The following is a 72,089-nucleotide window of genomic DNA, read 5'->3' as shown; positions in this document are numbered from 1 at the left end:
TAGAAAATGACAATAGAAAGTGAGAGTGGTAGAAGAAAGTGGAGTGGAGTAGTAGCGGTAGTGGTTAAGGCATTGGACTTTGGATCCGAAGGTCATGAGTTTAAATCCAAGCCATACCAAGCTGCCACTTCTGGGCCTTTGACCAAGGCCCATAACTACTTCTTAGTTGTAAGAATGAGATAAATGTGGTAAGGGCATCTGCCAAATGCCAAAAATGTTAATGTAAATGAGAGAAATTAGATAATAAAATGGGGAAATAAAAAGAAAAAAGTGAAAAAAAACCCTGAGAAATTAAATAAGATTTGGAGAAATCAAGCCATTCCGATCACTGCGCTAATGCTAGACGTGGTGCAGCGTGGAGTTTGTTTATGACGTGCCGTGGTTCATTGTTTGCTGGTGAAAGCTGCCGGGGAAGCAGATGAAAGGAATCTGTGATGGTGTTAAACACGGCTACAGCGGCGTGGAGCTCAATCACTGCAGAGCCAATACACATGTCCTCTTTTTAACAGCAGGAGGGTAGCAAGTGTGTAGAGAAGTGTGTGAGCTCCGAACTCAAGGTTAGAATCTAACATCCCTGGATGTGAGTTGAAAAACGACGGAAAGATCGACGCATTTGTTGGAGAGACACAGCTTTGATTTGGGTCCCTGCACCCAGAGAATCACGCTATCAATGTTTCCTGTGCTAACGCTCCTATTTAGCTTATAACACACACTAAACTCGCATAGCTGGAGTGTATCCAGACTTTGAAAGGTCGTTCGAACGCAGCGTAAATCATTACATCTGGATTTCTGAACAGCTGCTCTCTTACAGACCTATTATAAAAAAGCACTTTACAAATAGAACTGAATTGAACTGAATTCCACTAAAACACCGCCGTTTGAAATCCAACATGGCCGAAGTGATTTAATGATCATCGTCCTTATTGGATCCATCGTCTGGTTTGCCATCTCACTTCAATCTTGATCAGATAAACATCGAAAATTCTGCACCTAATGATCTAATTATTTTATTCAGCTTTTATTTTATTACTCAGGTATTCATACTGAAGCGATTTATTCTGTATATACACCAAATCTAACGTACAAATAATCTACAATTTACCTGAATAAAAAAAAAAAAACGATGAAATTATGAAGGTAAACACACGTGTCATGAGTCTCTAGGATTTGAAAATGAGCAGACGATCTGCATTTATACTTTCCAATTTATAATTTCCAATTTTTTCATCTGACATTGTTGCATCATGCCTCTTATTTTATTTCATTGGTTTTATTGGTATAATGTTTATTAACATTTGTATGTTATTTAATTTAATTTTAGTTTCATTTTAAATTATTTAAATTATTTATTTATTTAAATCTTTTTATTTTATTCGTTGTTTATGAAACAATTCTGTACTTTTATGATTTGTTTTTTTTTAAACAGGTTTAGGACTAAAATAGTAAAAAAAAATACCCTGTACAGTTCAAAACAAGGCCTTTAGTCTCGCAGACTGCAAACGCAAAGACTCATGACATAATGATCTTAAGTTTCCGTCTTTCCGCTCGATGATACGTCTCACTTTGAAACGTAAGTGACCATGAGATCTGTGAAATCTGCCTAAACGCCAGGATCGGATTGCCATTCCCGAATTTCTTTTTTTTTACGACATCTTTGGAAATATCCGTGGAGATCTCGGGTGCGTGATGTAACCGGAGACTTTTGAAGGCCACAATCCGACACTTACGTGGCTGAGGTTTAAATCTCTCCAGCTGCTGCTGAGTGAAGGCTGAACCAGGGGGGGAAACACCATAACACACATGTGGGCTACAAAATCCGAGGAGGACCTCGGAGGAAGGTCGGGAGTTTTCTGTTTGCCTTTCAGAGCCATAATTTTATTTTCTGGCCTGATGTGCGTGCTTTAGGGTCGGTTCTTTATGTCACCTGGAGCCCTGAATACACACAGATTCTGTAAATGAGGCCTTCATGGCGTGCACAGTGTGTTTCCTGTGCACATTATTCAGTCCTGCGCTGACAGGAAAACAAATAAACAAGTCTGAGACAACACTAAGGTGACTCCTGGGCCACACACACAGACACACACGGCCTTATAGGAGGCATATGTGACTAAACACACACACATTTGTCTGGTCTGAATGGGCTTTTCTCATATCTTGGAGGTCCATATTGTTATTTATTAACATTTCTTAACCTTTTGGCAATTTTGAAGGAAAAAGTGTCAAGAGATAATCTTAATAAAACCGAAATTTGACAGTATTCATGATATTTTCAGCATTTTAATGCAGTACAGCTCATCTAGTCGTGAAGAAAATCTCTCTACAACCCACATAAATAGACGCCATCATCTTCTAGATCCATCTTGTACCATATGTCGCTGTACACCCAGTAGTGTGTTCACTGTGAGCATATTTGGAACAAGTCATATTTTATTAACATTCTGTCCCGAAGCCTAGTTTTGACCATAAATTTGACTTATCTAACATTTTAACTTATACCCCACCAAACACACACCCACCCACACACACACACACACACACACACACACACACACACACACACACAAACGTCCATCTGTGCTGCACAATTTTAATCTCCGGATTACACACATTTATTAACTGTCATTTTTCACAATCATACACACCATGTTTGGCATTTTCTGCTGATGCCAGTGTACAGTCAATCAGAGATGGAAAGTAAAGAAGTAACAATACTTCCTTACTGTACTTAAGTAGATTTTTCTGGTATCAGTACTTCGCTATTTATTTTTCAAACAACTTTTTTTACTCAAATATCTGTACTTTAAAGGAACTACAGGAATTTCTGGGAGATACTGGTCAGTCCTTGCACTTGGCTACCATCTCTTGTATTCTTTACAAATTTGGGTTGTGGTGCAGGTTGGCAAGAAGAATATGCAAGCTTGCCTGAATTATGCCAAAACATTCATTCAGCACCCCAAACCCTGTGGGAAAACGTGTTCTGGTCTGACAAGAGAAGATTTTTGTCCACAGTTCTAAAAGGTATGTTTGTGGCTCAAAGCCTATACAGAGCATCATCCAAGAAACACTATATCGACAGTGAAGCATGGTGGTGGTAGCATTTTGCTTTGGGGATGCTTCTCTTTAGCTGGGCCAGGGCACTTTTCAAGATAGATGGAAATTAATAGCTACAAATATTATATATTTGGGCAAAAAACTTTCTGTCTTCTCTGAAAAAGCTAAAAATGAATAGGAATTTCACATTTCAACATGACAATGACTCAAGGTACATAAAATTAACAAAAACATCGCTTCGAAAAAGTGTAATCAAATTTTAGGAATGGTCTAGCCAAAACCTTCTCTTTTACAAAAGCACAGAGCGAGAAAATTCCAAAGTCTTGATGTGTAAAGTTAATAGAGACTTATTCACAAATATTTGCCATAATAAAGGCAAAAGGTGCTTCCACAAGCAAGTTAGGAGGGGTGTTCAGACTTATGCAATCAAGCTGTGGTAGTTTTTGTTTATTTAAAATGTTCCCAATTATGAAATTTTTCCTTTTATTTCTGGATCTTTGTTTGGTTTCTTCTGAAGATCACATTAAAGATGTATCGAGTCTTTTACATTGTTGTTAATTTTGTCTTTATATATTGTTTTAAACTAATCAACATACAGCTGTTAAATCTATGTCATTAAGTATTTTGCTCATGGTTTTTACAATGGGAAAACACACCACTCATCACAGTTACCTCGCTAGCTTGTTTAGAACAAAAGACAATCACGGAGACGCCCTCGATTTTTGTTGACTTGAATAGCTTGGACGCACGGATCTCAAAACCTGGAGGAACTCCAGACTTCAGAGGACGTTACAATGCACCGTAAATCATTACATATGGATTTCTGTCCTTATTGTTAAAAGCACTTTGCAAGTAGAACAATGGGCAACGTCAGCACGTATGCATAGAATAAATCATCAGAAGTGAGTGCTGTTATGGAAAAATAATTAACAAAGGAGAAGGACTTTTCAATATTATCCTCTAACAGATCATCAGTGTTTTACTCCTCTTAATCCACAGCAAGCTGCCGGTAATTACAACCTCAGTCAATTAAACAATGACACGTGCAACTTTTTTTGATTTGTATTGCTTTTTTTAGATAATTACTCTTTATGTTTTCACTTACACTATAGCTGCTTTTTTAGACTATCCTCTATTTGTTAAACGTTTCTTTAATATAATACAATTTAAAAACATAGCTTGTCATGTTACACCGGAAACTCTTTTACTGACACTGGAGACTCCTTCTCTGAATGTTATTATGAAAACTCCATTGATCGGTTCAGATAGAAAACAACACTTTAAAATGATTTTTTTGTGCAGTGTGTACAGATAAACTGCTTACTCTTTATATAACTGTTGGTTTCTGAACATAGAACCATACAGGTAGTTTCTCAACTCAACACATGTATCAGCTTCACCCATATACACATACAATATATCAGTTTCACACACTCTCAGGACTGTAATAATAATAATATCCGCTCCTGTGTTGCTTCCTTTTTACTGATGTGCAAGTTAGTCAGGGGCCAATACATTCTGCAAAGGCTACACTTATATATGCACTGTATATGCAACAACCACCTATATGGTAGGTATAGCTGAAAAATGGGTACATTTAAACACCTATAAATGTGTGTGTGTGTGTATACCGAAGGTGTCCAAACCTTTTTAAAACACTATACAATTTCTTCTTGTCTCTGAGACAAGCCCTTGATGTCTCCATAAGAAAGCATTCTGTACCTTTTACTTTATCTTTTGATTAGGCTGGAATTCTGGGAAACTTGGCTTGATTTTGATTTTGGGTGATTGTTTATATTTGCTTGTACCTTTTTATCTTTTTATCTTTTTATCTATTTATTGTGTTTTATTTTGGTTTAGGAATGATTGTGTTTTTATGTGTGGGCGGCTGGCCACTTGGAATTTCCTTCGGGATCATTAAAGTCTATCTATCTATCTATCTATCTATCTATCTATCTATCTATCTATCTCTCTATCTCTCTATCTATCTATCTATCTATCTATCTATCTATCTATCTATCTATCTATCTATCTACCTGCTACCTTGAAGTATGCATATACACTAAAAAAAGTCACATATATTTTTATTTAATTTTCATTAAAAATTTTCCTGCAGCAGCAAATGAAATACAAATATTTTAATTAGATCTGTATCCATGGCTTAATATCTATATTTTCCTTGTCTCATGTAAAGAGGGCCAAAATAAAATTCATCTTGTTTGGGCATCTTTGGAAAACACTATATGGAAAAAAGTACCAAGACACCTGACTTTTCCAGCCATATGTGGTTTTTTCCTCAAAGTTGGAGATGCACAATTGTATAGGATGTCTTGCAGTAGTCAAGTCAAGTCAAGTCAAGTTTATTTGTATAGCGCTTTTCACAACAGACATTGTCTCAAAGCAGCTTTACACAAATCAACAGTGATGGTGAATGGTGTGCATTTGTCCCTGATGAGCAAGCCGTGGCGACTGTGGCAAGGAAAAACTCCCTTAGATGTTATGAGGAAGAAACCTTGAGAGGAACCAGACTCAAAAGGGGAACCCATCCTCATCTGGGTGACATCAAGAGTTTGATCATAAATCTTTCAACAATACAGAACACTGGAGAGTGAGAACTAACATGATTACTGGAGTATAAGATTATAAGTAATGTTCTTTCTGCAGTCTTAAACAGTCTATATGGTTAGTAGCTCCGAGTTTTATAAGCTCAGCATTTGTGATCACCACAGATCCAGCATCAGCTTCTCCATGCCAGAGCCTTTAAACACTCCAGGAGGTCCAATGTCAAAACTCCACACATGTAGCGGGATCCAAATGGCACTGGTACGTCTCTAGATGGTTCAGGATGTTTGTGAGTTCGGCATCTACTTCTTTAAAGGTCCGTAATCATCACGAGGTGGGAGGTGACTGGAGCTGGAGCAACCTCAGGATGCCTCGGGATGGGGAGAAAGAGAAGCAGTGGAGAGGAATTAGCGTAGCTGCTGTTCATGATATTAACAGCACAAGTTGATAATGTGCATGTGATCAGATGTTCTGGAGCACAAGGTTATGATGTGATGTGTGTTATGTGTAGGCTTTGCTAAAAGATACGTTTTAATCTACACTTAAATTGGGTGAGTGTGTCTGAGCCCCGAACACCGTCAGGAAGACTATTCCAGAGTTTAGGAGCTAAATGTGAAAATGCTCTACCACCTTTAGTGGACTTTGCTATTCTAGGAACTACTAGAAGCCCAGAGTTTTGAGATCTCAGGGAGCGTGGCGGATTGTAGCGTGTTAAAAGACTGGATAGATACACGGGAGCCAAACCATTTAGTGCTTTATAAGTGAGAAGTAATAGTTTGTAGTCTATTCGAAACTTAACAGGAAGCCAATGTAGGGACGATAAGATCGGGGTTATGTGATCATATTTTTTTGACCTTGTAAGAACTCTGGCTGCTGCATTCTGGACTAACTGAAGCTTGTTTATTAATGAAGCAGGACATCCACCTAGTAACGCATTACAGTAGTCTATTCTGGAGGTCATAAACGCATGGACGAGCTTCTCTGCATCGGATATAGACAACATATTTCTTAGCTTAGAAATATTTCTAAGGTGAAAGAAGGCTGTTTTGTAACCTGATTGATGTGATTTTTGAAAGACAAGTCGCTGTCTAAAATAACACCCAGGTCTTTTACCGTTGAACTAGTGGTTACAGAACATCCGTCTAAATGCAGGTTGAGATGCTGGAGCATCTGTATACCAGTTTTGGGCCGATGAGCAAAATCTCAGTCTTATCAGAATTTAAAAGTAGAAAGTTATGGGTCATCCAATCTCTTAGTTCCTTAACACACTCAGTCATCCGGGTTAATTGAGCTGTATCGCCTGGTTTAGATGAAATATATAGCTGAGTATCATCAGCATAACAATGGAAGCTAATTCCATGCCTTCTAATAATATTTCCTAACGGAAGCATGTATATTGTGAAGAGCAGGGGTCCTAGAACTGAACCTTGCACGCCATAATTTACTTGCATTAGCCTGGATAGCTCTCCATTCAAATCTACGAAATGGTAACGATCGGACAGGTAGGATTTAAACCAGCTTAATGCCTGTCCCTGAATGCCGATGTAATTTTGTAAGCGATCTAGGAGGAGATCATGGTCTATAGTGTCGAATGCAGCACTAAGATCTAGTAAAACCAACAGCGAGATGAAGCCTTGGTCTGAAGCTAAAAACAGGTCATTAGTTATTTTAACTAGAGCAGTTTCTGTGCTATGATGGGGCCTAAAACCTGACTGAAATTCTTCAAAGATATTGTTCTCTTGCAGGTAGGAACATAACTGTGCAGCGACAATCTTTTCTAAAATCTTAGACATAAATGGGAGATTTGAAATTGGTCTGTAATTTGATAACGTGTTTGGATCCAGATTAGGTTTTTTAATGAGGGGCTTAATAACTGCTAACTTGAGGGATTTAGGGACGTGACCTAAAGATAGTGAGGAGTTAATAGCAGTAGCAAGTTCAAGATCATCCACGTTTACAATCCCATGTAAAGCATTTCTTCATGGAGCTGGTTTTGTGCACAGGGGAATTGTAACTCAGTGGTTAAGATTTTGGACTTCTGACTAGAAGGTTGTAATCTCAGCACCACCATTCTGCCGCTGCTGGACCCTTGAACAAGGCCCTCAACTGCTCGGTTGTATAAATGAAATAATTGCAAGTCCATCTAGATAAGAGTGTCGGCCGAAAAGCTGTAAATTTTATGCTGGAACAGGTTTAGGACTCCTAGTACAAGTGAAAGGGTAATTTGATGTCCTAATACTTTATCCAGTTTACATTTAACCATTATTCATCATTTCATTCGTGTTGTTATTGATTAGGGTTTGGAGTGTAAAGCAGCACAGGAGGGGGGATTAAAGAGTAAATATTAGCTAGGAGTGGGTGATCAGTTGGATGAGATTACATCCAGCCCAAAGCTCATTAACACTTAACTAGACTGGAGAAAGATAAGCACTCAGCACTTGTTTAGAGATGCCTGATTTGGATGATTGCAAGCTGTAGGTGAAGGAGCTACAGGAGTCCTGCTGTTTTATACATTTTATTTAATTTATTCATTATACTTACTTGATTTATAAAGTTACTCAAATATTCAACTTTGCATTGTCCTTACCATTGGACTAATTGCAAATAGATTTTGAATAAGAAGGAGTTCAAATGCCAGCACCAATAATCTGGCACTCTTTAAGCCCCAACTGTTTGAGTGTATAAATAAGATAATTGTAAGTCGCTCTGGATTAAATGTCATGAATGTAAATGATCAATTATAAGTTAGCAAACTGAAGTCTTATAAACTCCTTTAGATTCTAAATTTCAGAGCTTGTTTTTTTATTACAAACATTTCAATCTGTGGTTTAATAAAGTTCTGTTTTTATTTTATTATGGATCTTATTATAAAGAACTTGTATTAAAGTTAAGAAAGATGCAAAAATGATCAAAAAGCAAAAAGTGGCGACCAATTTTGTATAAATGTGTATCTGAAGCTGGTTTTGGTGATATGATATTCTGTATTTTGTATTTTCCTGATCAATACATAAAAAAGAAATGGCAAAAGTTTGAGAGTCCACACATGCACACACAAACACACACACTTACAGACTGTTTTGGGAGCTGAAGGGAAATCGGTGTGTAACATGCATTTCCTGTAAAGTCTCTTGTTTTGATTTTGGACAATGGCCGAGCTCAATGCTGGGGTTAAAACCGGAAAACTATGGACATTACACGATGCTAAAGACATTCCAGCATTCACACACACAGACATATACACACAAACAAAGAAGTTTTCAGTGGAATAAAGATTTTATTTACAGATTAATTCATAGCAGTGTCATAGCAGGTTGATCAGTTCATGAAAAACATGAGAAATTCATGAAAATTAGCTACCCATTACATTCCATTAATGTCCACACACACACACACACACACACACACACACACACACACACACACACACACATTTACAGCAGTCTGTCATTTGTAAAAGCTGCCACTTATTAACTCGCCCTCGTCAAACAGCATTTGTCAGCTGCCATCTGGCATTCGGAGTCCCCCAAAACACACACACACACACACACACACACACACACACACACACACACACACACACACACACACCACTCTTTAATCAGGTTGCAACACTTCTGCTCAGCTGACACCCCCGCCCCCCCGAACCCAATAGTCTGATCGCCAGTAATGAAGACAACAGGTAAATTGCTCAGTAGGAGACACTGGGACAACCCTTTCTATGTATGTCCAAGTGCTTAAAAAATGAAGCGATACAATTATGGAGGATATTGTTTGCCAAAGTTGAGAGCAAATGTCTCTTGTTGTGCAGACCACCCACTAGGCTTCCTCCATCAGCCCTGAGTCGCCCTAAAGAGTCCACATGAGGTCTACGAGACGCCCGACGCGAACGTCTGGAACGCAGCTGTCCGTGAGCTCTGATCTCCGGAAGCAATGCCAAAGAGCCTGGCACTGCAAACCCGAAAACCTCAGGGGAACTCAGACCGCACCAAAAAAAAAAAAGAGCAGTCAATAAAAAAAGAGCTTTTGGTGCGATACACATCAAGTCGAGAGTTTGGGGTTTTGCTTTTCCAAGATCAGTAGATTTACCGGCGAGTTGCGAAGGCTTCAATGAGACGACTTCCTCTCGTAAAAAATCTCTGTTGTTCACACCTTAGTGGCTAGAGATGGCGCCTCAGTCTTCTGTGAGGAAAGAGAACTTGCCGGGCTGGAGTGGAGCGCCTTCTTCAGGTTCAGGAGGCACAGAAACTGAGATCTGAAGCGCAGGTCGAAGAACGCGTAGAGAAATGGGTTGAGGCAGCTGTTGAGGTAAGCGAGGCAGGTGGCGTAGGGATGAGCATAGAGCAGGAAATTGAGCAGCGAGCAGGATTCGGGCACAACTCCAAGGTAGGAGAGGGCATCCATGGACTTTAGAAGGTGAAAGGGCATCCAGCAGGCCGCGAACACGACCACGAGGGTCGTGATTATTTTCAGGAGGCGCCGCTTGCGTTGGTCCCCTTTGCCAAGGTTCTTGTTGAAGTGTCGTGTCACGGTACAGCCAATGAAGCCGTAGCACACCATCATGGCCAGCAACGGGATCAGGAACCCAAACGCAGTGGAGGAGATGCCCAGTCCAGCAATCCAAAATTTTTCGTTCTCCTTGGTCGACACAAGGCTGAAATCCATGGCGCAGGAGGTCTGGTTGGTGGTATTGTCCAAAAATGTGGTGCGGAAGAGCAGTGTGGGGGACGCCAGTGCTCCTGAGAGAACCCAAATTGCAAAAAGGGAAACCTTCATTCGCCCATGGGTCCGGAGCTGCGAGCTGCTCAGAGAGCGCACGATGGCCAGGTACCTGTCCATGCTGAGGCAGGTGAGGCAAAAGACACTGGCGAACATGTTGAGCATCACTACGTAGCTGCTGAGCTTGCACAGGACCACACCAAATGGCCACTGATACCCCAGAGCCGTGTACACTGCCCACAGAGGCAGGGTCACAACAAACGTCAGGTCCGCCATAGCCAGATTGCCGATATAGACGTCCGCCGCTCTGCGCTTGCGCTCCGCCTTCCACACGATGAAGATAACCACGCCGTTCCCCGAGAGGCCCAGGATGAAGATGAGCATGTAGAGGATGGGGATGAGAGTGTACGACACTTGCAGCTCATCATACTCGCAGGAGTTGTTCGAGAGGTCTCCATCGTAGTTGTAGTTGTACTCGTAGTCGTCCGTACCGTTATCCATGACGCCTAAAAGGTTGAAAGTTCCAAAAGTTCAGATGATCAGAGTGTGAAGATCAACTCTGTCCTAAATCAGCATTGAGGGTCAAAGTAATAGAGAGCTCCTTTTTCAAGCTCCTTTTTCAAGCATGAATGCTCTCTGTGAGAGAATCGGTGCCTTTTTAAAGCTCTACCAAACCCAGGCACCCCTCCTCTCTCCTCCCTCCTTTCTTCCCTAGTCTATTGTCCCCGCCCTCTGTCCCACCTCCTTTGCTTTTCTTTAGTTGTAAACCATTTCTATGCACATAGGGGGCAACTATTTAATGCTTATTACCTAAAGCTCTAAAAAAGAAAGCAATTTTGTTATAGCTGATCATAAAAAACAGAAAAAAAGTCTAATCAAATAAAAAAAAAAAAACATGCTTTTAGAAACATTTACAAACAAAACCCTCACAAGACTTTTCTTTACCTCCCATGTACCAATAATTAAAAAAACTAATTTCTTTAATGGACTTTTGGGTTGCTGCCAAAGCAAAGTGTATGCATTTAAAAAAGCACGAGAGCGGATTTGTTAGGACAAGTCGGGACGCACGTTTTTTCTCCCTATAGAGATCGGCTCAGATCATAATAGTCGATGGTTGACGTGTGAACGACGGCCTATTCAGGTGAAAAAAAAAATAAAAATCTTCCCATTTCCATGCCAATGCCACTGGCAAAACACACCATTACACTTGTGTAAATGTCAGTTTCATCGGCTGCCTGTCTGAACAAGACCCCGAGAATTTCTCTTCAGCCAAATAATCCAGGGAAATTATGTCTTTTCATGGAAAACGGAAGCGGAACGTGAGAAATGCAGTTGCCTGCTTTAGTGGGATTATTAGAAAAGTTATGACATTATAAACTAAATTTAATTAAGAAATGTAAAGATAAAATCTGCATTCATATTTATTACATTTTATATTGAAGAATATTTAATAACTACATACATGTTATTATCCTGGGTTTACATTCATCATCCTAAAGAAGTCATACAGGTTACTCAACTGTGTTTGTGTGAGGTGTGTGTGGTGTGTATGGTTTGTGTGTGTGTGCATATGTTTCTCTCTTTTACTACAGTCTACACAACATGTTTAACTTGGCCGCATGTTAAAATATATAAATCGCATCTGGTCGTCATAAAAAGATTAAAATACAGAGAAATTAAGGAACAAAAAAGTGCCTCATGCTTCATCTGACTCAGAGATGAAACCGGATGAAGCTGAAATCTGACATCAGCGATTTTAAAGATTAATGTCACTTTATTAAGGAGGATATTTAATGTCTGAAGGAACTTTTTCTTTCTTTATTCCGTTTCATGTTGTTTATGAGTCGTTGGAATACAGGGGAAGGGAAGACAGACATAATGTAAAGTCTGGATGTTGGAATAAAAGCCTTTAAACTCCCACACAATGTGTACATACTTTTTCTTTTTGCTCTATTATAGTCACTGCATCGTGCGGTTTGAGAATATTGCCATCGAAAGTGTCGAGAAATCTATTATTAGCCAAACAAAACCACTGAATGCAGGAAGAGCGACTCAAGTTTCGAAGATATGAAAACTCTTGAAATTAAGAATTTGATTATACTAATTTAATTTATTAAGCAAATAAAAAGTGCATTTTGAAGTTCTTTTTTTAATTTGTATTCAGGCTTTTTTCTTTAACATACAATATTTTCATGGTTGCACTGAAAAATCGAAGATTTTAATTATTTTATATTCAATTATTCAGTTAGAAATTGTAAGAAATTAATTAATTAATTAATTTATTTATTTATTTTTACTTTTTTTTTTTATTTAAATGTAAACCGTTAAATTTTCTACTCTGATTTTACTTATATTAAATTGAATTTTTATTTATTTATTTTTTTATTAAGACTATTATATTTCTGAATCATCTAACAAGAAATAAAATTATTATACTAATTATACTAACTAATTGTAGAACACTAATTATTTTTAACGTATTAAATTATATTTAACCTAAAACCTATATTTAACTTAAACTTTAACTTTAAAATATTTTGAAGAAATTTTAAGAAATTAGTTCTTAATTGTTTTTTTTTAATGATTTTACAATTAAATTTCATAGCAAATCTATCAACATTATACACAAACTAACATTTCAGCTATTTATTAGCTAAACCCTTCTCCTGGAGTCTTTGCCTAGCCATGACCTGACCTGCAATGGTTTTTCTGCAATTGTTGAACTAGGAGACCCAAACCTATTTATTTAGAAAATATAGAAGCCAAAAGAAGAAGAAGAAAAAGAAGAAGAAGAAGAAGAAAAAGAAGAATAGGAAGAAGAAGAAGATATGTATTATGTACATACACACACATGACAGTATGAGCGCTATATGATGAAGACTTTAAAGTTCTGGTCTGGACGCGTGTGTGTGTGTTTGTGTGTGTGTGTGTGTGTGTGTGTGTGTGTGTGTGTGTGTGTGTGTGTGTGTGTGTGTGTGAGCAGGCGGGAGACTTCACTCGGCACTCTGACCTGTCTATCAGCACTGCACCGTCCATGGCGCCGAGGCCCTGACCGACCCAGACACAACTATCTGCTCTTTCTCCTTCTCTTTCACACACACATACACACACACACACACACACACACACAAACACACACAAACACACACACACTCACCACACACACACACACACACAAACACACACAAACACACACACTCACACACAGCTTCAGGAAGGAGTTTCCTCTGTAATAACATCATTCTTCTCATGCTTTATGCTGATCACAATCTCATTCATTCTCTTTTCTCTCTCGTTCTCTATCTTTTTTATTCCTTTATCTTAGCAGGAAGTGCCCAGTGGAAGGGCACATCCCATGATTGGAGCATTGCTCCATTTTTTATGCTTTTCTTCGTTTCATTTCAGATTTACGTATTTCAGATTATAATCTTTTGCTTGCGAAAAAGGACGTAAAACAATAGGAATAATAAAAAAAAAACACAAAAAACCCCAGTACAATCAAACTGTCGAAGTCTGTTATCATTCATTATACTGGTGTAAATGGCTTTTTTCTGTTGGCCTGAATACGATTTTTATGCAACAGTAAATGTTTTTAAACATTATTCAAAGGATTTCTCATCATTAAACCATGTAATATTACCAGGTAATATTTTGTATGGGTCCAGAAGTGGGGTTTGCAGTCATCATTCCTCTAACCACACACACACACACCCACACCCACACACACACACACACACTGAATAACATGGTTCCAGAAATATGACTGAATTCTGAATACGTCAATACTAAATAGTCACTAACAGGGGGTTTCAATATTTATTCCCCCTCCCCACACACACACACCCAAGGAATCCTCTTATCTTTCACCATCAGTCTTAACGGTGCAGATAAGAACATTTGATGAGGCAAATGGTATCGCTATACATATTCACAGTGACATAAACACAGCAGGAGCAGCAGGTGCTAATTAGTTTATCTTTCAGCAGCTTCGAGTGTGTGAGGGCATGTGTGTGTGTGTGTGTGTGTGTGTGTGTGTGTGTGTGTGTGTGTGTGTGTGTGTGCATGTACATGGCCTCAGGAAAAAAAAATCACCTCTTGTACCTCCTCAACCCAGATTTTTACGTGTTTGCTGGATAGAGTTATGTTGGTTTTCAAGTGCTGCTGCTTTGAAGCAAGTTAGGAAGTACCAGTTTAATGCTGGGGGAACTACTGTGAGAAAGAATGACACAAGCAGCAACAAAGAACCGAGAACAAGAAAGGTTGAGAAGACTAACGAATAAAAGGAAAAGTTGATTCATTAGAGAGAAAGAGGAAGTGAGAGTCAAAAAGACTGAGTGAACATTCAGAACATCCAAGTGTGTCTTGTTTGTGTGTGTGTGTGCGTGTGTGTGTGCGTGTGTGTGTGTGTGTGTTTGTTTTAAAGAACAAAAACTTCAGAGAAACTATGTGAATTAGAAAACTTTATAAACCTCCGTTCAGTGGAACAAGCTAGCATAAACCATTGTGATGTAAACATCTAAACTTCTGAAGAACTAGCTAGCATACACCATTATGGTATAAATATCAACACTTTGATGGGAACTAGATAGCATATACCATTATGGTATAAATATCTGAAATTCAGGAAAACTAGTTAGCATAATATTCAGAATTATTAATCATTAGCTAGACTAGAGCCAGAATAGCTCATTATCATGGGAATTATCTAGCTCTACAGGTAGCTTAGTCACTGTGTGCATCATATATAATTTTTAATGGCCATGTAGTGTACAGCATAAGACATAGAAACCACCACGTTACAACTCATAGAGAACCTCTTGTATGCAGTGAAATGGAAGTCTGAGTTTTCTATCTGGTCTGAAGAGCACAGTACCATAGAAACAGAAAGGTTAAAGGCTGCTGATTTGAAGCAAGGTGAGAAAGCTTGTGGTTATCAGTTTTGCGCTGATAGACTGCTGTAAAAAAGAGTAACACAAGCAAAGAGACAAGAAAAGAGAACCAGAAAGGTTAAGAAAACAAACAAATTAAAGTACATTTATAGGAAGTTTACAGTATGACTATTAAAACATCAGGAGAACAAGCTAGCATAATCTATTATGGTATAAATTTCTGAATTTACGGAAAACTAGCTCGCATAAACCATTATGAAATACATTTCTAAACTTCAGGAGAACTAGCTAGCATAAACAATTATGGTATAAATTTCTGAACTTCCAGAAAACTAGCTAGCATAAACCATTATGAAATACATTTCTAAACATCAGGAGAACTAGCTAGCATGAACAACTATATTATAAATATCTGAACTTTGATTTGAACTAGCTAGGATAAATCCTTACCGTATAAATGTCTAAACTTAATAGGAACTTGCTAACATAAATGGAAGAATAGCTTATTATCAGTGGAAATAGCTAGCTCTATGGGTAGTGAAGAGTGTTAGATTAATAAATTCAGGTTTCTCCATTTTCTAGAAAAATAAAATAAAAATTACTTTATAACTGGAAAGTCCCACATTGCAATAAACATATATATTTTAAAGTCAGCGATTTGAAATATCAGAAAGTCAAATATTTGAAGTAAACTGAAAATCTATATATCTGTATTGATATATTTAAATATGTTCACGTACACGCATGCGCGCACAAACACCTAGTTTCACAAATATTTCTAGACTTTTATTAAAAATGAATTTTTTCCATGATATCTATAAATATCATGCAGTAGCTACTAAATATATCCTAAAAGATGAACATGTGAATAATAATTTTTAACACAAGATTTCAACACAATTGTGTAAAAAAGACAGAATCAATCCTGCATGTTACGTAGCATAAACACCTGAGTTACTGCCATGACACCGAATTTATAGTTGAAACTCCTCAGATCTGACATCTCCACCGTCTCGCTTTGTGTGTCGAGGGGTCAGAGGTGATTGACACCAGGCTGCTAATCACCCCGACCAGAACGATGGACGAGTTCACGCCTTATAACTCACAAACACACACACACACACACACACACACACACACACTGGCTGGAATAGCTAAACATCAGCAAAACTAGCCAGCAGTAAAGCCATATAGCCAATAAACTAGATATCTTCACTCTCAAGCACAACTCATAAAAGACAGCTTAGCTAATCTTTAGTTAAAAGAGCTGGCATTGAAATTTTAAACTGTTACAGCTTTGAGAAAACTAGCTTGCATGTAACATAAGTATAATTAGTCCTCAGGTGAAACATAAGAACAGGAATCTAATCTTCAGAAGAAATAGCTAGCATAAACTTTAAAAGACAATGGAATTGATATAGCTAGGGAAACAAGCTAGCATTAAACATAAAAGCTGCAACAGCTATTTTTATTTTTTTACCGAAACTGGCTGTTAAAAACAATAAACACTGCACTAGGTAAACTTTAGGAACATTAGCTAACCCCAAAACCAGCATAATCCAGAAATCTTTGGAAAACCAGCTAGTACGTACAACCTTAAAAGCAAGTACAGCGAATCCTCAGAAGAACTAGCTAGCACATCAAAAGGCAGTGAAGCTAATATAGAGCAAAACAAGTTCATAAAACCTATAAAAAAGGAATCTGTTAGGAATATAGTCAATATATTTATGGAAAATAAGCAAGCATGAACCATAAAAGCAGCAAAAGCAACAGATTTTCCTCAGGAAAACTAGATAGTAAAGAAAAACTTCAGGGAAACTATCGAGCCTGAAAGCCGTGGAATTCAGATATCATCAGGAGAACTGATGGGAAAACCTCAATAATTACATATCAATTTTGGGTGTTAGTAATGTGTTTATGGCTTATATTTAAGGAAAACTATTGTATCATCAGAAGGACAAAGGGACAAACTTTAATAAACATTTAGGGTGGACCGTCAGGGTGGACAACATCAACAGCAATATATCTGCGTGTCATACACAACATCCGGAAACAACAACCGGCCGGGTTTCCTGAAGATGTGGCACTTAAATTAGAAAAGACAAACATCCTCAAACATACGCTTTCTGCCTGGTGCCTCTGTAGCGCTGTCCTGGTCTAACCCATAACACTTTTTCCAATGCTCAAAGCACATTTTCTGTACTAGTTTCTCAGTTTGTGGCGTCTGTGGAAAGTGTCACGTGAAATCATCTACACTGATATTGATTCTGTTTTAGGCAGGTCTCTAAAGGTCACTTAGTTAATAAACACTATATGGAACAAGTTTGTGGACACCTGACTATAAGATTTCTGAACATCCTATTTCACATTTAGTCTTTATTTGCTGTTATAATAACCTCCACTCTTCTGGGAAGATGTTCCACAGAGAACTGTGAAGATTCATTCACCAGTTGAGTAAGGAAACCTGAGGTGCAATCAGAGTATATGGTTTATAGCTCCAGTCAAGAACCAACCTACTGTATGTAAAGCATATCTACAGGCTTGGGTCTTCTAGTTCAAGCGACGGGAACATTTTATGCTTCTACATCATTGACATCCAATACAATTGTGTGCCTTCAACATTGTGGTAAATACAATGTCCCAATACCTTTGTCCATATAGTGTAACTTGATATCACAGACACACATCAGAGAGTAGCAGTAAACGTAGTGAGACTTTCCTCACCCTGAACATCCTCCTTACTCACACACACTCATCCTAAACTTCCCAGACAAACATTCACCTCAGCCGTGTGGGTTTCTATTTAATGAGCTGCTGAAACTGTCGGATGCTAATCAGGCTAGCATGTGACAGACACATTTCAGCCGCAATGGCTCCATAACCCCCCCCTCACTCTTTTTTCCTCCCTCTCTCACTCTGTCTGATTCCCCAGCTGTGCTGATTAGCTCAGGTCTCCAGCCGACAATAAGGCTAGCTGAAAGATGAGCCTCCGCTGCTGCTGTAGCTAACTACCACTTAGAGGCTCTTCTGTTTATTCAACTCACGTGTTATTTTGACGTTTTAAACCCAGTCATAAAGATACAGACTGACCGATTCATTAAAATAAGAGCTGTACATAGGCCTGTAGGTTTTCTCCACTGATGAGAGACAAAAGATATCCCATTTTACCAGTAATCATATTTGACTGATACTTTGATAAGCAAAACTCTAAGAAGCATCAATATTACCTCATTAAATGAAAAAACACTCCACTCCTTTTGACACTAGTAACACATGATGGCTGAAATCTGGTTGTATAGAAAGTCTAACATTAACATAAACTACTGGAAAGAGCACAACCAAAAAAGAAGCTAGGAAATGAAGAGAATAGACTATTGTAAATAATTTGATACATATCCATATAGAAAATACGAGGTGGTATCAGAAGGTTTGGAGACTAATGGTGCCAACTGGTGCTATTCTGACCACGTGCCTTGCCACATCTGCGATTTCATTATGGAAAGCAAGTTAGAACAAAGAGCAAACATGAAATTCTCTGTGCAACTGGCCATATCTGCCACAGAGACATTTTAATTGGAAGAACATCACTGGAAGATGACGAGAGATCAGGAAGACCTTCATGGAGCTCAACCTCTGAAAATGTTGAAACCGTTTGCCAACATGTGGATGATGATCGTCGGAGAACAATCCACATGATCTCACTCCCGCACCCACCCTACTCACCAGATTTGGCTTCTCGAAGATGAAGATCCAGATTAAAGGTCGCTACTTTGACACCGCAGATTTGGCCCGAATCGCAGAAGCTTCAAAAAACCTCCAGGACTGGACGTGCTGTATTGCTGTGCAAGGGAATTATTTTGAAGGTATAGTTTATAAACATAGACAAATGAAGTTATGAACAAATGAGCTAGTCTCGAAATTTTTTGATACCACCTCTGATATTAAAATATGTCAGTGATTCTGATAGTGTTGAAGCCAGCAGAGGAGGCCATGCTGGCCCTGATGAGCCACCACTGCTAAAAGGAGCTGGAAGTTCCCTCACTACTGTGAATCAGAGCAGTAAAGTGACTTATTGTAAGGGCAATTTGTCTCAGATTTTCTGTGCATTTGGTTTCCCCCTTCTGTGTTTTGTATTTTTTGACAGTATTGTACTATTAATTGCGCATGATAAAAATATGACGAGGAAGTCAGCACTCAGCACTTGTTCCCTTGGATCTTAATCATGGCATTTTTTCTTTTAAGCCGATTGAAGTATGGCCAAGAGCGTGGCGTCTCAGCGCAATGCAACATGCGCTTTGTTGTCTGGCCTGCTAATGGTACTTAGCAGATCCGCAGATCCAGATTCAGGACTTGAGCCAAAAGTGTTCTTTTTTTTAACAAGCCAAGGGTCAGTGCCCAATCCTCCGTATCGCACCACAGGAGGAAGCGCCATCTCTGGATTAAACGTGTCCGGCTTCTGTTTGTGGGTCACTCAAGGTAGAGATGTTTCACCTGGTGCAATCTGTCTCTGTCACTCCATTGTTGTGGTGGATTGTAAATATTTACGGCAAACAGGGATGTCCTGAAGTGTGTGTGTGTTGTACCCAGGATGACGTGCTGTTTAGATCAGAGCCTGGTTTGTTATTTATAGCGCACAGAAGTACCAGAAAAGTCTGTAACTAGGGTGTGAAGTCTGATCTAAATGTGATAAATAGAAAGGTGAACGGGTTTGTAGCTGTGAATTCTGTACACTGTTGCAGAAACGCTTGATTCTGATTGGTCGGATGATGGCTTCAAGGTTTATAGATCAATCCAGTTGTTCTTTTTTGTTTTATTGAAAATGACTAACGCTTGTAAGCCAGGCGTTAAGTAATAGTGTATAGCTGTTTAAATATTTTCTGCAAGAAGACTTCTCATTAACAATCATTGAAGGAGTCTCTGCTTTGGAGCAGTTTGAGATAACAGAGGCAAAGAGCTCTCTGAAATGCTGAAGACTTTCCAATGTAACAAAACTAACAAATTTATGAGCAATATTTTTAATAACTGAGGAAGAAAAATGTCCTTAAATCTGCCTTGCCCTTGTGTTTCTTATAATAGATCTCATTGTTCTTCCTTATTAATTTAATATTATTTATGTGCAGCTTCTTCATATATTTACATATTTATCTGCACTTGTCAGTTTGCACAATGCCTCTACTTACTCTTCTGGTAGATGCTTAACTGCATTTGGTTGCTGTTTAGTTGCTAAATCTATATTTTTCTTTTCTTTTATTATTAATATTATTGATAAGTTCTTTTAAATATTTATTTTGTGATTATACACATTTTCTTAATTTTTTTGTTTTTCTTGTTTTTCTTATATTATATTATATTATATTATTATAATGTGTTTAATTAATGTGGATTATTTATTCTATTACACCATATTTCTTTTATAAATTTTTTTTACTTTTTTCTACAATTACGCTTCCTGTGTGCTTGTGCAATGCATATGTACAATTAATTGTCATGCCAATGAAGCACCTGAAAATGTAAACCCTGAGCGACACAGGCTGTTTATAAAGTGTTTATAACTGCTTAATGTGGAAAAAAAAAACATTCAACGATAAAATTTTAACAATAAATGAAGTATCTAAGTGCCATTGTTTAATTAATTCACATTCAAGACTACTGATTTTATATATAAAAAATTTTTTTTGTGTGTGATACTGTGACACATCGAAATGTGTGTACATCATTTATCTAACAATGACTCTAAATATGGTTTAGACAATCAGATTTCAGAAAAAAAAATTCTAACTCTTGTTTTAGACCTTGAATCTCACATTGGCTATTTCTATTTGACTCCAAGATTTTTTCCCAAACTCACATTTATCATCATGCTTTATGCTATTTTCATAACGAAGTAAACGTCAAACACATCATATATGCGCTGTATGCTGGGAAAACGCCTTCTTTCCCCCACACCTGTCTCCTTTTCCTCAATACTGCTTGTAGTTGTCGCCATGGCGTCTACCCAGAATCCCTTGAGGCTGACGCACTCATCACTGCCCCGCTGCAGCACCGGTGCCTTCTGGGCTGCTACAGGAAGACGGGCCTGCCTGACAGGAACTAGTGACCTCTGTTCATGCCTACTGGAATCAGGCTGTGTCTTCAAGCCGATGGTTGTCTTATTGATTAGGCCATTGTCTCTCTTCCTGCTGAAAACAGAGAGTGAAAAATAAAGTATGACAGGATGGAAGGAGGGACAGCACACATCATTGTTCCTGAGTTTCATCAAACCCTATAATAGGATTTATATTTAGTGCTTCATTAATAGCTCTCTGGGTTACTGTAATCGCATGTGTTCAGAATGTCTCAGAGTTCGGGAGGGTCATGCTTGTAAAGACTGCAATGTCTTCAGCTGGAAAATAGCAGAAAATCAACAAATAAGAAGAACTTCATTACAGAAAGTATTATAGACTTCTTTGCATCAAGGCTGCAGACGGAAGCCAAAGTCTGCAGCAGGACCCTATGAAGTTCTCTATGATGCTTGCAACAACCTATTGTACATGCAAAATGCAAGAGTAAGAGTTTGGATCCTCTGAACTTCGACTGACACCGTGCTGTACACTGCAAGGCTTCTAGCCCCTTATTTCATATCCCGAGGGGGATAATTAGACGATGCAGGCCAGCTGGAGAAGCTCTTTTTCGGACGTGAGTGTCACAAGAAGATTAGACTCGTCTGCTCACAATCTCAGACGTGTATATCTTCTTATTCTTCATGCAACTCAACTTATTTTCCAATCGCACTCTCTTCCTCCTCCTCCGCCACTTCCTCCTCTTCCTTCTCCACTGTCTTGCATGCAGGGAGCAGCAGGATCTGCTTTAACGCCCGACTGGGAGATAAGAGGTTGAGCAGGAGGCCTGAGATAAGAGCACACACACTCACACTCCTGCGGTCAGCACAAACACCAGCAGCAGTAAAAAAAATCTAAATAAGTCCCTAAGGGTCTTCCTCTTCCTCTGGGCCGACGTGGGGGCTTCGGAGCAGATACAATCCAGGGAACACACACACATACACACACGTGACCTCTTGATCTCTGTCAATCTCCAGCTTTAATGAACAGCATGAAATCCATTCATACACTTCAGCATTTTTATTTAGAATTTAATAACTATGTTTTTAAGTGTGACGGCAGCCTTCTCATTTTAAAGTATTATCTCCTACCCTGTATACACTATATAGACAAAAGTATTCAGACACCTGACTTTTCCAGCCATATGTGATTCTTCCACTAAACCTTTACCACACAAGTTGAAGGCACACAATTGTATAGGATGTCTTTGGATATAGTAGCATTAAATTGTCCCGTCACTTGAACTAGGAGACCCAAACCTAACCCAAAGCATGACAATGCCCCCGTGCACAAAGCCATCTCCATGGAGATATGCTTTACATAGGTAGGAAGAGAAGATATGGAGTGGCCTGCTATAGAGCTGCATTTGGGATGGTTTTGAACGCTGACTGCACCACAGACTTCCTCACCCTACATCACTTTGTACATGACTTTACTAACACCCTTGTGGCTGAATGTGCACAAATCTCCACTCCAAAATCTTGTGGAACATCTTCCCAGAGGAGTTATTATAACAGCGAATGGGGACTAAATGTGGGGAAAAAACATACGAATTTAATGTTCATGTGTCCACAAACTTTTGTTCATATAGTGTAGAATACACAATGATAGAAATCCCTAAACTTCTAATTCTGCCTTTAAAGAGAACTTTGTGCTTTGTAGAAGATCTGGCATATGCATTTCTGTATATATGCTCGCTAAAGACCAAAGCTAACGATTTAGGACATACCTAGCACATACAAAAAATGCAGTGGTTGCACACAACTGTGGAGAATAACAACAGTTTGCTATTAGGCAGATAGAAAACAAGAAACTAGCTGAGGACTGAGGGTAACATGACGACTGGCTAAAACAAAAGGGCTCTAAATAGTTGACTGTAATGTAAAGGTATAGCGACAGTGAAAGTGCGACCAAAGTATTGCAAATGTCAAAATTTACATCAGATGTGTTGGTAAATGATATGGAAAATATCTTTATCCAGCTTAAATAATAAGCTTTTCATGGCTTTTCATGGCTAAGGAGCCTCCCATATATATATATATATATATATATATATATATATATATATATATATATATATTTCAATGAAGCAACACAGCTTCCGATAATGTTATATTCCTTCTAGACATTCTTCCAAAATTCACAACATTGAATTTATTAATGTCTGGACCATTTCCCTTTTTAACCATTTACAGTTACAGGACATGTGGAGCCCAAACAGTGAAGAGATTTCTGGAAGTTCTTATCTTATAAAGTAGTATGCAGTAATATGATAAGGCGATGAATTGACAGCTGTGGTGGTTTGAAATGCAAATCTGTCATGCTGTTTTATTGTAAACACACACACACACACACACACACACACACACACACACACACACACACACACACAATTTGTAGTTTGACAGGGTGGGGTTGTAACATAATATGCTATTGTGTAGGATCAGAGTGGTTGCAGCCATATGGCTTTGCAATTAGTCCAAATTATAATGGAGCTCTTAAGTGATTAGCTGTCCGTCCGTCCATCCATCCGTCCATCCACACACACCACTACATACACAGACCATTCACAGATGTGTGTCATTCCTGGAAAATATATACGAAAGCTTCAGTAAAGCATACAAAATGCATAAATGTATAGATAGATGATGGAATGAATGAATATTAGTCTGGGTTTTTTTTCTGTTCTTTTTTTCCAGACACAGATGGCAATTCTAATTCAAATCCTAATCCTGGATTTTTTTGGATCGTGGATAGTCTCTGCAATTTAAACGTAATTAATTAAACGGTACTTGCGGATTAGACAGAGCAGCATGAATGAATAAATACTGGTCTGTATTTTTTTTACAGATATTTTATATATCATGCCCTGTGTGTAAAATCCCGATTGAGGTCTGATGTAGGTTAATTTACACTATATTGCTGATTTCTGAGCATCGCAGCATTCCTTAATTTGTCCCGAATTGCTTTTTCCCTTCACTCTTTTAGAAAGATTGAGTTCCACTAGATTTTAGAGTGTGCTTGTGGACATTTGTGGTTATCAGCTACAAGGGTGTTAGTAAAATAATGTCCTGATGTAGGTGACGAGGCCTAAAGCGCAGTCAGCATTCCAATATATCCCAAAGGTTTTCAGTAGGGTTGAGATCAGAGCTCTATAGCAGGCCCCTGAAGATCTTTCTCTCCATACCATGTAAAGCATATATTCATGGAGTTGGCTTTGTGCACAGGGGAACTGCCATGCTGAAACCACATATAGCAGGAAAGGTCAGGTGTCCCAATACTTTTGTCTAAATAGTGTATCACTGAGGCAGGATTCTCGAAATCTCACAAATCTTCTCTCCCTCCGTATCAACCCCGGCTCCTGCCTCCCAATACCTCGTCCTCCATCTTCATGAACTCCTGCTCACCACTGTTCCAGATGCCCCAATCATGTGTGTATGCGTGTGTGTGTATATCCTGTATCTACGACCCCTGCTTCCTTGCCGAGGAGGAAGACGGGAGACAGCGGGAGCAACAATGCCAGGAAAAAGCCTCCAGAGATTAGAGCGTTAAGCACACTGCTCAAATTAATGACAAACACACTCCTGCGACGCTCTCACTCACGCGCGAAACGTGCAACCCTTACAGTGGGGGAATTACGCTCCAATCTCGCGCGCACACACACAGATGCAGCCAAGACACAAAGCTGGACTGTAATCATAAGCTTAATTGCAGCTCGGGCGTAAAAACCCTCAGGATGTGTCTGAGGTCCAATCTCACAGCATGCTTTCCTCAAACTGTTCAGTAAAAAAGTAAGTGAGGTCAAAAGTGACTAATAAAGTGAGTTGAAAGGAAATAAATCAGTTAGTTGATATTATTGTTGCGAGGACAATGAATAATGAATTTTACTTGACTTAAAGCTAAAATCTGCATAAAATGGCTGTAAGATCTGAAGTGTTCATATGTGTTGAGTAAATTTATACAATACATGGACAAACCTTTGTGGACACCTGAGCGTAAGAATGGTATATTAGTCCAGATTTGCTGCTATAATAATTTCCACTATTTTGGGAAGCTGTTCCACTCAATTGTGGAGGTTTGTAGCGATTCATTCAGCCACAACGGTGTCAGTAAAGTCAGCTACTGATGGAGGTGATGTGATGCAGTCAGTGTTCACATTCATTCCAAAGGTGTTCAATAGGGTTGATAGGGTCAGAACTCGACTGTATATCAAGAGATCTTCCACTCCTACTCCTATACAATTGTGTGCCTCCTACTTTGTGGTAACAGTTTAGAAGAGAACCACATATGGCTGGAAAAATCAGGTGTCCCAATACTTTTGTCCTTTATGCATAATCATTATATTACTGATTATATGTACAGTATATTTTCTTTTCTTTTATAGTTTATTTCAACTTGCTTGCTATTAAAGAATCTCACACCCTACACATCTCGTTATTTTATAAAAATCAATCTAAAAACTATTTCAAGTCAGGATTCTATCTTGCAGTCAGAACCCGCATGACATTATATTTTAACTAAATATTTGTTCTGAATCAAAAGCCTATAAAAAAAAACAGTGTGTACACATAATATGCTTTCTTTGCACTCATGGGTAACTGTAAAGCTCACTAGCTAGTCATTCTTAGCCACCCAATGACAACGTTATATTTAGCTACATTATGTAGTTTATTTATATACTTATATAAAAGTCTATATTTAATGCTTTATTTATATCTTGATGTACAGAACTGTGTGTTTATATGTTTTTATATATGAATCTTATATATTCGAATAGCAAGCTAATAAATGTTAGCTAGCATTAATATACAGGTTCTTGGGATTTTTACCTGACATAATTTACCTCATTTTGGATTTTAGTCTGTTACTGTACACAATATGGACACAAGTATTAGGACACCTTACTTCCATTTCCTTCCACATGCGTTCTTCCACAAACTTTTACCACAAAGTTGGAGACACACAATTGTATACGATGTTTTTGGATGTGATTGAATGAAATGTTTTCTTTGCTTGAACTAAAAGACTCAAACCAGTTCCAGCATGACCAGTCCCCCGTGCACAAAGCCATCTCTATGAAGATATGATTAACATGGGTTGGAGTGGAAGATCTTCTACAGAGCTCAAACTTCAACCCAATTGAACATGATGAATGTAAATGCTGACTGCACCCCAGGCATCTACACATCACCTACATCAGTGCCTGGCTTTACTAACACCCTTGTGGATGAATGGATCTCCACATGCACACTACAAACTCGAGTGAAACTTCTCCCAAAAAGAGAGGAGATTATTATACCGAAAATGGGCACTAAATATGTAAAAAGCACATATGAATCTTATGGTCAGGTCCACAAACCTTTGTCCATAGAATGTATCAGTGAAATTATGAATGGTTCTACATGAAGTATCATGAAGTTTTATTTTACTGAATGAAAATAAATGTTAGTCTTATCTAACACCACAGACCTTCATTCCAACAAGAAGACGTAAATCCTTACGACGTAAACGTTAACCATGTGCAGGACGGAGGTTGAATGGGACCACTCGTTCATTTCATCCCGTCTAGCACAAACGGTAAACAGGCAAATTCACTTCCTGTCTGCTCCTGATGGTAAAAGCATCTGTTTGACCTTAGACCTTTGCTAATTTCCTTAACACACACCTTCACTCACACTGCTGTCGGACATGAGAGCTGTTTTAATTATTCATGGATTTTTGTATATATAGACCAAAAGTATGTGGATGCCTGAATTTTACAGCCATGTAAAAACCATGTACTTCGGTTAAAAAAGAGATATACTCGGTAAAATAAAAGTACAAAAAGTACTGTAGTTGCCGTCAAATGTACATAAGTAACCGAAGCACTATGATGTATTATGGCTATAATATTCCTATTATTATTTTTGCGTTTTTTACTTTATCTAAATTTGTGTGAAAAGACTTAAATGTTACTTTTAGTGCGCCAATCTATTAATAGAATAATATTAGACCATTATTTATTCCTCTGTAAATGTTCTGCTTGCTGTTAAACTGATGCCAAATTGTATGTTGATGATGAGAAGATACCACCAAGTGCCAATCAAACAAGACCCTGATTGGTGGATTGCTGCATGTTTGACCAGTTAAGTTTTTTTATTCACATAAATAATAAGGAACGACTGATTTCGCAAAATGTAGTCGAGTAAAAAGTTAAATATTTGACTTTTTTGAACTGTAGTGAAGTTAAAGTCTCCCCAAATGGAAATACTTGAGTAAAGTACAGATATGTGAAAAAGATACTTAAGTACAGTAACGAATTACATTTTTCTTCATTACCATCCACACACAGTTTTCAGCATTTGTGTTAAAATGGTAGATAGAAAACACGACCACTTTAATTGGCTTGAAATTTGAAGTGGGCGTGGCTTGAACGGATCATTTTTGTTTTTGTTTTATTTTTGCCAGCATGTGAACGGTGACATCAGCTACATCATTTAAGGTAAATATACTCACAACTAGGGCGAGGACTGTGGATTACTGTTTTTTTTTTTATTAATATATTTGGTTCTATTAAGTACCCAATTTAAAGCAGAATGACCCCATAAGCAGTTATTAATATTTCAAATAAGGTATTCCATTTACAGGGCCGTTTCTAGCCTTTCACCCTAGGCGAGATTTCTATTGTCACCCCCAAATTGCTCCGCCGTCCCACCACAATGCTCCACTTCAACAAATCATTTGCGACCTCCTATACAAAAAGGTTGAACACATTTTATAATTATTGCAAAATTGCCTAAAAGCAGAAAAAACAGTAAATAGTTTAATAGTTTAGTAGTAATAGTTTGATCGCCCCTAGGCGACAGCCTAATAATGGTGCTGTCCCCACATATCTGTAATACAGGAATGATTTTGGACACAGAGACATTTGAACATTTCTTCTGGTTTGGCAGCTCGCTGGGTTACACTCCAATACGCACTCACTGTTACACACTGAGAAACTCTTTCCACAGCAAACGTGAAGAATCGGAATGCATCAGAATGAAGCCAGGAATGTTTGAGCACGAAACAACCTCAGGCTCAATTAAAGGGTTTTCCCTGCCGTTAAAAAGATTAATACGTATTATTATCAACACCAATAGAAAAATACAAATAAAAGTTGCTCTCAGATTGTATTAGAAATATTGGTTTCTTATAATTGTAAGTTTATCTAAAATGAGTGAACCGAAAAAACCTCACTGAGATGGCATGAGTAAAACACCTTGGCTGGAACCAGACTCCAAATGGAAACCATCCTCAGTCTATGCACTCACCACAACTAACCACTTGAACAGTGAGTGTGATATAAGGAAAGAATTAAAAGATAGAAAGCAGGAAATCAGAAGGGTGGCAAAATGAAAAAAGAAAGCTAATAAGAGAACGAGAGAGAGCAGACTGTGGATTATGAAGGGGTGGAAAACTAAAGCTCATAGACAGATTGGATTATGAATTATGACTGAGTGTTGGTGCTGAAAGACGTGCTGTAATGTGTAAAAGCTGAAAATAGATAATTGAGGTTGTAAATTGTGACAGGGTGATGTGAAGGTCACGCAGATTATTAGCCGCGAGGTTTTGTGGGTTCAGCGTTTCCAAACGTGTATCAGCACGCTGTCTTACTAACTCGAACACTCGTGTAGCACGTGTTAGTTGTACAGGAATAGTCTAATAATTAATAATAAGAATTAATATGATGCAATTTATTTATATAGATGTTCCCACACAAACACACACAATGTTAGGAGTAGGAATGTGCAGCTCCATAACTGAGGCTGATGCGATTTTCATCCCAATGTATAGCCAATGATACGATACATTAAAGATACATATGAAGCGAATATCGATGCAATGCGATTCGATTCACTTCAATTACGCTGCAGTGAAATCCGATTCCTATTTGATTAAAAAAATATGATACAATGCAATTCACTATGGTACAGATAATCATAAATTTACTTAAGTGCTTTCTGACTTCTAACGCATGTCACTTTCACAAACACGCCTTTGTAGTGCAAAAAACGAATAAAAAAGATTAAATAAAACCAGGCTTTCTTACAGCTCTATCTCTGCCATGTTAATCTGTATTCTGTGTGACTCTCAGGACACGCCTCGGTCTTCGTAGTGTTGCGATACATATTCACGTAGCAGCAGCGGTGCTGAGAGAACGCACTCGAGAAACATTTTAGCGGCGAGAAATCAATCTACATATCAAATATTGGTCACAAATGATTGGTCAATTGTAAATAATAAAAGTATAGCGCATCTACTAACAATTATATATAAATAAATCTGTTTTACCGACAAATATATTAAAAAACAATGCATTGGCATACGAATGCCAACTTGTATCTGACACACTGATGAAAATCGTGAATTTTTACCATCCATAGTTGGGAGAAAGGTTATTTTTCCAGTTTTATATTTCAGAAAAGTGCAATCAGGAACTTTCTTGGTGATCGCATTTAAATTTTGGGGTTTTGTTTTGGCACCAGACAGTCCAAATCTTGGGTGTACAGCTCTACCCTGATTGCTAGAATCTCTGCAACAAAGTACTGTATGCTAAGATTTCTGCCTGGGCTTGTCTATTCAAGACCATCATTTCTATTATGGAAGGCAGTATGATGGTGCAGTGGGTTAACAGAGAACTAACAGCTTCAGGATCCTGAACTCGGGTTCTCCCTGTGTCTATTTTTTTTATGTGTTTGGTCCATTAATGGACTTGTCAGTCTCACTCTCAATATTCCTAAAGCCTTAATGAAACCAATACAACTGTTACATGGTTTGATTCAAAGTATCCATTGTTATTCATTAAACATAATTTCCGCTCCTCATCCACTACATATAGATGTAATGATGTGAAAACAGGAAGTAGGAAGCAGGCAGAATGTGTAATAGAGGGCTCATCTTGTAAAAACCTGTACCCAAAGGGAACAGGAAGTGAGCGATGTGGACTGAACGACAGCAGAAGGAAAAAGAAAGGAGAGACTAAAAAAAAAAACACAAAAGAAAACACAAAGGTGTCCGAGTGGCATCATGAGGATGCACATCCGCTTCACTTATAGCAGGAGGGGGGGGGGGGCATTACGGGCTAATAAATACCCACCAAACATCCTCTTTGTGGTTTAAAGTTCTCGCCAGTCCTCCGTATGGTGAACATCACAGTGAAACCACAGAGGCTTCAAAGCCACCTATAACAGAATTGGTCCAAATTGCGATCCAGATGTTAGAGAAGAGGAAGTGATGCAGTCACACACATTATAAAGACATGGGAAAGGACCATGGGCGCTTAAAAATTCATTTCCTCGCTCCTGACTTCATTATTCCATTCACTGAGCACCTCCTCCTAATGATAAAAGCAATGCAAATGATAATACGAGGTGCTGATACTAATTTTGTAACACGCCAACAGATGGCAGCACAAGGCTGCACGCACAGTCTCAGGGAGCACCGGACTTCATTAGTCATCATTCCATAAACTAAGTCCCAACTCCTCATGAAATAAAGCAATGTGAATGATGGTATCATACACAGTCACAGGAAGCACCGACCAACATAAGTCAGTGTGCCAAAAGACAACAGGTGCTATTCTGATCACGTGCGCACTCTGTCACCGAGCTTTCCGCACACGTGTGTTTTCTGCCGGAAACAACACGATCTCGCTTCCGTACCGGACAGGTTTGGGGCCATTTCATCTTATAATAACCTCCACTCTTCTGGGAAGATGTTCCACTAGATTTCGGAGTGTGCTTGTGGAGATTCTTCAGCCACAAGGGTGTGAGTAAACTCTGATACTGATGTAGTGAGGTGAGGAGGCCTGGAGTGCAGTATGGTTGAGGTCAGAGCTCTATAGCAGATCTTTTACTCCAACCCATGTAAAGTATATCTTCATGGAGTTCACTTTATGCACAGGGGCATTGTAAAGTTCACACAGGTGTGGTTCTCCTAGTTCAAGAGAAAATGTATTGCTACAGCATTCAAAAACATCTTTGTGTGCCTTCAACCTTGATTAACCACATATTGCTGGAAAAGGCAGGTGTCCCAATACTTTCCAGATGAATGACAAACTGCTGATTCAGCAAAAAAAAAACAGGAGCATCATCTCAATGGATTTCCTTTTTCCTTCTCTAAAAGTGAGACACAGCTATAAATAGATTATATTGTGATTAAACTGATTAAACGGAACACGCAGCTGCACTGTTTCCCTTAAGGAGGTGTGTTGGGGTCTTCAAATAGCAACAACTCAAGATTGGGTTGGAGAACACGGAGTAAATCAATATATATACATTACAAATGGGAGAATTTATTAGACATGGATTTAAAAAAAGGGGGAAAAAGTACAAAGTGCTCCCACTTATCCCCAAAACAGTTAGTGGACAAAATGAGTTGAGGTCAGAACTCTATAGCAGGGAGATCTTTCACTCCACCTCACGTAAAGCAGATCTTCATGGAGCTTACTTTGTGTTCAGGGGTATTGTCCTGCTGGAACAGGTTTGGGTCTCCTAGATAAAGCAAAGATAATATATTTCATTCTCTGCATTCATAGACGTCTTATACAAATGTAAGATTCCAACTTTGTGGTCACAGTTTGGAGAAAGAACCACATATGGTTGGAAAATTCACACAAAGTGTATAAAACTTGATGCCTCTATTTCTTCATCCATCTCATACAGCTGAAACTCTGCCGGTCACACTGATGTATTAATCATGACAAACTTTGTATAAGACACCATTAACATGCTGCATGGACATAAAACTTAGCAGTGTGTGTGTGTGTGTGTGTGTGTGTGTGTGTGTGTGTGTGTGTCACATCCGCTGAAGGATGCAATGAAATGCTGGGAAAGGAGAGACTCCGAAGACAAAGAAAGAGACAGGGAGAGGAACAGAACGCCAGCACCGTTCACATGCAAATCCTGACACAGAGCCTAAAGAGTGTGTGAAGGACCAGGTGTCCGGGGGAGGATGAGCCACACAGAACAGTCTTTCACCTCTCTCATCCCTCGCTCAATCTCTCTTTCTTTCCTGCCTGATTCCATAAAAACACACAGAGACTCGGAATGCGTCGCCTCTGAACGATGTATATAACCAGGGAAAATAAAATAGCATGAATGATTCGGTTGTGAAAAAAAAAAGTGGTTGTAAAAGTCCAATTTGGCCACTTTATTGCACACACTTACATGTAGAGTCAGTGTCTAGACCGTATTCTTTTCCCTGTACAGTGGCTTCAACCTTCATCCACCTCTAGCCTTCAGTTTCTATCTACTGCCTCTGCGTAGACTTAGATCAGATAGAAGTTTTCCAGTAATGTACAGTGTAAAGAAAAAGGCAGAAATGTCACATTACAGCACAGTGATATTCTTTCTTCACACATCCCAGCACTGTTAGGAAGCTGGGGTCAGAGCGAATCCATGATAGTGCCCCTGGAGCACAGAGAGTTAAGGGCCTTTCTTAAGGGCCCCAATAGTGGCAGCTTTGCAATACTGGGGTTTAAACTCCCAACCTTCCCCAGGAGGTGCCAATTCATATGCAAGGCAACTGATAGACTACAGTGAATAATTGTACACCTTTAAAATGTCCTGTATTGTGTATGTATCTGATATAAGTGTACAAACTGTGTTTACTCGGTGTGTCGGATATAAATGTTCCCTCCTTGGAGCACTTTTGATAGATACTGACCAATGCCAATGTCAACATGGTTTGTGTGTTTCATCCACCATTGGTTATCGATGAAATCTAAAAAATATCCAGACACCCCGGTTGTAGGTATGATGGTGAGAAGAAACACATGGTGTGTGGTGCTTTGCTTCTTACCGATGTGTTCAGAGCTCAACCGTTCAGACAGAGGAGGTAACTCAGTGGTTAAGGTAGTGCACTTTGGATTAGACTTTGGAAGATCGTGAGCTCCAGCAACACCAAACGCAATAAATACAACGTAAAAAATTTAATACAGAAAGACTAGAGAGAGTATTGGAAACATCTCTTCATTCATCAGAAATTCAGATGCTAAATATAGAGCCATATAAAGATGGACATTTCTGTTTTCTAAAACATATACATCTGTAGTGTCCATATAGGGTCATAACCAAAATAGATTTACAAACAAATAGGTTCTGTTGTTTAGTAAACAGGGGAAGAAATGCAGTGACCAAGTGCAAACCATTTGTTGAATAACGTCAACACACACACACACACACACACACAGCATAGATCTACACAGAACATCCTACAAACAGCTATGTAAGAACACCCCCCCCACCAAAAGAAAAAAAAACACCAACAATAAAAACAATCAGAAACATACACAGAATTGTACAATTACACACACACACACACACACACACACACACACACACACACACCTCATTTCATTTCAGTCATTATCAACATTTTCATTATCATATTTTTATTATATATATATATATATATATATATATATATATATATATATATATATATATATATATATATATATACACACATATATATATACATATACACACATATATATACACACACACACACACACACAGCCAAAAGTATTGGGTCACCTGGTCATAAGTACGGCATGTGTTCTTTGAGCACCACGTTCCACATTTAGTCCCAATTAACTCTCATAATTCCCTCCACTCTTCTGGGAAGGAGTTTGCTTATGGATATTTGTGCTCATCAGCCATGAGGGTATTACGAAATGCCTGGGGTGCAGCGTTCCAATTCATCCCAAAGGTGTTCAGTAGGGATGAGATCAGAGCCCTATAGCAGGTCACTCAAGATCGTCCTCCAAAAAGCATGTAAACCAGATCTTCAAGGATCTCACTTTGTGCACAGGGGCATCGCCATGCTGGAACAGGTTCGGGTTTCCAAGTTTAAGTGAATGCAAACTTTGATTACAGGGCATCTAAAGACATCCTGTACAATTGAGTGCTTCCAGATTCGTGGTAACAGTTTGGAGAAGAACCACAGATAACAGGAAAAGTCAGGTGACCTTCACGTGACAGGGTCTTTATATATATATATATATATATATATATATATATTACACTTTAGTGCATAAATAGAACATTGCATTTAACATGATGAGGTTTATTCATCTTGTCACTTGTCCGTTTTCCCTTTTCCATTATGGGAAAGGCTTCGGGAACAGAGGGATTTGGGATTTCCTGGGGTTTTTTCTTTATCTTCAAGACAGAGGAGGAAAGAGGGGGAATGTCTGTTTATAGCTGCTATAACACAAGAGAAAACAGGAACTAATTTGTTTCAGGGACGTTCCACACCATCGACCACAACAACAAACGGATTTTAAAAACCCCTCCCTGTTCTTTTTTAATACATTTATAATGCAGTAGATGTGTGTTGTATAAGAGGATTGAAACACTATGCTGTTACAGGAAAATAATCAAGTCTGTGTGTTGGGTTGATCATTTTTTCAGCACAACTGCACATGCTGTAGGAATACTGACTGCATCCCAGGTCTCCTCTCCTACATCAGTACCTGATGTGGAACATCTTCCCAGAAGAGTGAAGGTTATTATAATAGCAGATGGAGACTAAATGTGGAATAGGATGTTCAGAAATCCCACCCCAATCTTAGGTGTCCACAAACTTTTGTCTATAGATCTTGTGTATGTGTATGAACATCGGGACACATGCCCCTTTAGAATTCGGGGTGGATGCGACCCAAAAGCATCATGACCATGTGATGAGAGATACTGTGAATCGCACGGTGTGGTCCCAGTGATCCTAAGCAAGAAAACAGACATATTTGGTCTTAATCGAACCGCATGTATATAGCTCCCCCTAGTGGTCAAAACCTCTCATTCATTAAGTGGCAGGCCTATAGTGATTTATTTCTTACGCAATATAAATACCAACAAATGGGTGGCACCTACACTGGCAAAAAGCTTCCCAATATCTAAAATAAACCAAAAAAAGATGGCTACTTTTAACCTCTCCCGATGGAATGATTTTGATAACGGAATTGTAAATCTTATAGAATGTCAATCGAAGCATTCTCAGCCATTTTCCCCTCCAATGGAAAGACATGCAATTGGGGCATTGGCACATAAGGAACATTCTGATGAACAGATGGCAACCAGAAGCTGCAAAAATGCACCCGATGTAAAAAAAACTTCAGCCCTTTTGCGTTTCCGATTATCTCTGCACCACATTTGCCAGGCTACAAGTCACTGGTCTGCTTAGGAAAAAAAAGACGACCAATATACGTGCATTACAATTTCCCTTTGTGCTCTTTATAAAACAAAACATTATTTTAGGTCTAGAAACAGATCATTACAAACCGAACCGTCATTGTGTTGTAGCTGGCATTAAATACAGAATATCTGCCTGTAAAATGAGGTTTTGGTGTGTTCTGCTGGTGTAGTTCTTTATCGTTAGTGTCGCTATATCTGAGAGTTATTCCGTTTCGTTTTTGCGCGTGTCTGATCACTTAGTAAGTGCCGTCTGTAACTAGCATAACAATAGAAATGTTCACTAGCATCCGAGCTGTACAGGTAGTGTACCATCTCACTGCTGCAACCACATACCACTAAATAAAATCTCTCTTAAACATTGTGCCGAATATGGTACGTAGCTTTTGGACATTCTTGAGCCTTAAAAAACTCCCAGAATTTTCTTCATGAAGCACAAGGATGTTTGCTCCCATTGCATTCTGGGAAATCCATTCACACCGGATGCAGAAACCTGAGAGACGGCCGAATGAGCCGAAAGTCTTCAGATGCAGTAAACATTCAGATGTTGGCACAGGCGCCGTGTGGCACGCTACAGGTACGTGTCTTGTTCTGTACTGCTCAAACTCTGATTGGACGCCTGAAGACTGGTGTCCTTTAGCTGTGCTTGTGATTGGCTGGGTAAGTCTTGGTCCTGTGGTGCCTCGTTCTGACCGCCTGTGTCCAATGCAGAGTCTTTCTTGCTCTTCCGTTTATCCATCTTGCTTTTCTTTTTCTCGCCGTCCTCAGAAACTGTGATGATCTGCACCGGCTCCTCCATGATGGTGGGTTTCTGCTGAAGGTCCTGTTGGCTGGGAGGCTCGGCGGCCATGATGGCTCGTGCGCCGTGCATTCTGGGAGGAGATTTGCAGTGTAGTTCTCCGTGTGTTTCCTTCCAGCGGCGCAGTTGAGCGAGATGCTCCTTCTCTATGTCTCGCTCGGACACCGGTAATTCCAGAATCTGTAGGGAAAAAAAAATAAAATTACGATCAATGAGAGAATCAGTCATTAATCATACAATGTTGAAGAGACTTTATGCTAATGAAGGAGGTGTGGCCTCTGTGCCTGTCAAAATAAGGTGTGGCCTCTATATCTATAGTAAGCACTGTATGTCTATGGTTTAAAGCATTAAATACATTTTTTTTTATTGAATTTAGTTTGTAATGCAAAATGCATTTAAGAGAGATTTAAATCTAATAACTCAAACCACTTCATGTTATAGATGTAATATCTGTCATTTAAAGCCACATTTAAGAACTAAAACCCAAAAGCAGAGCAAAATTGCAATAATTAATGACTCCGATCTTTTGACTGAATCAACTGGAAACAACGAACACAGCAGGGTGTGGATGTGTCCTGGCCTATAACCGGATTTACATAATACATCTGATACAGCACTAGGAGTTCAATCTGGCAAAACTGCAACCAAATTAGAGCTGTCTGATAAAAATCTCATCATGGTTCAATGCAAATTCAAGTCTGGCTGCAAACAGGGTTTTTGTGAACGACACATTTTATACATGGCATCAATCCTGCAGTGACACACACTGTCCACTAGATGGACACGTATAATTACATGTTGCCTCTTGGAACTACAATAAAGAAATCATGACCTGCCTGCATGTGAGAGGAAACTGTAGCATATCCATTTGACATTCGACTGATTCAGAGTGCAAAAGAAAAATTTGATTTCTGATGCTAATTAAAACAACAACAACAACAACAACACAAGAGCGTTTTCTATGTGAGCAAGCATGGGTGTGTGTCAGGGTTTCTGCATGTTTCAAAAAGTCAAATTTAAGAATTTTTAAGACTAATGAGAAGGAAATGTAAAGTGTGTGTGTGTGTGTGTGTGTGTGTGTGTGTGTGTGTGTGTGTTTGTGTGGGGTGGGGGAGGTTTTGGGGGGATTTACCTCTTTAATAAGGAAGCCCTCCTGCATATAGCGCTGATCTATGGCCCGGAGTCTCTCCATTGTCTCGTACTGACCCTGACATGGCTTCAGCTTCTCTTGAGATCCCAGCATGCATTTCAGAAGCACCAGGCCCACACGAAAAATGACTTTTACTCCTAAACAAGTGCAGACAAAATAAAATACCTGTCGTCCAACCATCAACTGGAGTCGAGTTGCAGTACAGAAACCAACTAGACATCATAACAACAGGGCGCTCAATGACCATTATGAAAAAATGTCTCAAAATTACACGATATGGACAAAAGTATTGGGACACCTGACCTTTCCAGCTATATGTGGTTCTTCCCCAAAAACTGTTAGCACAAAGTTGAAGGCACACAATTGTATAGGATTTCCCTTCACTTAAACTTGGAGACCTAAACCTGTTCCAGCATGACATTACCTCTGTGCACAAAGCCAGCTGCATGGAGATACACTTTACATGGGTTGGAGTGGAAGATCTCCTGCTATAGAGCTGTGAACTCAACTCTATTACAGGAAGTGGTAGCTCAGTGGTCAAGATGTTGGATTTCAAGTTCAGTAGTTCAAATCCCAGCACCACTAAGCTGTCACTGGGCCCTTGAGCATGGCCCCTAACCCTCACCTTCTCAGTTGTAAAAATGAGATAAATGGATATGAGCGTCAGCCAAATGCCATAAATGTAAATGAGATGAACGTGAACGCTGACTGCACCCCAGGCCTCCTCACCTCACCTACATCAGTACCTGGCTTTACTAACACCCTTGTGAAGATGTTTTCTCATTCACACTCGAAAATCTAGCGGAACATCTTCACAGAAGCATGAAGGTTATTATTACAGCAAACGGGACCTAAATGTGGAATAGGATGTTTAAAACAGACATAGCAGGTTATGCTCAGGTGTCCACAAACTTTTGTCTATATCGTGCACAAAGCTTTAAAATGTATGTGAGGAAAACTGGGTGTGTGCACAAGTGATAATGTGAGGAACCAACCCTCGCAGAAGAACATGTCCCAGACACGCAGCACTGAGGACCAGGGCAGCGTGCGGGAAAAAGCGCACATGAACCACTCGGTCATGTAGAGCACCGGATCAATCTTGTGCTTCTTCAGGTGCCGGTGAGCCACCGGGGAGACGCGTTTGAGTAAAGAGAACAGGATCTCTCCGTCCAGCTGGATCGCCTCCTACACACATGCACATCGTGTTTTTTTCTTCTCAAATGGTTGGACACGGAACGATTTAACTGTAATCTAGCGGAAGAGGAACTAAATGCAAATTTGTACAAGTATAATAGCTCCAGATGAACATCATGAGATGAGACCAGACTCACAGTCATGCTATTTCAGTCAGTTCTAAATGTTTTTACAAATATACTGGAGTTTTTATTTATTATTATTATTTGAACAATTTAATCCCCTAGTGGAACTATAATGTATTCATGGTTCCTACACATTTTTCATTCAATCATGTAGTTTCCCTAAAGATTTTTTAAGACCGTATTTAACATCTGAAATAATCATTTTGAATTCCGACTATTAGAATAGAATCAGAATCGCTGATGTTTTCCATGTTTAGTCCCACGGTAGGGGGCGCTGTACTGTCCAGGCAACTGCTGCCTCACAACGTGACAATCAATCACAACCGTGTAGATCCGATCTAGCGCCGCTCTTTTGGCAGCGCTCAGAGGCTGCTCCTAAAAAAAAAGGCATATTTTTCCGTTTGGAGAACGCTCTCCAAAGTAGATAAATTCGAAATTTTTGCGGCGTAGTGTGGACTGTGTGAGAAAACGAGGCTTCCGAAAACATTGACGTGTTTGTAGTCGTTGCCGCGACGTTTCAGAGAGCTGGAAAGTAAATAAAGGGCAGGCGGAAATGACGCCGGTCGAAGCGTCTTATGTTTTGAACGTGTGCAGGAATGTGAGCGTTTCCAGACGTTTTCGCTGTGGATGAGCAACTATTGGGAAATGATTGAAAACAAAAGGTGTGGACACGGAGCGTTTTTTGATGAAAATGGCGTTTTCAAATGTTTTCAGATGAAGGTAGACGTACCATTAGCCTTTGTTTTAGAAAAAATATTTTTTTACAAATTCTCAATTGCATCTTTGAGCAACAGTAGGAAACACAAATATTTTTCTATAATCAGAGTACAGTACGATAGAGAGTGTCCAAAAACTTTTTGGGTTGATGTTTCACCAGCCTGGTTTGGACTGTGACTGCGTTATCCTCTCTTTCTGAGACGTCCTTGTTATGATCACTCAGTTTATGCTGAGTCAGAGTGGCTGTAATAAACAACTCAAATCCGCTGATCCGCTTGAAGGGACTTTACGCTCTGGGATCATCCATTTCACCTTTTGTGCTTGTGCGTGTGTGTGTGTGTGTGCGCGCGTGTGTGTGTACATGCACTCACCAGGCCTGCACTGTAGTAGCCAGGCAGATATTTCTCACAGATTTGCACCAAACTCCAAAATGCATCCTAAACATACACAAGAACAAAAACGTCAAAAGGATTTGATGAAGCGAATCTATTACTCTGCTCAGACGCCATGACGTCGTGCAAATTTTTAAATAAAACGTTTATTTAAAAATATCTGGGAATAAAACCATCAGCAGTTTTGTACTGTCGCAAACACACTGAGCTACACTGGGTTAGTGTTCAGTCATTTTACCTCCAGCGCAACCTCCTGTCTTTTACTCAATGCCACTGTCTCTAATCCATACAACATCTCAGGTCTCACCACAGTCCTATAAACCTTCCCTTTCACCCTCACAGATACTCTTCTATCACAAATCACTCCTGCTATCACTCTTCTCCACTCACTCCACCCTGCCTGCACTCTTTTCTTCACTTCTCTAACACACTCTCCATTACTTTGCACTGTTAACCCCAGGTACCTGAACTCCTCCACCTTCTCCACCTCTTCTCACTGCAACCGCACCACTCCACTGTCCTCCCTCTCATTCACACACATGTACTCAGTCTTACTCCTACTGACTTTCATTCCCCTTCTCTACAGCGCGTTCCTCCAGCTCTCCAAGCTCTTCTCCACCTGCTCCCTACTCTCACCACAAATCACAATATCCTTCGCAAACATCATAGTCCACGGAGACTCCTGTCTGACCTCGTCTGTCAACCTGTCCATCACCACTGCAAACAGCAAAACCACTGCACTTCCACATTCAGTCTGCCCCAATCACCAATCGTAGGTTTGGTACACTCTAAGGTACACCTCCACCACTTTTACACGGAGAGCGCAATATTATATTTATTATTTCACATTTATTATTTATAGAATTACATTCATATATTCATATTTATTTTATTTCGCATTTTCATGAATCGGTGCTGTTTTTTTTATTTTTGTAATAAAGTTTTGTGTCATTTTACATGGAATGTTATGTTTTTATTTTAATCTAATATCCATTAGTATCGGTTTTCCGCAAGTACGATCCTAGCTATCGGTATCGTTAAAACCAACTAGCGGTCGATCGATCTAGTATAAAACGTGTGTGTGTGTGCGTGTGTGTGCACGCTAACCTCGGCAGGCATATGCATGAGCAGCACAGCAGCGATGGGAGCCTGAGCCTGGCAGTATCCTTCCTCTGGCCTGTAAAGTGTGTATGCCTTCAACACTCGGAACAGATCTTGCTGCCTGCACACACACACACACACACACACACACACACACACACACACACACACACACACACACACACACACACACACACACACACACACACACACACACAAACTCATTAACATTTGGTTATGATCCGTGCCCTATTTAACACACAATATACGCAATAAAACGACATGGACACAAACACGCAGTTAATAAGGGTTGCTTCTGACCCATGGCCTCCTCGTGCAGCAAACATCTCATGAAAGGGAAACTGTCGATGGAGATCCTTCTTGATCACATCCACCCATTTTGGGTCACCATCTTTACTGTCCAATTCCTAACACACACACACACACACACACACACACACACACACACACACGCAAAATCAGCAAAAACACTGAACACCAAATCAGTATGCCCTGTGCTAATGAGTAAACCAGCTTCAAGCAGGTTGGAGAAGTTCAATGCATGATCACTTTTTACCTGGAACCTGTGTAGATTCTGCTCCCTCTTCACCTTTCCTCCAGACAGATAGAGCCAGGCACGACCTCTTAAAGATGGAGGAATACCCTTCTGACACCGCAGCTTTACCTGGAGACAAACCGATTATTAAATACCTCGACTCTGTTCGGGGTATTTCATTTATTGAGACACCTGATGATTACAGCCATACGTGGTTCTTCCCCAAACTGTTAGCACAGAGTCAGGAGGAACAATTGTATTAGACATTTAGATGCTGTAGCATGAAAATTTCCCTTTAAGACCCAAAAATGTTCCGGCATGACAACGCCCCGGTGCACAAAGCCAGCTCCATGAAGATATGTTTACATGAGTTGAATTGGAAGATCTCCTGCTATAGAGCTCTGAGCTCAACCCTATTGAACATGAGAAATGTGAACGCTAACATATACCCCAGGCCTCCTTACCTACATCAGTACCTGACTTTACGAACACTCTTGTGGCTGAATGAATCTCCACAAACACACTTCAATATCTAGTGGCACATTGGGGTGGGTTTGCGGTTAATGTAACAGCAAATAGGGACTAAATGTGGAATGGGATGTTCAAAAGCCCATACCAGTCTTGGTCAGTCAGACCTCTACTGTCCTGATGTTTGAACTCACCTTCTTGTGTCTCTTGCTCATCCACTTATCCCAGCTTTGGAGCATCTCCAGCCACTTCGACTCTCTCTGTCTCAACACCTCGGGAGGGACGTCCTCGGCTCTGTTGGGGGACATAAGAAACCCATCAGTCTTCTTTCACACACACGGTTTCACAGGTCATTGTTTTTCATTGTATGTACACTTTAAAAGTAAATCTGGAGGACATTCAATAGATGGCATATGAAAATAAAAACATTCCTCCCTTCCTACCTCTTTCCCTCCCTCCCACCATTTCTTCCTTTACATGCTTGGTCTGTCCGTCCATCTGTCACAAACTGACAATTTTGTTCCCTGAGAGTTTTGAATAAAAAAAATAAAAAAGACTTGCGCTGTCTTCTTCTCAAACTATTGAGGTCAGGAGATTCCATGTTTCTCAGTAACGCTCAACCCCCGGGGCTGTGTGTGTGTAAGTGTGGGAGAAAAGATTTCCCAGTGCTTCTCGTGATGAAAAGCAGTCTTTATCGAACCACCCCAGAGTGGGGAGATGTGCTTAATCACATCAGGAAACATGGAAACAACTGAATCATCCTCATCATCACAGGACAAAACCAGGCCTTCAGCTGGGGTGTGTATTACACTGCAACTCCACTAGATAAGATCAACCATCAGATACATTACATCCACTACCGCATGTTATACATTTACTGCTTTATTCCTGAAGCATTCAACCTGCTGATGGAGTCTTTTGAGAAACATCTACACAGCTTTACTAGTTTTCACATGTCGCTTGCACTGCGCCATACTGTTCTCATACACACATGCGCACCATTTACACAAAATACGTCTGCTCTACTGCTGTTAAACACGTGTGCTCTTCACGTATTCTTACCATCCATGTGCACAACAGATTCATGGCGAGCTGCGCAATGAACCTCCATAAACCACAGAAAGACAATAAAGATATTTATATCATGATTTCAGCCATAAGGATATAAAAAGAATGATAAGACATACACTACATGGACAAAATATTGGGACAAGTGACTTTCACAGTCATATGTGACTTGATAAAGGAGACCCACACACCTGTTCTAGCATATAAATGCCCCTGTGCACAAAGTCAGCTCCATGAAGATATACTTTACATTAGAGATCAACCGATTAATTGGTTTTGCCAATTAGTTGGCACCAATAGTCGATTGCTGGAACTGTTTGGCTAAAATGTCAGCAAAAATCCATACCGATAGTTTTTCCGGGTTGCATTATACAGTATGTAAGCGGCCTCTAGAGGCAAATCACTGACTCTACGTGCTGTTTATATGAAGTGACTTTTTTATTTATTTAGGATGTAAATGTTTTTATTTATTTGGAGTGTTACTTTTTATTTCAGTTTAAATGCATGTCTTTTATTTTCCTCAATATTTATTAAAATCATTAACATTCACAGTTATGTTATTTAGCACATTTTAATGATTCAGTACTGTTTTTTTTTAATAAAGATCAGCACTATTTTACAGTCTTATGTTACGTTTTAATCCAGTATCCACTTTTAGTCGATAATCAGTTGATTAATCCGTTATTGGCCAGTGCGATTCAACTGAGCTCTCTGTATTGATAAAATCCACCATCAATCTACCTCTACTTTACATGGAAGATCCTGAGAAGCCTGCTATAGAGCTCTGACTATACAACCATATTGAACATGATGAATTGGAAGGCTGACTGCACTCCAAACCTACATCAGTACCTGACTTTACCATCACACTTGTGGGCTAAAGAAGTACAAATCCCCACAAGAACACTCCAAAATCTAGTCTCTACAAATCTTTACAAAAGATTTCTAATGCTTATTATTGTTACGGGTCAATTAATCATACAGAATGGCCGGAAGCCACACTGATGGGTAAACACGTGCTCTCACACTCTCTCTCTCACACACACACACACACACACACACTCTCACACACTCTCACACACTCACACACTCACACTCTCACACACTCTCACACACTCTCACACACACAATTCAGGAACTAAGCATTGTTCATATAAAAAAAAAAAAAAAAAAAGAAAAAAAAAAAGAATTTTATAATCTAAAATATGCAAATGCATTAACTAAACCATTTATACAAAATTATTTGTATTGTTTAATATTAACACTATTATATATTATATTAATAATATTATAGTATTGATATTATAGTTTTTTTTAATTTATTACTGCAGATTTATTCCTGCATTTTTTGACATGAATGAATAGTTGGACAGACAAGACACAAACAGACAATACACAGGTTTGAAATGTTGTTCAAAAAGAGGAAGTGATGAAAGGGGGGGGGGGGGGGGGGTTGTTTTTAGAGATAGCAGTAGGTAAGCTCCTGAGGCCACTACATGTGAAGGACAAGTGGATTAGAAGTTATAATCAGATTACAGGATGATGCAGCTGTAACTGAATGGTCAGGTGAAAGAGAAACGAAACAAGGCTCGAGTGAAATTTGCTGTGGTTTATAGTGAAAAGCAGGTTGTTTCCAGCGAAAGAGAGAGGAGAGGGCGAGAGCGTCACTGCGGCCCCTGACAGGAAGTACACATTCGGTGCAAACAGGAAGCCCTGAGCCATGGAAAGAACTTTCCTCTTGTTCTCCTTCCTACTCAGAGTACTTCCTGGAACGAAGCACAAAACTTAATGCAGCCAAGTCACTGAGAGATGAGGAGACGAGATGAGTTGAGACGAGACGAGACGAGATGCTTGTACTGCACCAGTTCATTCGGATGTGAAAAAAATATATATAAGGAATTAATTCTACAAAAGAGGAAGAAGAAAAAGCTGTAATGAGAATGAAAGACAAAGTGACGAAGGAAGAGAAAAGTAAAAAAAAAGTAAGCAATTAAAAAGAAAAAGGAAAAAACAAAGATTTTAAAAAGACTTCTTTTGAATATAGAAGTATGACATTTTCCCTTCACTTGAACTAGAAGACCAAAATCTGTTCCAGCATGGCAATGCACAAAACCAACAACATGATGATATGCTTTACATGGGTTAGAGTGGAAGATCTCCTGCTGTAGAGCTCTCGATCCTATTGAACATCAATACGTGACTTTACAAACACCCTTGTGTTTGCACAGATTTCCACAAGTACACTCCAAAATCTAGAGGAACATCTTTCCTGAAGAGTGGAGCATATTTTAACAGCAAATTGGACTAAATGTGGAATGAGATGTTCAGAAAGAACATACCAATCTTATGCTCAGGTGTCCACAAATTTTTGTCCATTTTTGATTTTTGTTTCGTATTTGTCTGGTTGCATCCAGGATTTGAAGTAAACAAACTGGATTTTAAGGGTTTTTTTGTTGTTTTTTTTATTATTAAAATCCAAATTTGTAAACAATGAAGCATCTGAAATATTTTTATACTAATATTTTAATACATATTTTTCAATTTCTGAACTTTGTTTATATTTACTGACCATTTTGCAGTAAGAAAGAAGGATAAAATGTCTCGTCTCAAACCTTTCGCTCTGCCCACAGTACAAGATGAATTGGATTTTATAAACATGGTTGCACATGTAAATAATTTTCTGAAAACCTCTTTCTGGATTGTGGTTTCGGTGTGTTTCCAAAGACAAAAAAAAAAGTTTACACTCTTTAAACCAAAGCAGAAAAATCTCAGCAATAACTTACAGACATGTGACTAAAACATGTGCGAGTCCTGGGTTTGGACCTCGTGATCTCTGAGTGATGTTTAACCAAATTACTGCACAGCTGAGCTTTGTCCCTTTACCTCATAAAAGATTCACATGAAACCTAAAGCCTAAGAAATATTCAAGACACTTTGCTCCCTTTAATATTCTGTATACCTGTACACCTGCGCAGAAGTTTGTGTGATTTTTTGAACATCCCATTCCACATTTAGTTCCCATTTGTAGTTCTACTCTTCTGGAAAGATGTTCCACTAGATTTTGTGGAACTAGGGGATGTGGTAACTTAATGGTTAAAGCATTGGAGTTTGGCTCTGAAGGTTGAGAGATCAAATTCCAGCCACACCAAGCTCCAGACTCCAAATTCCAGACCCCTGAGCAAGGCCCTTAATCTTATAGCTGCTTATTTGTATAAAGAGCATGTAGGGCATATTGTAAATTCCATAAATGAAAAAGGTTGATTTTTGGGGATTTGTGGAGATTCATTCACCCACAGGGGTGTTAGTAATGTTGGGTACTGATGTACAGGAGGTGAGGAGGCCTGCAGGAAAAATTTATCACAATGGTGTTCAGTAGGGTTGAGTTCAGAGCTCTGCAGCAGGAGATCTTCCACTCGAACCCCATGTAAGTGGGTGTTGTGCACAGGGGCATTGTCATGCTGGAACAGGTTTGGTTCTCTTAGTTGAAGTGAAGGGAAAATGTAATGTTATATACAACTGCGTGCCTCCAACATTGAGGTCTCAGTTTGGTCAAGTGTTCCAATACTTTTGTCCATCGAAGCATCTCAGAAAAGAAGTTGTGGTTCTAAGCATTGCAGTACAACACCATTAACAAGTTTAGGAAAAAACGGAGTATGGAAACTGGGCCCTGAGGCCTGAATGTCTCCATCACGACCAGCTTTATCACCGTTCACAAGGAAATGTCATTGAGTCTGTATGGACACATTGTTTCAAAGATGATATCAAGACCCCAGAAGGCTTTAAAAAAAACACTATGACTCACTACTTTTCTCACCAAGGGTCCTCCTCCACTCACACTGCATATCCTGAGAATGAGAACATTCTGGGTTTTCAGAAAAACGTGATGGGATCATACTGCAAAGATCAACACTTTTTAAATAGAAATATTATGTACACTATTTGTGATATATAAAAACAGTGGTGAACCGGCGACAGGGTTATGGGCGGCCAAGAGCTCAAAGCCCGCTGAACAAATTCAGAAAGAACTGAAAACACTGATTGCACCCCCGACCTCCTCATACATCATATGAATAAACACAAATCCTCACAACCATGCTCCAAAATCTAGTGGAAAGCCTTCCCAGAAGAATAAACCTGGAACTGGGTGTTACAAAAACACCCTACCTTTAAGAAGACTTCTGTTTAAATGCTGCAGTTTGATCCTACGAGCTCGAACTCTGCTCATATCAAGTCTTTCCATAGGCGGTGGAGATATTTTAAAATCCACATCCATTGTGACGATATTGTGCATGTTGAACAGCACGATACGTCCCTAGAGCACATCAGAAACTCTGCAATTGCTCAGCTGACCCCTTTTTTCGTGAGAAAGAACTCGGATACAAGTGCAGGATTGTGCAGCGCACATAGCGGCGTATTCATAGCGGACACACGTGCCTTTTAAGCCCTTAATTACCTCCAAATGTTAAACTGATTTTAGTGCTGCAAAGTCCAGACCTCGCTCGTTACAACAAAGCTGTGCTGTCTGGAAACAGACTTCGGTCTTTATACCGAACAGACGATGGTTTCTAACGCCCGGTTGACCGAGAGGAAACAGGCATCGTAATTAGAGGTCAGCCGATAGTGGATCATACCGATACAGATAGCTTGGTTGGATTTTTACCAGTAGCTCTAGCAATCAACTATAGGTGCCGATTAATCAGCAAAACCGATTAATTGGTTGACCTCTAGCCGTAATGTAATGAGGAATCTAAAATAAATTCAGGTTCATCCAAACCTGTGTGGTCTTTAATGAATTTAAGCTCTAATAGAGGAGCACTGATGATGTTCCCCAAACACTATAGAAATCTGGTGGAACATCTTCCCAAAGGAGTGGTGAGGTCAAAATAACAGCAGGTGGGGCTAAATGTGGAATGGGATGTTCAACACACCTTCCAATTACAATCGTATACTTAGGCATCCACAACCTTTTGAAAACATACAATATCTATACATCTGACTATGTAACTTGCTACATCCTGTTGATCTAGAGTCAGTCATATCTTTCTAGCGAACGTTTCCAGCCTGCAATATTACCCAGAATGCCATGACGAAAGAACAATGGAACCCAGTAACCTATGAAAAAACAAACGCATGGCCGCATGTAGATGACTATGGCCGCATGCGCTGGGTACATGACATACTTTGGGAACCCAAGCTAACCACATCCACCAGAGTGTCAGCATGCTTCAATAGCTTGCGCCAGACTACGCCTTTTTACAGATTAGCCGCAGGTGCAGCAACATGGGTGCACTAACATGGACATTGTTCATATACATAATGGGTTGAACCTTGGGCATGTCCTTTTGGCTAGTTTTCTCATCAACATAGTGAGACATCGGAATTTATGAAGACATGCCGATGCTTTTTAGGTGATTGGACACCTCAGTAAAGCTCATGTACTTACATTTGACTTTTTCCCCTCTTAGACACATAACATAAAAAAATGATTTTGAACTCTTTAGTAGAGTTTTATTTGACTTAACAAATACATGGGCCGGTGTTCTTAACAACAAATGTTTGACATTAAGATTTATAAAGACATTTTATTGCTTCATCTGTTTATTTTGTGTTGTGTTTCTTTTAGTTCTTTGGGCTCTGGTGCTATAGGACAGTAATTAATGCCAGTACTACTTCAAAGCTCCTGAAGCTCAGGTTTCTCACTGTGTGCACTTTCACGTGTTTCTCCAATGTGCAGGTTCTCCGGTTTCCTCCCAAACACACGCCGGTTGCCCATGGTGGACAGCTCAATTCAAGTCAATTGAATTTCATCTGTAAAGCACTTTTAACAATCGACATTGTCCCAAAGCAGCTTGAATTAATTTGAATGAATTTTAGTGCCAGAAATTAGCACCTTTAATTTTATCCCTAATAAGCGAGCCAGTGAGGAATGTGACAAAGTAAAACTGACGGAGATGGTGTGAGGAAGAAACCTTGAGAGCCAACGGGCTCAAAAAGGAACCCATCCTCGTCTAGGTGATACCGAATGTCCGTTCTTATAGTTCCATCATAGTTGAGGTTATCAGCTGATGGACACGTGCATGTAAACAGGAAGGCAGTATTTAAATACTTATTTACTTTACCACACGTTACTTTGCTACGTTTCAGAGGAACGTGTCGCTCTGAAGTGTGTACTTTATATCGACCGTGTTGGAATAAAAAGTTGGAAAATGCAAAACAATGAAACACTGAACTGCATTTGAGGTTCACACACAGTTCTCATTATCACTTCATTACACTTTTTCACTGGAGTAACACTGGAGCAGAGGATTATTTTAAACGCATGTACAGGAATAATGTGTTTTGTTCATAAATTCCAGTTCATGTGTGATCACAGGTTCTGGTTTCCCAATCAGCATGCATTAGCACCTCACACCCGGGCTTCCAGGATGAACACGGGGTCCAATTATACCTGGACAAGGAAGCAAGAAAGGAAGGAGGGATAGAAGCAAGGAAGAAATCAAGCAAAAAGGAAGCAGTGAAGAAACCAAGCAAAAAAGGAAGCAATGAAGAAAGGAAGGATAGAAGCAAAGAATAAAAGGATAGCAGCAAGGAATAAAGGGATAGAAGAAAGGAATGAAGCAAGGAAAGAAGGATAGAAGCAAGGAAAGAAGGATAGAAGTAAGAAAGGAAGGAAGCAATTAAGCAAAGAAGGAACTAACAAAGGACGGTGCCCTAGAAGGAAGGAAGGAAGGATAGAAGCAAAGAAAGAAGGATAGAAGCAATGAAGCAAGAAATAAAGGAATAAGGCAATGAACAAAGGATAGAAGCAATGAAAGAAGGATAGAAGTAAGAAAGGAAGGAAGCAATTAAGCAAAGAAGGAACTAACAAAGGACAGTGCCCTAGAAAGAAGGATGGAAGAAAGGACAGAAGTAGGTTAGGATAAAAACAAACAAGGAGAGATAGAAGTCAGGAAGGTAGAAAAAGGCAAGAAAGGAAGGAAGCAAAAAAGCAAGGACGGAAAGAAAGGAAGAAGACGGATTGATTGATTGCCTTCAGACTCCTGGTGTCTCCAGAACCATCTTGAAAAATCCTGATACTAAAGTACATCACCAACGATGCAAACTATAAATTGCCCAACAAAAATAAATAATATTCTAAACACGGCCTAAAATCTTACTTTTTGTTAACAGAAAATGGAATTATAAGTAGAACACATGGTTTTGGATCCGGAAAAGGAAGGAGAGAAGGAAGGAAGGGGTGCACAAACTTTTGCACGGCACTCCACTGAAACCAGAGTGCCCGTGTCCATCTTCTCCAGAGTGTTATCATGTCCGAGCAGCAAAGTAGAAACATTTCTTCATCACTAAAAATCAATGATGAAATATTAAAGGAAGAAACTCACGGGTCCTCGGCATTCCGCTGAGATCCGCCGATGAAACCGTAGCGGTCCGCCTGGGTCTCGGTGAAGCCGTTCAGCTCGGACCCGGAGCCCGAGGAGTCGCATTTGTGTGGCGACGACAGACTCTCCGTCGTGCCCCTGAAACTTTTCAATCCGTTTTCCTGAATATGAATTTTAGCCATTTTTTGTCCTCCACCTTCTTCCCCATCCAGATTCTCGGAGCAGAACTGACTCTAGCGTCTCACCGCGGAGCTCAACGCCGGGGACTGGCAACACTGCTTCCTCCTTATGGGTGCCTATATTAGCTTAGCTTAGCCTGTTAGGGAAATTCTGCCTCGTTGGCAGCATGTTATTTAATTTTTCATTCAATTAGTGCATATCGTACACGAATTAATGGTTTATTCGTGTAATTTACCGAAAATCCACTGATTTATTTCTGTCACGGTTTATATATTCGCTCTCAAATATTCAGCTGATGCTAAAGAACGTCACTAAGAGAATGGAAGCGGAGCGGGTTGCCAGATCTTCAATAAACCCCGTTTTAAGCTTTACTTTTAACAATTTCTAGATGCTAACTAGTTTAACAAACTATATTAACTATATTAATGTAATGTTTTTTCCCCTAAATATAAAATAAATAATAAGTGAGCAGTAATCTAAATAATACTTGCTATTGCAGGAAAATTATGAAGCATAAAGCAGGTCATACCTTCTTATAGAATTGCATCAGCTTTATTCCTTTTATACCGCAGCTAATAATTGCAATTTTTACTTGTTCAAACTATAAACAGTACATTGTCCTTCAGTGTTTGTTCTTTCTTTCTTTTTATTACTTACAACATTGTACATTAAATCTGAAGACATCCAATCTATAAAAGAACATGCATGTAATGATATAGTAAGCAAAAACCTGTTAAACAACCCAGAATATGTTTATATTCTCGATTCTCCAAAGTAGCCACCTTCAGCTTTGCACATTCATGGCATTCTCTCATCACATTCATGAGGGAGTCACTTGGTTTGCTACAATCTTGAGAAGTTCCCAGAGGTGTTGAGTGCACGTTGGCTGCTTATCCTTCACTCTCATGTCCAACTCATCTTAAACCACCACAAGTAGATTTAGATCAGGGGTGATTGTGGAGGCCAAATGATGGTCCAAACCGGATGAATGGCATGTCAGTGCAAAATGCTGTGGTATAAATGTGTCCTCAATTTGGATGAAAATACAACATTCTGGTCATTCTGTGATTTTTGGCATTTTGGATGGAAGGATGTTATTGAAAGTTGGTCAAGTTAAATGTCACCAACTCGAATTTGACATGAGTGAATGTCTTCGAATATCTGAGTTGAACAGTACTTGAGTATTTGACTCATATTGAACGTAGGATCAAAAATGTGCTAGTCTTTAACACCAAGACATCTGAATATTTGGTTTTACTTTCAATTTATTGAATTCTATTTGTCTATTGAATACTAATGGCTCTTCTACTTTGAGACATGACACTATCATTTTATTTGTTAATTGAAAATCCCTTAATGAAAGATTGTTTTACTACTTTGTCTTTTATTTCCATTGCATTTAGGTTTTATGAGACCCAGAAAGGAGAAGAATCAGTAGTATTCAATGGAAAAAAACAAAATGGCGATGATATTGCATCTTCTGCAGAATAAATATGGCATGGCGGATAAAGCTGCTGTGCAAAATGTATTTGGTAACAGTGATTGTCAATTAAAATAGAGTGGAGTTAAAAGTACATGTAATGAGTAAAAATTGCTCTCATCTTTGCTACTCAGTAAAAATAGAAAGTAGCCAAAAAAATTACTTAAGCACAGTAACGTATTACATTTACTCTAATACTTTACACCACTGCACCCAGTTTACATTGTAAATGAGTGTCTTATTGAATTAACAATTTGACCAAACAGTGGCATACAATGCAGCAAGATTGACCCTAAATGATGCCTTTTTTTTCATAGAAAGGTGCAAAATCTGGAGCTGAAATCTGCTCTGGTTTCTCTGGTAGGAATCCCAGAGTTCCTAAGAAAGCAGAACAGATATTAGTTATAACAGTTCATCACTGCTGAATTCTCAGTTGACACATTATCTATAGCAGCACATTAAACATACTTCAATTATTATTTAGTTATTTTGTTTACTTAAAGATGATGTACATTATCTAAAGCTGGCGATGGTCAATTTAGCATTAGTAAAAGGCGTCTCTTGGGTCAGAAAAAACATACAGTGGTGTAAAGTGTTTAAGTAAATGTACAGTACTTGTAATTGTTGGGCCACTTTCTAGTTTTACTGAGTATCAAAGATTTGGGCAATTTTTACTCTCTACTCAACTACATTTATGATTCAATAGATGGTACTTTTTACTCACTGTTTTTAATCACTGTTACCAATGACGTTCTGCAGCTCTATTGAAGATGTTATCAACACTCCACCACCCACATCTGCTGCCTGTGAGCGACTTTTTAACACTGCTGGCCTCATTTTCAGTCTAAAAAGAGTTCAAATAAATTCCAACAACTTTGAGAAGCAGCTTTTGTATGAGCCAAATACTAAAGTACTGTTAATTAGTACAGGTAATTATAGCTCATGCATGCAGAAAGATTTATGTTATATTTATGATATATTATGTTGTAGCCTCTGAAAAGTCGAGGGTGCATTCCAAAGTTGTCTGGGGTAGCCATGGTGAGGAGCACCTGTCAATAACCTTTTAGAAGATCTAACTCAGTCGTAAACTAAGCTCCACCAACACAATCGACACAGTCCTCCATTCTAGGAAGTGGGAACGAATCAGGCTTAGTTAAAGCATTCACTTTTCTGTAATCTGTACAGAAACAAAAGGAAGAATCTGTCTTGGGCACCAAAATACAAGGGGAACCCCAAGGACCCACACTAGGGACGTTCATGTTTAAGCAAATACTCAGTTTCTTGTCTCATAATGGCTCTCTTAACTTGGTTTGCCCTATACGGGTGCTGTACTGTACATACTACAATATACCTTCCGTTTTACAACACCCTGGTGTTTGCATTTCCATTTCCCATCACACTTTTACCAAATAAACTTCCATCCACCCATTTTATATACCACCCCGTGCCTTTAATCACGCTGTGCGACCCAACCCTAGACTGGGAGGTAACACCATCATGAAAGCTGTGATGATTCACAAAACCACAGTGAAAACCCAAATAATGATATATTAAGGCCATTCCATGTTTTATGCCAGTCGAAATTGTGTAAAAGTATCTGATCTGGCAACATCTGCAGAATACTGTTGCCCTAGGCATGGTGTATTGGTGCTGTTGCTATGACAGCTGATATGTTTGGATTCTTATAAAACCTACATAGTGAAGTACAAAAAGAAAAACACACCCATCCTTTGAAACGAGGAAACCGAAAGAACATATAATGTGAGGGTTTTTTTTGCTATTACCTTTAACACTTCAAAGCATTACAAACAGCTGTGTGTGTAAAGATATAAATACTAAAACAATAACACAATCCCAAGGAGAAAGACGTAAAGTCAGAACATCTCTTTTTATTCCACATGCTTGGTTCCTGTTAGCTTTACTGTGTTTCTCTTTATTTTGGTTTTTACCAGTCTCCAGTTTTGTGAATCCATGTGTAGGTTCCTGCCAGGTCTTATGACACAGATGTGGCCTTTGCACCTGTTATACCTCACAGTAAAATACTGGCCTCTGTACCTGTCAATCTCAGTCTCAAAAGGAGGCGTGGCATCATTGGCTTTCAGTCCCAGTAAAGGAGGCGTGGTCTATGTACCTGCCATTTCAATGAATGAGGAGGAGCCTCTGTACCTTCAATCTGTATTTATTTTTCATAAAGTAGGTGTGGTCTCTATATTATTTATCATGGAGGAGGCACGGTCTCTATATAATTTATATTCTAATGAAAGAGGTGTGGTCTTTCTATATTGTTTCTCATGAAGCATGTGTGGTCTCTATATCTATCATTTCTCATAAAGGAGGTGTGGGTTCTATATCTATCATTTCTCATAAAGGAGGTGTGGTTTCTATGTCTATTATTTCTCACTGAGGAGGTGTGGTTTCTATATCTATCGTTTCTCATAAAGGAGCCGTGATTTTTGTCTATTATTTCCCATGGAGGAGGCGTGGTTTCTATATTATTTCTCACGAAGGAGGTGTGGTCTCTTTTTTCTAATGATGGAGGCGTGGTCTCTTTATTAATTATGAAGAAGGCGTGGTCTCTTTATTAATCATGAAGGGGCGTGGTCTTTCTAGCTGTTAGTCCTCGTCGAGAAGGCGTGGCTTCTTTGCCTATTAAACTTATAATTTATCTTGAAAAGGTGTAGTGTATATAGCTATAAGTTCATATCAAGGAGGCGTGGCCATTGTACCTGTCAGTTCTATGAAAAACGAGGAGTTTGTGTACCTTCAGTCATCACTAAAGAAGTGCGTGTTTTCTCTTTGAGAAGAGGTAAACGTTAAAGTAATGATGAGCTGTTTTTTTTTTAAAAAATTTTATGATCCCTGCCAGTACATAGCCCTATGCATTAATAAAGTGTGGCATAGAACCTAAAGAGATATCCCATAAAATCAAACATAAAAATGCAGGCCATTTTAAATAATAAAATTCTTAATTTTGAATTAATTTATTAATGTTATTGGAGGTAATTGCAACATTTAAGCACTAGATGTCGCTCTTTCATCACATTTAGGATACATTTTTGGCGCGTGAAGTTGTGGTTTAGACCCAAAATAAAAAAACCTGTAGGAGAAAAATAAATAGATAAATAAAATAAAATAAATAATAATAATACACTAACAACCACCACCACACTGGGATATGCAAATAAAGAATTTCACTATGCTGTAATGTACATAATTAAATAACACCTTCACCTTTCAGCTGCTGATTGAATGTAAAAATATGCACTTATCTGATGAGAATCTGATCCAATCTATAAAGTATATAAAGTACACACAAACACATAAAAGTACAAATAGATAGATAGATAGATAGATAGATAGATAGATAGATAGATAGATAGATAGATGGATAGATGGATAGATGGATAGATGGATGAAAAAGGTCGGAGATTCTTAGTTGCTTTAAAGAATTTCTCGAATCATCCTTAATATTTGCAATTTAGTAAGTGCATTGCTCAAAAGAATTAGTAGAAACAGTAGAACACATTGGATTTCCTGCAAAAGCCTGTACTTTTCTCACAATACTTCATATTTCATCTCTCAAAAGTAAGCATTTGTGTCTATGAACATCTCATTGCTATCAGAATGATGAGTCCTTTTGTCATTGTTCACAAACAAGATCGTCACAATGTTTAGTCGTCCCCAGGTCAGGACTACAGGTCTCCATGTTATACTCATCATAACACTGCTTAAATAAAAGACACTTCTGAATGTTGAACTGAAAAGTCCCCTGAAAAGGACATGTCCATGTTATAATACAGAAAGATAAAAGATAAACATCCTAAATGGAGACAAATGTGTCTACTTACACAGCCTCCTGCTTAAAGTGATGCCCAAGTACTGACAGATAAGAGAGGATGAGAGAGAGAGAGAGAGAGAGAGAGAGAGAGAGAGAGAGAGAGCGCGCAAAGTTTCATGTCTCCTCTCAAAGCTAAAAATAATCTCAAGTGTATTGTCCATCCTGATTATCAGCAAAAATAGATATTTGCCTTCACTACATCCTGCCTGTGCACCCGACCCCATGGGATTAAACCCCACACCCTTCTCACATCATCAGGGAGTTCAGAAGAAAAAATAAATAAATAAATAAATAAATAACCAGCTAAATTTCCATTTACAGCATTTGGCAGATGCACCGATCCAGAGCGATTGAGCATTTGAGGGTTAGGGGCCTCACTCAAGGGCCCAGCAGTGTCAGCTTGGTAGTGAATTTCAAAGCTCCAAAGCAACTAAGAAAAACTGCAATTGTGTACAATCACCTGCAGTTTCCTACGTTATCAATGATGTCATTTTGCTCAAAATATATGATACTGTTCTCACCTGATATATTAGTCTCAACCCCCAAAACATCTCACCATCAGTTTATTGCATGAGTCATTGAATGCAAAATGGTTAAACCAGATGTCAGAATCTGTCAAGCTTCAATTTCTATTAATCTTTTTTTTTTTTTTTGCAAATGCATTTTATTAAATAATATTAAGGATGATTCGAGAAATGCTCCAAAGCAACCGAGAAAAACTCTAACATACAACAATATCATTGTGAGATCACGTGACTCTCAAGATACAAATGACAATATAGAAGCTATCACTTTGTTCGTTTCTCAAACACCCACACACACACACACACACGTTTAATTTTGATGTCTTATTTATTCATAAAAATAAAGTCCATCTTTACACATGTATATATATTTTTTAAATACAATATCGCAAATATATTGCAAACCGTGATAAAAGAACAGGCAGTCATCAGCATTTGATGTGGGTCACATGCCAAACGTTCATGTTCAACACGTCGGAAATGAACGTGCCGTGATATCCGGACTACGGGTTGCTCCAAAAAAAAAAAAAAAAAAAAAAAAAAAAAAATCTAAAAACTACTTTTTTTTAAATGGAAAAGAATTTTCTACATTTAATGCTAAATTGTTTACTTTCTACATAAAAAAAAAAAAATCAAATCAAATAATTTTTAAATATTATATTTAGTTGACTGGGCAATTGTTTGTTATGCCAAAAAGGAAATAGGAACAAATTTGAATTTGCTACTCAGGTGCGTAACAATTTATAATTATTATTATTATTATTATTATTATTATTATTATTATTATTATTATTTCCAATTTGTATTTTGGGTAGTGGATCTTTTTTTTTTTTTGCGTTGTCATTGCTGTTTTTTTGCACAATTTAACTAGAGCCAAAATACAAAAGAAAAATTGACAATGAGAAAACGAGGGAAAAGCAACCCTTAGTCCAGACATTACAGTAAAACCTCTCACACACACACACACACACACACACACACACACACGGGTCATTTCTTACTGTACTGTATATTGCTTTGTATTTTTCATCCAAATATACAAAACAAGACCAAAGAAGATATCAGAATAATCAAAATGATAATAAAAAAAAAAACCAGCGTGCGTGTCTTTGGTTCACCTGAACTCGTAGCTTATTAACAGCAGGAGAAATTATTCAATGAGCCAAAATTGAGTTGTTTTTTTTTGTCCTCTGCTGTTGGACATGAAGGGCACAAAGGTCATGAAGGACATCCGCTCGCCGACACTCGTTACACAGACGCGTTAAATACATGACATTGTTCACAAAAGAAAAGCATCAGAATGAGAAAAGTCCAAGAAATAAAGAGGAAAACACTTCTACAAAGCTACACACAGTCTTTCTCACCTCTAAAACTGCTCCACTATCAATCTGAGCTCTGCTAAAAACAGAGAGCTTATAAAAATAAAACTTTGTCTTTACATACCTGACCTAGTGATTTCATTCAACATATTCCAAACATACAGGTTGTTTTTTTTTGTGCGCTGTGCAGCTCCTCGATAAACACACATTTTAGACACTAGGGGGCGCTACAAACATCCGTTTGCAGAACAACAATAACAGATTACATGATATGGGTGAAACCGGTCGATCCATCTGTGATCCAGTGTGGCTGGAGTGTCTCATGATCATGATACTGGTTTATGAAGCTGGACAAGTACATCAACACGACATATGAAGAAACAGGAAGAAAACGGGGATGAATATCTGATCTACTCAGTTCTCACACTTGGCGTGAATGTGTTCCTGTTGAGGAGACAATCTGACTGCAGGGTATGGATACGGAGGAGTGAAAAAATAAAATTCCTCATCACCAGAGTCAGATGTAGAAGGATCACTGAACCGTACTCGAGCCACACAAGACCTTTAGATGGACGAATCTCAAGTTTGTTTGTTTTTTTTTAACTAATCAAGGGTAACTAAAGGGTATGCAAATTTCTTCTTCTTATTAATATCATTGTAATAATTATTATTTAAATCAAACGTGTACAATCATGAATTGCTGCTGTAACGTTTATGGCCATTACAGACCAAAAAGCTATTTGCATCCTTGCGTCCTGTTTCTTCTGTTCTGTGCTCCGCTGGCCACGCCCCCTTTTCATTTGAATATAGTCATGAACTGCTTTTTCTTTCTTTTACTGGGCGGAGCCATGTCACCCACATCCTGAGCTGTACTTGCTGAACCGAGTGACATGAACACACACACACACACACACACACACACACACTAATTACACACCACACACACACCCACACACCAATTACACCACACACACAGGACCTTGAACAGAAGACAATCTTAACAAGCTTTCTTACAAATAAAGATGTACATTCTCCCAGCTGGAAAAATGGGCGAAGCAATAAAAACCTCCCCTTCTCCAGGGCCCCCGCTGAGGGATCGCCATTGTTTAGAAGCACCTTGGGTAACGCACCAATCCGAAACCTTGCAACTTCAATTGCGCACGACGACGGGGGCGTAGGACAAGCGTGTGACTCATCTTCATATAATCCTGTGGTGCAGGAGCACAAATAGTTTCTGATAGAAATTGTGGTCCACCCTCAAAGGCGAGTTCATAGTCTCGTCTCTCCCCTCCCCACGTAAGCTATCGGACAGGGGCAGAGAAAAAAAAAGGACGGGGCGAGAGTCTGTTCCAGACAAGTGGTGGATGAGGAGGAAGACACACAGGGACCGGAAATTAGACATCGGGATCCGCCAATCACGTTCAGTCCGTGTATTCAGCGACGATAGAGAGCAGCACTGTGATGTCATCGGGTTTTCCTCCTGAGAATGAGAGGATTCAAATGAAACTCTGATTAGATACACACACTTGTGATAGTCATGTGATAGCCTTTGGTTTTAATTACAAGCCTGTTAGAGCCAGAAATGCCTAAGTTAGACTCAAAACGTTCACTGTCTAATTCTTGTGTTTTTTGCCTTTTGATTCATTTGTTGCATATAAACAAAAGGAACATGAATTTGTCGGAAAAACCATAAAAGACGAGGTGTTTCCACGCTTTTCACAGGCGCGGTACACTTCCTTAAAGAAAAGTTCTCTCAGGTCCTCACCTCTGACGTTGAGGCCGTTATCGCAGGCGAACTGGGCGAAGGGTGACATGTAGTTGGGGTCGTAGGCGAGCTCGTGCGCCTGCTCCGCTATACTGCGCGCAGTCTGCTGGACGCTATCGTAATTTGTGTTCTGCGATTGAAAAAAGAAACGGTTATCGTGAAAGGACACAACGTTCATGAGAAGTGTGTATGTTTGTGTGTGTTTCGTGTTTGAGGAAGAACCTGCCTTGAGCTTCTTGAGCTCCTGCAGGATCATGTAGTCGGGCATGTTGTCGAAAAGACCGTCGGTGGCGGTGAGGATGATGTCACCGAGCTGGACGTCAAATGATGACCTGTCTGCCATTTCAGGACTGAAGGATAGAAAGATGAAGAGAAAGAAAGAGCGAGGGAAAGAAAGAAAGAGGGAGTTCAGTTCACAGCACGGCGCAGTGACCGCTGTAACGTGAAACCTCAGGAAAGACAGCGTGTTCTGACCTGACGTGACCCTTGCCCTGAGCTTACTCTGTTAGTCTGACATTCAGGAAACCGAATCAGAGCCTGATGCCCAGTTTCCATCTGCGACACCAGCCCTGTCGGCAACACTTTTTACGATGGAGGAGAAGTAGCAGGGGGAAAAAATGGAATGGAAGGAACAGATCCTACCAGTTATTTGATTATTTCTTGATAAAGGGGTATACTGTCTATAAAAACAGAGCATTTTCTGATACTTTTCTTTTCTAACTGTCCATCGTTTAAAGATTTCATTCAAATTCACCACGAGAGACTTTTTAAACGAGACAAGATTAGAAAACGAAGAAGATGATGATGAACATTAGAGGTTCTGGGGCTTAAACCGCCAACCTTCTGATCAGCAACCCAGTCATAACTCCTCCTAATGTGTGTAGATCTTTACTCGTTAATACCTTGATGTAATTTAGACAGTAGACAGAAATCCCATTGTTATAACTAGAGGTAGACCGATTAATCATTTTTGCCGATAAATCGTCACCAATGGTTGATTGCAGCTATCAGCGAAAATCCATACTAATACAATAGTTTTTCCGGGTAAAAAAGGTTAAATAATACCAGACATTCTTTTCCTGTTGTGTCTGCAGGAAGTTACAGATCTACCTCTGCCATGTTAGTCTGTATTCTGTGACCATCAGGAGGCGCCTCGGTTACCATAGCGTTGTGATACGTCATATTGATGTAGCAGCAGTGGTGCTGAGAGAACGCGCTCGAGAAACAGTTTAGCAAAGAGAAATCGATCTACATAGAAAATACTGGTCACTTTCTAAATAATAAACATATAGTTGAATCTACTAGTAATTGCATATAAGCTAATTAAAGATTTTTAAAGATAATAAAAAATTCAATAAAGCGCACTTTTTAAGTCGATGCATCATAGCGGTAACCTTAAAGCCGATGAATATATTTATCCCGATTGTCTATGGCTGCAAAAATTGTGCTAAATGCATATTGATACTAAAAGCATTTCATGTACTTTGAGTTGGCTCAGTTTAATGTGGAAAAACACTCTTATCAGCACTTTGTTCTGCTGTTGGTTTGGAGTCAAACGAGTTCAATTTTCCAGGGAAAGAGAAATAAATAGAGAATTCAAGAAAGTAGATTCAAAAGTTGTAATCCGGCAAAATGTACTTGCTGATTTCCCCGCTGTTTGGCAGTTGTCAGACGTGTGTCTCTCTCATCTGACATGTCACTCAATTAACTGCTGATTAGATTTACTTATGTATTCCAGTGAACTGAAGACACCAGAACTGGAATCTGCCAACGACTTGAACTCATGACTTACTAAGAGACCGCGATGTACAACTATAAAATCCATAAAGTTCATAAATAGGCAGGTGTTCTTTCGGTTCCTTGAAACGCACGGTTCACGGAAACATCCTAAAAAAGCGGCCCGTTAAATTCAGAGTAATGGTAGAAACGACTCGTGTCTGATGACTGCGCTCTGGAAGAAATGCACGTCGGAAGCCATTCCGCTACATAAAAGATTAAAATGTCCTGTTTAATTTTAGCGTCACATGAGGAGCTCAAAATAGTCTTGCTCCTGCCAAGACCGTCTTGGAACGAGAACATGGGGCGGTGATTGGCCGAGTGAAGTGTCTGTCTGCTACCTGCTTTCTGATTGGCTGGTTCGATGCTGGATTTGGGCGGCTGGCAGGACGGTGAGGTCGAAAGGACATTCGCATGGATCGCTTTGGCCTTCATGGAAAATGTAACTAAGTCATTCTCGTTCACACTTAATAACTCTCTTGCTCTTCAGTTTTGATTTGTAGTCAGATGTTGTTGCCATGGTTACATTACACTAGCTATAGTAAAAAACTCCAAATTTAATCACTCCCTAATAAAGTCTCTCAAGCCCACAAGGGTACCCCAAGTTCCCCTATCATTCCCCCTTACCGGCTCCTTCACTTGCCTGACAAAGCATTGGCCCTTTATTAGCTTCCTTAAGCTTTTAATGATGAGGACCTTGGCTCCTCTCACTTTCTCTTAATTGCCTTCATGACACTCTTGGTTCCCACACTAGATCACAGACTTGCTTGACAATGATCTCCGGGGCCCCACACCAACTCTCTCGACTATGCCCTAGACCCCGACCAAGTCCTTACCAGCCTAGTTTCCTCTTCTCAACATTGCCCCTCAACCATTTACCAGCTCTCTTAGCACCTCAAAAATTCCCCGCCTCACTTGCCAGCAATCTTTATACCCTTGATTATCAAAATCGGCAAGGATCGGGCGATACGATACATATCACAATACAGGGGTTGCGATACGATATTTTGCAATACTGTAAGAAAGGTGATATATTGGGATATTTAAGAGTAGGATATAATTTTAGGAAAGTGGTCATCAAGAACACACCACTATATGCAAACCCTATCAAGAACCAGAACCCTTTTTACACGTTTCACACCTCAGTGGCATCAAATGTATTGCGATAATAAAAAACCCAAACAGACATGCATATAGTCATTATAGACACCTAATATGAAGTGATTGATGATGATGATGATGACTGATGATCTGAGTGCCCTTACGCTAGTACTTTCTATCTAGTGGTCGGGATATAAACTCAAAACGAAACAACTGCCATGAATCTTGCACGATTTTATTTTATTTTTTTATATCAAAATCGCGTTTTTTAAAAATAGATAAAGTATTACATTACAGCGTACTAAAAACCCAATTACAGCTGCTAAATTAGCATACGTGGCCCTCATGGAGAAGCCTATGAGCTCGCCCAAATGGCTTAAAAGAAAATAAAATAAAAAAATGTTTTCTACATTCATGCCAAAAGACTCTCTATCAATTACTACACAAACACGTGTAAAGTATGTGCGGACATGTCATTCTGTGGCTCCACCCACCTGTCACTCAGCACAGACCCTTCGGCCCCTGGTGGTGCGATCGCAAGCTGAAAGGGGGTGTTGAAGTAGTGCTGCTGCTCGTCAGAGCGATGGACCACCTCGCCCCCCCGGACCACCAGGAAACCGGAATCTCCCAGATTACACGTGTGGATTTGATGACTCCTCTGGTCCAGCACCACTATACATGCCGTACTGCTGCCTGCATGGTAGAGAGAAGAAACAAAACATCTGAGAATTTAATACTCAAAATTCCCCAGAGAATCGATCCCAGGCTCATGATCTCAAACTGCTAATTAGCGTCATTTCTTGCTAGCAACTTCCTTATGAAATATTACGATCCCTCAAGCAATTTGCATATAATGTACAAATCTAGCATCATGGGATCGCAGACACAGACAACCTACACACACACAAAGCCACAATCCTTTCCTGACTCACTCCAAGTTCTGTGTACGCCTATGAGTCACGCCGTGCTGCATCTTGTTAAACAAGAGCGTATTTGTGCGTTTAACCTCAGTAGAATTCCACAGCTATGAGTGTGTGTGTGTGTGTGTGTGGCTACATGTGATTGAAGATCCTTCATTGTGTCTAAAGGACCTGCTAGCTTTGATGGTCATGTCCAAAATCCTCATCACAAAAACTCCTAAATGTACTTTCTCCAACACTTTCATCTGGTTTATAAAGCATCCTATACCCACATACCCAGGATGCTATAGTATACACACACACCAATTTATTTTTATTTTGAAGGAATGACTAAATAAAACGTCATGTGACTCATTCAGTCAGATGACTAATTCAAAATGAATAAATTGTGGCCTGTTATGCTGTAGATGGGCATTTATTTATTTTTGTGAGACAGTTTGTGTCTTTTTAACCCCTCAGACGGACTCAGACTATCCATGATGACATCTCAGACATGGTAACACAAGTGGTCAGAATAGCACCATTTGCACAGGTCAGTGCTCCCTGTGCCTGTGCGTGCAGCAGTGTGGCGCCATCTGTTGGCGTGTTACAAAACTAGTCTCAAAATTTTTGATGCCGGGCCCAGACAAATGGTTTACTGAACGGTGCTTTTTCCCCTGGTCAACTAAACAATAATACGTGAGTGTGCATGTGTGTGTGTGTGTGTTTTCCTACCCAGCAGTGGTACTTTGTTCTGTAGGAGCTCGTAGTAGGCCGAGGTGAGGATTCCCACAGGGCTGCTTGGAGTGAAGCGTCCCTCCTTCACCAACCGCTCGCACGTCCTCATCAGAGTCTCTGAGAACTGAGACGGGTCTACGCCGTAATCACGCCATCCACCCACCCCATCCGCCACGCCTACAGAAGAAGAGAGAAAGTGTGACACATTATTCATCTGCAGCAAGTATTTGGGACAAATTATTCATCTCGTGTATAAGTCCCAGTGGCTCTGAGCGAGACACCAGTAACAACACTTCATCAATTCTGTCTGCGAGTCGCACTGGTGTAACATGAAGTCGAGCTGATCATGTAAATCATGTTATTAGAGACTTTTGTTTGTCCAGCTGCTCCTGCTGAGCTGAGCACTGTTTAGTGTGTCTAAGGGGCTTTCGATTGTGTTGTTATAGCGCTGGTGAATCTGTCGGACATAAATTAATGAAGAACCGGTACATTAGTAAAGAATAGGGCTTCCTCGCACAGTTTATGAGTCTGAAAATATCAAATGAATAGAGTCTGAAAATATAAAATGTGATCAGCAAAACCCATTTTACTTGCATTGTACACCTTTTAATTGTATCCATTTGATCCATTCTGGTCAAGAGCTTTGCTGGTTTGAATTCAAGTCATTCGATTACTGAGCATAAACAGTGACCACACCTGGACATGAGAACTAAACTCACAGCTAAGCAATGACCCTGGAGCTGTGAGCTGGAGCTTTGAGCTGGAGCTGGCTCCTTCAATACCACACTGCTTGAGTAGAACATTTAAGATGCATTTACCAGAGTGGCTTACAATCATCTCATTTATACAACATTCATGAGTCTTTTGAGGGTTAAAAGCTTTGCTCAAAATCTAATCAGTGGTAACCAACACTTCCATTTAACGAAACATTATACAGGTTCTGATCAGGCACTGAGGTGTGGTTTGGCCAATCGTTTAGACAAAATGCTTTGAAAGGACAAACCCATGAAACTGTGAATCTCCTCAAACTCATGCGAACGATCACAACACCGCTTATGCTCAGTCACACAAACACACACTTCATCATGAATTGCAGAAGTGACTACAAAGTCACACCATGACATCAGCAGGATACGTTCACTCTGGAACTTCACACGCCGCAAGTGTTAAGATTGACAAAAAAAAAAAAAAAGACAACTTTGAAGAGGAAAGAAAACAGATGCTGCTGGTGTCAAGCGTAACTACTTTCTCTCTCACACACCCACACACACTTGCAAGCCTTATGGCACAGCTTTGTGATGCTAATCAAAAATGTATTCCATGAGTTGAGACAAAGCTACAGTGATATTTGGATTGATCACGTTCTTCATCACAGAGGGAAAAATCACGTGTGAATATTATGAATAAGGTCTAAGTATTTGATGTATATAAAGAATTCGGGTGAGGTGGAAATAGGTAAGATATATAATGCGTTTCGCTCTGATTTCTGTCCGATATCTCGGGTCTCGAATTCAGATGACGAATGAAACCTTTGTGGAAAACAGAGGGCAGTGATAAATTAACAAAAACAGCTTAGGCAGCTAATGGGGCTGTAAAGTGCATCCGGAGTTTTATACAAGTTACAGCAAAATGTTCGGCTCTATGCGCACACACACACACACACACACACACACTCGCTGTCATAACACTTTCATAACACTCATGACACAGAAGAGGGGTGTAGAGGAAGTACAGAAATGTTAGCTAGCACAAGGTACTGGTTTGTAAGAGTCAGATTTCAAACTGGTTTCTGGATTTTTTTGTTCCCTTTTATGGTCAATGGTAAATTTCTAGGTGAAAACATAAATAAAAAAAACCCAAAACAACAGCTTACACTAAGGCCAGATTTTCTCCTGAGGTAAACTACTAACTGCTCTCATCACAATTAAGTGTTCAATTTGTTTTTAATAGAAACGTTTCAAATGTTAAACATACACAAAACAAGTGCTCATTAACTTTTTCTCTTCTTTCAAAAACAGTTTAAGAGCAGAAAAACCACAGCTTATGTCATGTCTAAACCTCTCTGTACTTAAGAATTTCCCACGGTGGAAAACATCCGAACTTTTACAAAACCTGTGTGTAAAATCGCTTAAAAACAACATTAAATTACAAAAAGATAAAGTCCCATATAAACCTGTTAAATCTGTTTAGGAGGAATGTCTGGGATTCGAATCCCTGTAAATGCAGTCAATATGGAAAGGATACGTTTAACATAAACCTGTGACATGTAGCTGCGCTACTTCAACACAATCCGACCAATCAGAATGAAGAAACCAACAGTGCCGAGGGAAATAAAGAATATAATGTCGGAGGTGACGGAGGTGCTACGCTAATGCAGTGCAGTTATGTTGATAATGTAATCCAGACACACATGATGCACACACACACACACACACACACACACACACACACACACACACACACACACACACACACACACACACAGCACTGTTAATAATTGTGACATTAACTATAGTCTCTGTCTAGATACAAAAGCAGGACAAAAAGGCTACATGGTAAAGGTCACATAGTTCTAATGGGTACTGTGCATTAAAAGGAGGCATCTCAATAACTTTCATCCATCTCCAAGCCTCTTTCTTTCTCACACACACACACACATGCAGGATTTCTCAGAGAGGACCATACAAGGAGTCTTTGCCACTTCCTCAAAACACACGCATGGGAGAAAAGCAGCATCCAACTAAAACAAAAACTGAGGCAGCAAAATCTCAGGGTCAGAGCTCAGGAATAACCATGAAGAGCAGTTATAAACAAACATGACACGCTTCCAGATGAAACACAGTGTTCCAGGTAGAAAGTTGGACGCTTCTGAACTTAAACAGTCACAGATGCGGTTCCCCAAAGTTCACCGGCGTGTGACGTAAATCCCACGCCAGAATATCAGGAATGAAGGTCTGTGGAGTCCTTGTGCACAATTCATCCACGCAAACCTCCCTTCATACCTTCTCTCCGGCAATTACCGCTGTGATGATCACAGCAGAGATTAGAGTTGTGTGAACTTCAGGTGTAAATTGCGGACTCGTCTCGTAGGACATTGCGCAACAACTTTATTCAAATATGATCCGAAAACAGCACAGTAAAGATGAATCGAAACAAGGACAAGGAGTAGCTGCAAAACACCATACCTCAAACACATGGGCAAATAGTCTTCACCTTTTCACCACACACTGCATAAACACCATCCAGACACCGTACAAACAGTCCTCACCTAGTCAAAACACACTGTCCTTACCTCGTCAACGTACACTGTCCAAACATCGTCCCCACCTCATCACCACACAATCAAATATTGTCCAAACCATGGAATCAAACACCATCCAAACGCTGTCCTTGCTTCATCCTCACACACAAAACATCCAAGCATTGTTTAAACATCGTCTTCACATTGTCCCCACACACTCTCAGACACTCCAAACACTGTCCTCACTTAGTCACTACACACAATCCAAACACTGTTAAACGAGGTAATGTTCAAGTTAGAGATGGACATTAGTTTGAGAGACTTCTTTGCCGATAACGTGTTAATCAGCTATTTAAAAGTGACAGTATATTCTGTATATACATTGTACACGTGTATACATTATGCACTTTAAAGTCAATTACTACAGGTTTATATCAGTCATCTTCATCACATTATCACACAAACACCTTGCCTTTCATGTCTCAACATTATTTCCACCCGTGTTCACTTGTTACAACAATGTCCCAACAAATTCACATGTGCAATATCTAAACTCTTCAACCACCCCCCCACACAAACACAGACACCATCTAAACCACTTCTAAAGTACAAATTTGAGCCGCACCTCATACCACAGTCTGATACCAGTGTTGAGTAACATAAAACTATGTACTAAGGTGTAACAGTGCAGCATGTAGTGTCAGAACCCACACAAGACTTACTGTCTCTGTGCTGTTGATGAACTAGATTTAGTGTGTGTGTGTGTGTGTGTGTGTGTGTGTGTGTGTGTGTGTGTGTGTGGTGATAAACTGGAGGCTATAAGTCAAAATTCTAGCTGAAATTAGGATAACCTCCATGCATACATTACACATATATTACAAATATATACATATGCACACATATACAGCACTAAGTTAAGTAAAGAAAAAAGACAGTTCACCATTACTTTAAAAGATTAAGAATCAGTCAGTCAGAAAAATCTCAATAACTTTTAAATGTATCTCCAAGTGCAGTCTCCCAAACCATCAAATGCTTTAATGAAACAGGTTCTCATGAGGACCAAACCTGGAAAGAAAGACCAAGAGCTACCTCTGCTGCAGAGGATAGATTTATTCGAATTACCAGCTTCAGAAACCGCCGCTTTACATAAATCCCTACATGATCAAATTGCAACAAAAAAAACTAATCACTTAAGAAGAACAACAAGCACAAGAGACTTGCTTTGACAAAGAAACACAAACAATAAACATTGGATCAGTGGTCTGATCAGTCCAAATTTGCGGTTCTAACCGCTGTGAGGTGTCCAGAGGGTGAACATGGTTCCTCAATGTGTGGTTTTCACAAGGAAGCATGGAGGAGGAGGTGTGATGGTAAGGAGGGGCTTTGCTGGTGACAGATTTGGTGACTTCAAACTTGAAAGCACACTTATCTAGCATGCATAGAACAGCATTTAGCAGCGACATGCCATCCCATATGGTCTGCACTTAGAGGGACCATCATTTGTCTTCCAGCATGACAACGACCCCAACCACACCTCTAGGTTAATGTAAGAGCCATTTGTCGAGGAAGGAGAGTGATGGAGTGCTGCATAAGATGACCTGGCCTCCTCAATCACCCGGTTTAAATCCAGTTGAGATGGTTTGGGATGAGTTGGAACCAAACTAACAGCTGGAACCAAATCCCATGTGTGTCAACACACTTGGCCAATAAACATGCTTCTGATTTTGAGTTGGACCAGAGAGTGAAGGAAAAGCATCCAACAAGCACTCAAACATTTATGGGACCTCCTTCAAGATTGTTTGAAAACCATTTCAGGTGATTGAAATGTCATGAAAGCTAAAGATGGCTAATTCAAGGAATCAAGAACATAAACATAATAACATTCTTTTATTGTTCGTATGTCTTAAGGATCAATGTAGAAAATAATCTAAATAAAAAACAACTAACATCTGCTGAAGGAAAATGTGCGTCCAAACCTCTGATTGGTTTTATACCACGCGCCCTGTAAAACAGCTGTCTCGCGCTTAACCACGTGCTACACCACGTGCTACACCTCACACACAACAAAAGAACTCACTACCGGAAGTAGAAATTCCCTCAAGGGTAGTTTACAAGGATAACGTGAAAGCATAACATATAATCCACAAAACATGGTTTTTTTTTAATCCTGAAGGATTAAAATATTATGAATATAACCTACAAAACACACTTTGTACATCTTTCCGTGTTTTAGTATCAACACACTAACCGGGAAAACACACATAAGCACTGAGCCGATTGTGTGCTTCTATAAGCGATAATACAGAGATAATTTAACACAGAAAAATGACATTTCAGAAGAAATTATAACATATTGAAAAGGAAAAAATAGCCGTATTGTCACAACAAAACGCAATTGCGCATGCGCTGCCTGCCACGCGTGTCTCTATAACTACATCTGACCTCCTATATCACTAAAATAAACATTTTAAAAGTGATTTTTTTGGATCATTAAATCAGATGACATCAAATAAATAAGCAATAAATCAAATTTCATTTAAAACAAACAACGTGATTAAGCACTGCTATAAACGAATAGTTTGATCCTGTAAACGGAATGTTTTTTTTGTCCAATATGGCGGCCTCCATGCTCAACCATTCTGACCTTTAAAAGGAAAATAAGCACCTCTGCGATGTTCAACTAAAAATCTCTCTCCTGTTAGGATTTAACACCTAGAATGACCATCACGAGGTTTTTAAAGCCCCTTCCATGCGATTCCTTTTCATCCTATTAGACTACATTTCTTCTTGTATACGTGTGGAGGTCTGAGAGATTAGTAATTAAGAGAAAATACAATAAATCAAGATCTACAATGCAAAATCAAGTCATATCAAATATCTATTCTGTACAGGAATGAGTTCCGGTTCCTGTGTCATTTTGGGTAAAATGTCCTCTCTATAATAATCCAAATAAACATAACTACTAAACCCATAAATACATATGGAATACTAACAGATTATCAACAGTCTGAATTAAATATGCATCAATATTCCTTTATAGTACTAGTATAAGGAAGGTCCCAGGTGAGAGGTAAGGGGGTGGGGGTCCCCAGGTGAGCGGTAAGGGGGTGGGGGTCCCAGGTAAGAGGTAAAGGGGGTACCCAGGTGAGAGGTAAGGGGGGTGGGGGTACCCAGGTTAGAGGTAAGGGGGTACCCAGGTGAGCGGTAAGGGGGTGGGGGTCCCAGGTAAGAGGTGAGAGGGTGATCCAGGTGAAGGTGGGTTCCAGGTGAGCTGGTGATCAGTGCAACCTGGAACTACTTTAACCCCTGAAGGTCATTTAAGCAAACGAAGGGCTGCTCTGCTGTAAGTTTTATGCCGATCGTGTATTTATTTAATTATTAATAACCCGAATGTGGACATGGATTATAATACAAAAGGGAAAGAAAGTCAAGAGAAGGTTTTTATTGTTATTTTTTTACCTAGGACATCTGCGGACCGGTGGCACGATATGAAGCACGCGTCATCGCCGTAGCACATGCCCTTCTTAAGTATGCCCTTTCGGAAGTCCTTGCCGAAACCGCAGCTCGCCGTGACCAGCTTGTAATCCCGGCCATCGGTCTGAGAAAGTCCGCCCAGGACGGCCCTGGCAACGATCCGTCCATAGGAGAGTACCGATAACATTCCCCGCCTCGCCGCACACACAGTCCGCGCTGAACGCTCCCGGGGGTCTCCTCTGAACACCAGAATCCGCTCGATCCGATTCAGAAAAGGCTTTAAGTCTTGGCTGATTTCACAGGGAAAGTTTCTACACGCTGTTGCCCCATCGCCCGACCAGACATCCTGCTTTCGGCTCTCTGTCTCTCTCTCTCTCTCTCCAACCGCACACACGCCTCAACAGCCGGGTTTCGGAGAACAGCAGAGGGGAAAGGGAAAAAAAACAAAAAAACATTGCATACGGGTCCTTCGAGTCATGTGACTCTACGTCACAAGGAGCGTCCCAGAAGTGCCCTTTTTGTCCTCGTGTTCTGTGAATTCTGTGGTCAAGAAAAATAAACCAATCTTTTTATTCTTATTGTATTTATTCAATATTATTTTGGAAAGATATATAAATATATATTAATAAAAAAATGTATATTTGATGTGCTGTTTTATACAGAACATGAAAATTTGGGTTGTGAACAACAATAAATTATACATTTGTTTATTTTGTTAGGAAAATTCCATATTCATAAGACAAAGTGGGCTCAATGTAGACCAAACTGTTCCTATTTTATTAATGACTTTAAATTGTATGTAAATCTATTAGAAGAAACAAACAAAAAAAACAAACAAAAGCACTGAAAACATGTAATGCTCTGAAAGCATTGAAATTTATGTAATTTTTTAATTATTTTTTCTCTGGAAGTAAGTGTAAATTTGACATGAGAATGTAATAACTTAAAAAAAAAATTGTCCTTTTGTCCCCTTTAGAGGCTTTACGACTTTAATAACAAACATATATATTTTAATAAACCTATTTATTGTTTAAGCAAAAATTTTAATACAAATATAAATCGCAGTGTGTCAAACCCGTTTTATCTGTGTTTTGTCTGGAAATTCAATCCTACCGTTACACAAAGCAACACCAAATCCCTTAAGACGGTCACTGCGTCATGTATTTAATAATTTAGCAGTTTCTATCATATGTAACTCTAGTTTTGTTGTGTGTGTTGTGTATATTTTAAAGTTGAATATAAAATAATTGTCCTCTTTATCCCCTTTGTCTTC

General features: G+C 39.4%; 3 protein-coding genes across 3 annotated transcripts; all 3 read right to left on the bottom strand.

The window, feature by feature from the left end:
* Nucleotides 1-8,867: 8,867 nt before the first annotated feature.
* Nucleotides 8,868-10,972, bottom strand: aplnrb (apelin receptor b). Its single transcript, XM_046861388.1, has one exon. It carries the CDS (start codon nucleotides 10,828-10,830, stop codon nucleotides 9,757-9,759), a length of 1,074 nt encoding a protein of 357 aa, XP_046717344.1. The 5' UTR covers nucleotides 10,831-10,972; the 3' UTR covers nucleotides 8,868-9,756.
* Nucleotides 10,973-35,552: 24,580 nt separating this feature from the next.
* tbc1d10ab (TBC1 domain family, member 10Ab) lies at nucleotides 35,553-51,100 on the bottom strand. The gene is made up of 9 exons (XM_046861878.1): nucleotides 50,485-51,100; nucleotides 42,229-42,328; nucleotides 41,588-41,695; nucleotides 41,332-41,438; nucleotides 41,017-41,131; nucleotides 39,889-39,954; nucleotides 38,477-38,666; nucleotides 37,464-37,618; nucleotides 35,553-36,511 (listed from the first exon to the last, which is right to left on the bottom strand). The coding sequence occupies exons 1-9, from the start codon at nucleotides 50,661-50,663 to the stop codon at nucleotides 36,104-36,106; spliced, it is 1,428 nt and encodes a 475-aa protein (XP_046717834.1). The 5' UTR covers nucleotides 50,664-51,100; the 3' UTR covers nucleotides 35,553-36,103.
* Nucleotides 51,101-56,812: 5,712 nt separating this feature from the next.
* On the bottom strand, nucleotides 56,813-71,335 carry LOC124393759 (protein phosphatase PTC7 homolog). The gene is made up of 6 exons (XM_046861775.1): nucleotides 70,802-71,335; nucleotides 64,099-64,278; nucleotides 62,959-63,157; nucleotides 59,814-59,937; nucleotides 59,588-59,717; nucleotides 56,813-59,302 (listed from the first exon to the last, which is right to left on the bottom strand). The coding sequence occupies exons 1-6, from the start codon at nucleotides 71,001-71,003 to the stop codon at nucleotides 59,244-59,246; spliced, it is 894 nt and encodes a 297-aa protein (XP_046717731.1). The 5' UTR covers nucleotides 71,004-71,335; the 3' UTR covers nucleotides 56,813-59,243.
* Nucleotides 71,336-72,089: the final 754 nt, after the last annotated feature.

Source organism: Silurus meridionalis, chromosome 11 (genome assembly GCF_014805685.1).
Source record: "Silurus meridionalis isolate SWU-2019-XX chromosome 11, ASM1480568v1, whole genome shotgun sequence".
In the NCBI taxonomy this organism is placed as follows: Eukaryota; Metazoa; Chordata; class Actinopteri; order Siluriformes; family Siluridae; genus Silurus; species Silurus meridionalis.
The sequence above is the reverse complement of the archived record's forward strand: the minus strand, read 5'-3'. Positions and strand labels throughout refer to the sequence as shown.

Bases quoted from the DNA above. Each gene is read 5' to 3' on its own strand.
- tbc1d10ab (XM_046861878.1), bottom strand. From the start codon at position 50,663: ATGGCTAAAATTCATATTCAGGAAAACGGATTGAAAAGTTTCAGGGGC. The intron at 41,132-41,331 runs GTCAGAAGCAAC...GTGTGTGTGCAG, and splicing joins GCTGCACGAGGAGGCCATGG to GCAGCAAGATCTGTTCCGAG. The intron at 39,955-41,016 runs GTTAGCGTGCAC...GTGTATGTTTAG, and splicing joins TCATGCATATGCCTGCCGAG to GATGCATTTTGGAGTTTGGT.
- LOC124393759 (XM_046861775.1), bottom strand. From the start codon at position 71,003: ATGTTATCGGTACTCTCCTATGGACGGATCGTTGCCAGGGCCGTCCTG. The intron at 59,718-59,813 runs GCAGGTTCTTCC...TTTCAATCGCAG, and splicing joins AGGAGCTCAAGAAGCTCAAG to AACACAAATTACGATAGCGT. The intron at 59,303-59,587 runs GTGAGGACCTGA...TCTCATTCTCAG, and splicing joins TAACGGCCTCAACGTCAGAG to GAGGAAAACCCGATGACATC.
- aplnrb (XM_046861388.1), bottom strand. From the start codon at position 10,830: ATGGATAACGGTACGGACGACTACGAGTACAACTACAACTACGATGGA.